The following is a 70,332-nucleotide window of genomic DNA, read 5'->3' on the forward strand; positions in this document are numbered from 1 at the left end:
AACCAAATCTAACAAACATAAAAGATCTTGAAAAAAAAAAAAGTTTAGATTTGGGTAGATAAAAATCTAAACGATCATTTAACCAAATCTAAACGATTTTGGTACAAGAGATCGTGTACCAAATATATTCGTGTGCAAGTGGTCAATTAAGTGCGTGTTGACTGAGACATTTTTGGTATTTTTCATTGTGAGCTTATGATCTTTTTCCGTTTTCAAATTTGTTCTATACAATGTAAATATTTTGGTGGTTTTTATATGTTTGAAAAAATTCATCATATTTACAGATTTTTTCCAAAATAATAAAAACAAACTAACTATTTACATCTCACTTATAATAAAAACAATAAAAGACAAAAATACACTACACTTTATTTTTCTACAAAATATAAACATTTTTATTTGCAAATAAATTATATAGATATTTTTATTTAATCCTTTTAGTACAAAAACTAGAGGAAAATTCAAACGTTTCACCTCTAGATGAAATGTAATGTCAAGTATCGCTGAACACTCTTACTTTAACTTTTACGTAATGTTATATAATTTATAACTCATACATAATATATACATATATATCGGAAAACTTTTTAAAATAGTAGATTTTACAAAATAGTGATAGAATCCAAAATTTTGCTATAGCTTGTAAATATTTTAATTTATTTTGCTATTTTTAAAGATGTTCGGAATGAATTGAGATTATTGTCTAACATTTTTTATTATTTAATAAAAATTTGTATTTTAAATTTTGATTCAATGAATATGTTTTCAGAATTTACAAAGTTGAATTCGAAAATAATTTTCTAAAACAAAACCTAAAACAACATAGCTAAATTGAAATTAAGATCATATTGCATTTTTGTGGTAAGCTCTAATCCTAATGATTATTTAAAGTCACGTTTGACAAGTCTTCGTACCATCTTCGTTAATCGAACACTTTGTGTCGTCACCGATGACCTTTCATACCTTTCGAATCAAACGTTAAATGGACAATTGGATAACCCGAAGCAACAAGTCTTTACGAGTTGCATGAAAAAGTATCAAATGAGTAAAGATTCTATACAAATTGAGAAATTGTGTTGGAGTATCATTTGTCACAAATTGATGGCTTATTAGATCTTGTTGAGATTAACTTTGAAGGATTTGTAGAAGAATCCTCAACTTGGAAGTCGAGATATGGTTAATTATGTGAACTCTCTCTTGCATCTTTCGTTACAAATCAATAATCTCACATTATATGTAATCATATACGAAGCTCGTTATGGTCCATCCATTACTTCTTAATTATTATATGTATTTCATACATTTAGTTTTCATTTTATTTCGTTGTAGGTATTCTATTCTTGTCTGTTTGGTACTTTGATCTAGCTATTTTAAATTAATATGATCAATAAAGGATTTGTGTTTAACTATTCTCGTTTATTCAAATTTATAACTGCGTTTAATTTGAAATAACTTTTCAAATGCTTACTTAATTATATATATAAATGTCATCCGAAACAAGTTGCCTTAAGTAGTTTTTGGCTGCTAGTTTCTTAAAATCTTTACTGGTGGTTAGATATATTAATTGTCATTTGGGGGGGGGGGGGGGGGGGGGGGGGGTTTGCATGTTTTATACATCTACTAGTTTCCATATATTATTTCACCAATTGAATCATGATGCAAACGTTTTGAGTTGACACCAAAATGAGAATAAAATGCTTATTGAAATGAAGATCTATTTACAAAGTTTTAAAAAAACCTAAAAACCAGCTCTAAATGGTATGCCAGTTTGAGGTAACCATTGAGTCCCATTAATAAATATTTCAACAGTAAAAGTTGCAACTTCTTTTGCGTTATTTAACACATGATAACCAGGCCAATTAACCCTTTGAGAAGTGTTGGCTCCTCCACCACTGTTATTGTATTCTGCATAATACAATAAATTCTCTGGCACTCCCGGCCACTCCAACCATCCTTTAGGTTGAACCACATTGTCAAGAAATGAATCAATGAAAACAACCATTGAGTACATTCTCCATGGTCGTCCAAGAAACACTGTTACCTTGTCCTTACTTGATGCTATCTCTGGCGACACAGTCACTTTGCAGTTTTGGAAGATGAAGCCGCTCAGAGCACTTAAACTTGGTTTCGATTGTGCTGTTACGGTAATTTGAACGTCAAATAATCGAGCGTATATATTACAATCTTGGAATACAACAAGCCCGTTTCCAAAAATGAAGTCGACGCTTCCATAGATATCACATTCTTTGAAGAACTGGGGAAGTGCTCCAGCATAGAGAGTATCTTGATAACCCAAAAACACACACTTGTAGTAAGCTGTGTGTTTTGCTTGGTCAAGAACAGCAATTGCTTGGCCTTCATTTGGTCCAGCAGTGTTTTGAAAGGTCAAGAACTGAGCCATGAAGTTTGCTCCATTTACAGCTTCCAAAATCAAACATTGTTTGAGTAATAAATTATAAAATTTACTAACCATTTGATTTTTTAAAATTAAACCTATATTTTTTTTCTTCAACTTCTTACCTGTTGTTTTCTTTAAGAGAGTTTAATTTTTAGTCAAGTGTTTGAAAACGAATGATTTTTTTAAATAAAACAAGAAAATGAAAGGTAAAATGGTGTTTCTGTATAGATCTAATTTTTAAAAGTTAAAAACAAAAAAAATATGATTACCAAATAAGTTCTTGTTAAAATGAGGGTCAGGATAGTTGAAGCTTACTGAGAGTCGCAGAAGATGCCGTGGAGGACCCAGTGCCATTACTTCGATTGTTAACGATGATGGTAGTAGAAGCATCATCTCCAATTAAAGCAATACAAGTTTTCTCATATGGAACTTCAATAATCTCCTTGTAAGTTCCAGGTTTTACATGAATGTAAAATCTTGTTGTACTAAAATTGGGTGCTGCTGCTATAGCATCGTTAATCTTAACAAAATTTCCTGTACCATCTAAAGACACTGTGAAATTGAAAATAAAGCAATCAGAGAACTCAACAATAACAACAACTAACAAATACACTATAAAGAGCATTTTAAGTGTGGATATTGTCATGATTGTTAAGTTGAAAGTAATAGACAAAATATTATTGAATGCAAAAAGGATATGTGAAAATAGGGACTAGGAAGTCCTTGTATTTATAGAGAATGGATGCTTCATTAAAAATTCATTCGGTTTAATACTAATTAATGTAGTAAACTAAAATACATCTTTAAAAGGAAAAACAAGGCTAGATCGAGGATTTATGCATGCAATCAATGGATACATTTTTCTTGATTTAAATCATCAAAATTAATGATCAATATGTCATTAAACAGTATTTTTCTATTGAATTTGGTTCATTATTATTAAAATAAATTAACTATTATGTGTTAAGAATACTAATTATTTTTCACAACAGTTTACTAATTACGTATGTTTACTTACCATTTTCTCCTCTAAATGTTCTTTTTAATTGAAATTATTGCCCCCATTTCGTGGTTTTTCTGTTGCCTCTTTTTAAAACGCTATGGAAGAAAGGCAGAAAAAATCTCAGCTTTTTTTTTTTGCATAAAATGCATTTAATATTTTCCCCATTTTTTTCTTAACTTAACAATTTGATCTTTTCTCTATTTATATTTTACTTGAACTCACATTTCTTCTCCATTTACCCAATTTCAGTCCTCTCTTGCACATTTCTTCTCCATTTTTTTAGATTCTAATAACTCGTTTTTACTATTGTTCACCATCTCCATTTTGCTGTCAATTTTCACTAGATTTTTGTCTCTCATTTATTGTTGTTTGTAATCACAATATATGTATAGTTTGTGTATCACTATTACTTTAGCATAATGTAATACATATATTTGGTCGATATGTCTATAAAAAATTTACAAATACATATCAATGGTAAGGTTATAATGACGCACAAACTATATATATATATTTGGAGGACAAAACTGCATACAGTATATATGGAAAATACAGTTCGCTTTATATACATGTGTGTTGAAAAAGGGTATATGGCAGGATAATAATAATGCACACTATTTTACTTTATTGAGAACATAAGAATTTGATTTTTCTTGTTTAAAATTAACATACTAAAACAAAGAAAAAAATACCTTAAAAAAGGAGGAAAAGACAAAAACAGTTGAACTCCTCTTTGTGGCTCTCTTCCATCCAAATGGATGGATGGCATTCTCGGAGTTAAAATAAAAAGAGTTTACAGTTCTTTTAACTTAAAATATCTAAATGGTAAATATGGAAATAACATAAAAGGGGTTTTTTTAAAAAAAATATAATCAGCAAAATATTTACACAACAATTTTGAAAAGGAAAAAACTCACATCGACACATATCTTTACTTTACAAGAAATATTAGTTACGATAGCATAAAAAAAATGCTATTGTTGATTTTCGATAGCGTTTTCGAGATGCTGTTGTAGCTGATGTTATTAAAAGTCCATGACTTTTCATAGCATTTTTACAACGTTGTGTAAAACGCTATAATATGTCTCTATTGATAACACATATATGATACTATAAATGTTTTTTATCCCGTGAAAAAAATGCTAATGAAAGTTGGATAGCGTTTTTTTATTGCATTGAAAAAATCGTTATCAAAATGTTTCAATAGCATTTTCAATAACATTAGAAAAATGCTATAAAAGACATTTTATAGCGTTTTTTTTATTGTGTTCGAAAAACGTTATCAAAACGTTTTAATAGCTATAGAGACATATTATAAAAGAGTTTTAATAACATTGAAAAAATACTATCAAAATGTTTCAATAGTGTTTTAATAACATTGGAAAAATGTTATAAAAGAGTTTTTGTAGCGATTTTTATTGCATTCGAAAAAGTGTTATCAAAATCATTCAATAGATATTTTAACAACATTGAAAAAATGCTATAAACCATTTTTTTTGTAGAGCTATTAACAATATAAAAATTGATATATTATAGCTTTAATTCATTGTTATGAAATGTTTCATGATATTGAAAAAGTATCATAAAAAATGTTATAACAATAGAAATACACCATAAGAGATTAGATATGTCATTGAAGGTCTTTTATTTTTATTAGCATTATTTCTTGTAATGGAAAAAATTTATAAATACCCCATTTTTACACACAAATTTTATTGTCGATCGACGCTCTATAACATTCTTTGTTATAATACAAACATAACTATAATTAATCTAATAGCACCTATCCAATATTATTATTGTAAAATCAAATTATTATCATATAGATATTTATAGATCAAGCTGTAATTTTCCGTACAAAGAAGGTATAGTTCACATTCATCCAAATCTACGATCATAACTACAACCAAAATCTCAAATTTATAACATATAAAAAAAGCATTATATACATCCAACAAAGTCCTTAGCTACTCGAACAAGTAAATTCTTAATTCAAATAAAATGACTTCATATATATAATCCCAAAATTTTGATAGGATAAAAAAGGATGTTTAAATTGTAGCAATATCAGAATTATCCCACATATGTGTATTGCTCCAATGTTTTCTCCACACATCAATCACCTAACAAAAAATAAAAAGAAATATTATTATCCAACTCTAACAATAAATTAGTTAAAGAACTAAATAAATACCTAATTCACAAAGTAACTAAGTGATTCAATTCCAACATTCATGATTCATGATTCATGACCTTGGTGTGGAATTGTTTGATAGAGTTTAGGTTGGTTTCTGCATAGTCAACACCATCGATATTTCTTGTTCAGAGTGCTTTGAACGCTTGAAGAAAGGCTTTCAACATCGAAAACTTTGGACATTAATATTTCTTCTAAATCCATATTTCACAATTAAGAATCACATATGCCCTGTACCAAAAAACAAATGTGAATGTCAAGATTGTCACATAATGCGAAAAACAATGGTCAGTGGTCATAATGGGAGAAGGTCAAGGACCTAAAATACAGATAAGGACACAACTACTAATACCAAATTTGGGATTATTTGTAAGGGTGTAAAGAGTTTTGAGAAGTTTTTTAAAAAGATGGGATTTAGGACAAATAAGCTATGAAAAGTTTATATTGCCCTTCAATTAAAAAAATCCTTAAAATCAACTTTTTGCTATTATTCTCCTTTTCAAAACGTAGCCGACTTCAACTCTTCTCTTTTCTCAGTCGTCGTCACCATCGCCGTTTTCTTCACTGCCGCTAATTGTTCAAACCCCCGTCACTACAACAAAAGTCACATTTTATAACATTTTTCGTTCTTAATTTGTTTAGGCTTTAGAATCAAATTTTCCGTTCTTAATTTGTTTAGGTTTTAGAATCAAATTTTCCGTTCTTAATTTGTTTAGGTTTCAGTTTTTCGACGATCGTCGGATGATTTCTTCTCTGTTTAGGTGATTTATTTTCCTCATTTCCAGTGATTTCGGTTAGTACTTCCTCAATTTTCCTTTCTTTTCATCGTGTTTGAAGAAGATTGGGATTGTGGGTGTGGCAAATGGTTAGGGAAAATTTTCATTTTGGGTTGCATTTGGACCGGTATTCTGTAGTTTTTCATTAGGGTTATGGTGCAATGTGCGAGAAGAGATTGGGTGAAAATGTGACAACTCAATCGGAGGTTAGTTTAGACATGGGTACAGAAAAGAAAGAACACAATCATCATGGAGCCTGACTTTGTATGATTTTGTTGTTTGTTTGTATTGCTTTTAATATTTATACAGAAAATCAACATACAATAGTATTCTACTTGGAATGACATCTTGTTGAAATAGATTGCGTTCTGAATATTTGCTTGGCATTGAGGAGAAGCGAAGGCAGATGAATTCCCATTTTTGTATTTGATTTAAGTGATAAAAAAAGAGAGTTTAAATGGTTGTCTCTCAGAAATTGATGTAAAAATGAAGCTTCAAAGCTTGAATGAGAATTTGTTGATATTTGGTTTGGACTTATAATGCTAATGAAGAGGAGATTAGCACCAAAGATTACGAAATGGGTGACAAAGAGGACCCCTCTATCAAATGCTCACATGGGATTGCTCAATTGGTTGAAGCTTTATCATTTTTAAATAATTTTATCTATTCATTTTGTCAAGTTTTGGCAAATATTATAAGTGTAGTTTTCAAATTATCCCAATTTGAAGTACTTTAAGCTTGGTATATACTAGCTCAATTAATTTTTTGCGTGTTTATTAAATTTATTAGGCCCTTCAATTTTATCTCGCACGCATCTTGCAACCATCTCGCAGCATCTAGCACCTATCTTGCACGTTTCAAACTTTCACTACGAGTTTCACAATCAAATTACTATCCCTCCTAAGTCATTTAGAGTGAGTTTGTGCATGTTTAGTAAGTTTATTAGGTTGGATATTTTTATTTTACACGCATCTCGCAACCATCTCGGTCGCACGTTTCAAACTTTCACTATGAGTTTCACAATCAAATTGCTACCCCTCATAAGTCATTTAGAGTGATTTTGTGCATGTTTAGCAAGTTTATTAGGTTGGATGTCTTATTCTGCACGCATCTCGCAACCATCTCTCACCTATCTCGCACGTTTCAAACTTTCACTATGAGTTTCACAATCAAATTGCTACCCCTCCTAAGTCATTTAGAGTGATTTTATACATATTTAGTAAGTTTATTAGGTCGGATGTTTTATTTCGCACACATCTCGCACATTTCAAACTTTCACTAATAGTTTCAAAATCAACTTTATAAGGGGAGGAAAAAGAGATAGAGACATAATAGAGAAGGATGAAAATGAAAGAATTGTCTTTACGTTTGTGAGAAGAAGAATGTGTTGATGGATGGAGAAAATAAAGGTGCCATGGAAGGGAAGGAAGAGATAAAAGAAGAAAATGAGAGAGGAAATGAAAGGAAAGATAAAGGAAAAATTAAAAAGAGCAATTTAGACAATTCATTCTCAATTTGTCCTAAAGATCAACATTTTCAAAATCAATCCCAAAAATCTTTTATCCCTCTTTTAGCCTATTTTTGGTAATTTCCCAAGAAATATGAACTTAATCTGTTGTATGAAAACTCAGTCGTCCTTAGCGCAACTCTTTAATTCCCTCATTTAGTTTTCATCTATCAATATTCTATCCGTAAAATAAATAACACACAACATAACAACAATGTAGCTTCTCAGAGCTAACAAACCAAACATTACGTTAACGCAAAAAACATATATTCACACAAAAGCAAAACCTCACTTGAAAATAAACAAAAGAACACCCAAAACTCATAACAATAACCCATCAATAAAAAAAGAGAGAAACAATACAAGTTCCAGACATTCCAAACAAACAAAAACATAATTAAGTAAACAAAACAACGAGTGATGAACAAGATAATGCTGGAAAACATATCTAAGGGCAAAAGCAAACCCAAGACGGATTCAAAAGAACATCATATTAAAATGAGTGTGAAGAACAGATTAACAAAAATTTAGAGCATTAGAGCATTAAGCATGAAACCAAAAGTTAAATTTAGTGGAGAAATTCATACATGCAGTCAAATAAAACTGAACAGACAACCATTAAATGACACATTTGCAAATATTTTCATTTCATGATATGAAAATCAACAGTATATATCATCAATCGGAAGAAAACCAGCCGTCATTTTGCAATGTCAATACCTTGCAGCATGTGCTCATTTGAACATAGCCCGATCCATAGTTCAAATCTTTTGATATAACTAATATATCAACTAGACTGACAAAAGAAAACATTTAATTTATTCACTATGTTAAGGATTGTGATTACAGAAAAATGTATGTCAACCTACGTTAAACTAATCTCATGTCAGCAATTTTACTAAAAACAACAATAACAATACTAATAATAATGATAAATGAAGTGGAAGCATACCAACAGTGGCTTGCTTGTAGATTTGGTCGCCCATTTTTAGAAGACCATCCCAACTCAGGAAAACATATGGGTTTTGATCCAACATCTAAAAGTGAAAAGATTAGAAGTGGAATCATTTTTATAAGCCTGAGTATCGATCAATTCAAATGCAATTTAACACTAATGAATTTACTCTTGTCTAAAATGAAGACATACTGAACAAGGAGATGCGTGATAACAACATTGAAATCATGAAGTCTAAAAGGAAAGAAATGCAAAACTTGCCTTCAACTCAGAAGGGGATAATTGACGATTGACATATTCCAACTAGCTGCAGAAGGGGGAGAGTGGAAATGATTTAGTGTTTTTCTCACAACAAAAGATTTAAAAATTCTCTATTGAAGAATATTCCCTTGGGATGTTAAGTAGATTCCTTTGAATGGATGGAAACCGCTATAGTCCTTGGTCTTTTAAGTTTCATGTTATAAGACTTTGGCCTGATTTCAGGTAGCTAATAGCTATGGTCCCAAATATAAGGGTCCTGACTTCGTGGATCATAATTTAGCTTAGAGTTCATAGGGCCCTAACTTGACTCCATTAGTGATCACCTTAGGCATACAAGTAAAAGCTAAGTCGTTAACTTTCTATGTGGAAGGCCTAATTAGAAGACCAGTAAATAATGGTATTGTGAAATTTCGACAAAGAAGCAGAAAAAGAGGCAGTAGACAAACTCACAGTGGCAGAGGCATACGTCGATCCAGAGCCTTTAATTAAAATAAGTCCATCTCGAGAAGTCTATCCATACCCTGTACATATGCAGAAAAGAATAAGATTACAATAAGACTTCTAAGAAGATGTTACTACATCAAGTATCTCCCGTGGTCAGATCAGATAACTTCGGCTTGTCTCAAGACTTCATGGCATGCTGATGGATATTCTATTCAAGATTCATCTTAATTGGAATGGTTTTATTCTTCTGGTATAATCTCGCTACTTCAATGTCTTTACTTCACTTACTTTTTCAGCAAAATTAGAAGATTGGATAGTGTATAGTGTATATCTTCCTTTGATATCTTAATCACAAGAAATTTTTTTTGTAACTAGCCTTTTCATGATATTGTGAACAATTGGAAAATTCTTCTTTAGTTTCTTGCAAGCGAGTGTCTTCTCAGTCCAAGGCTGATTCCTTTCTCTCTATTTCTTTAAATACAAATAGGTTTTGTTCTCGATCCACAAAGGGGAAAAGAAATGCACCAAAAATGGAGCACAAAAATTTGATAGGAAAAAAATCCCAAGGGGCAGAGAAAGACTTGTATTTTCCATGCTCACTAACTTAAAACGTTAGACTTTTCAATAGAAATTTTCAATAATTTGTTTTCGGTCCTGTTACCATCTCAATGGATCTATAGGCTTGAAAAAAACCCTCCATGATTTTGTGTGCACATGAAAGACAAGATTGATATCAGTAAATTCAATAGATATGTTGTGAAAGTGATTTCAAAATAAATTTTATATCAACTTTAGCAATAGAGTGACCTAAAAAAATAGAAATAATAGATACCAAGAGGATACCTTCTCAAGGCTAGCCACGTATGATTTTGAATCAACATTCACAATGTCATCAACAAACTTTGACTTTCAAAATAAACTAAAAACTGTATGTCACTTGACTCTCACACTCACCTATAAAGCTTCTAAAAAGTGCATATACATCCATGGCTCCACCTTGTCATCGTCAAATATCAAATATCATGAGGGGTATTTTGGAAATCTGCTTACACATTTCCTAAAAGTTATATTCCTTTTTGCTGTTATTCAATCACAAAGGGAAAGGAAAACCAGGGAGAGATTATGATATGCCAATTTGCATAAAAGTGAACAACTAACCCCATGACATGAAATCCCACACCAGTATAAATAGACAACAATGGGAGCTTTAAACTCATTAACAGAACAAAGAAAAAAAAAACCCAAGCCCCATTGTCCAATAAAATATCTGGATGAATTTTAAAGACTCATTCTTGCTCCTAATGATTAAACATGATACAATTCTAACATCCAAGGGATGCAAAAAAATTTTAGGAATACAAGGGATCATCAAAACCAAAAAATGAACAAATAACTAACAAAAAAATAAAAAAAAAATTATCACTGATATCAAAGAAACCATAGCCAACAGTGATAGAGGTTGAAAACTATAGGAGATATCATGGGTTACTCCATCTTCAAAGAACTAACATAATGATAGAAATCAATGATTTTCACACGCAGATAGCAAAAACATGTTGTAAGGCTTTACCTACACAAAATGAAGATGCTAAACAATGAATATATTGATTCCAGACTTAAAGATTGGGGGATTGATTATGCTATTAGATCTCATAAACCAAAAAACATAAAGAAACGTTATATGTACCAACTTTAAAATGTAATGTCATTCTCTTAAACTTGAAATGAAGTATTGTAATTCTTCTTTCTTAGTGTTTTCTTTAGGGAAATTGTTAATTAAAGTATTTTCCTCACTTATGGCCCCAATTAGTCATAAGAAATGGGGGCATTTGCAAAAATAACAAAAAAAATTATGATAATAGGACCTATGTCACTACATTTTCTAAATTACAAAATTAGCAAATTTAAAAGACGATAATCTTCAGATAGTCCTGTGATAGCCCTCCGATAGTCGTCGATATCATTAGTTACTTGTCATATTTGTCATATTCGCAATATGCAAAAAAAGTATGCTATGAGCTAATTTTTTCTAAATTTATTTGTCATTTTATGCAATTTTTCTAAAAAATATGACTAGTGAAAAAATGTCGAAAGAAAATATTTTAATATTTTTAAATTTGTGGGTCTGGGTAGAATTACAATGGTCCATTTTGTGCATCAATGATATTTAGTTGTGCATAAAACACAATTCTAATTGAAATTAGAGAGCTTATACAGATTTCTTATTAGCGCATAATTTTTATGCTAATGGGAAGAAATGTGTTCTCACCCAGACCAAATCAGGCTCGGCCCTCTCAACTTTATCCTCATATATAAAGAAACCTACTTAACTTTGAATACTGGTAGCTTAGTGGTTTCTGTTTATGAGCCCTTTCCAACACAAGTTCAAATCTTACCTATGTAATTATTTTTCATATATTTTGAATGGGTCGAAATCAAGATTTCACATAACTAAAGGGGTTCCATATTTAACTACGTAGAAGGTCATGATTGAACCCTCAATTTTAGCCCCTCAATTTTAGCGAACCCTCAATTTTAGCATAGGCCAACGTCCATAAACAAGATATAAAAGGAATAAAGGATAGACATTGGGACAAATATGAAGCAAAAAAATGGCTTATTTACTTGTAAACCATTGAGCCCACTTTCGACATTTCTGTCCATTCACAGCAAAACAAATTTTTGGGGACAAGTTGTACCTCAATTGAAGAATAGTTTACTAGTCCATAAAACTAGTACACCAAGAATTCCCGGTGTACCCACCAATGGACACACGAGGTGCCTCAAGATTTTGATTAGATTGGGACAAACGTATGCTTTTTTCCACTTGCTCAAAACTCCACTCTCTCATGTTGAATTTTGTCACCCATTGTCTTCGAAAACAAATCTTTCACACATCTCCACAATGATATATGATATTCTATGTTTTGGTCATACGTCCTCACGATTTTACTTTGGAAACCACTTGAAAGATAGCATACCAAAAAAAAAATTGTCCTCACTTATATACCAGTGGATCTCTACCTTCTCTCTGCAAACCTAACAGTCCTCCCTTCATCTGTCCCACTCCAAATCACCATCCAAAGTTCGCTCTAATCAAGGCCCAGAGTAAACCCAGCTACCACAGATCAAATTGTACAATCTACTTGGTATCTACCACTATCGCACCCTTAATCTCCTCCGCTCAAACAAACACATACTCCTATCAACTTCACTTGATTAGATAAAGCTCTACTTGTCTACTGCTTCTTAGACACTTTATCCGAAATAGAGATTCATTTCCAAAGCTCACAAATTTTATTTGGAGTCCAAGAATGTCACTGACATAGCTAGGTTCACTTTAGACCATAGCTACGACATCAATTGATAAGAGCAACGGACCGTTATCCACCAATGATATAATCTATCTGGGCAAATGTATACACCCACAAATTTAATTTACAGAAAAACAAAAACAAAAACAAAAACTATGAGCTAAACAATAACAAATATTTCAATTCATCAGCAGTTTGCAGAATCAGAGAATAAAGAGTTAAAAATTGAGAGAGATTGAGGCTGACCTGCTATCTCTACGACATTTCTACTAGAGTTGGGATTAGAAGGAGATTGATCCTTGAGCTTATTGATATTAGCAGCTTGAGCTTCCCTAATCTGCTCCATTTCTTGTAGCAAGTTGTCTTCAATCGAAGTATCATACACCTTCCCTTCTCCAAATCCACGAGGCCTCGCCGCATGCCACTCTTTCGTGTTCTTTAACGGCAAAAGAATATCATCCTCGTCCTGAAAATTATCCTCACCCTCATCGAAAAATTCATCAAAGCCAATGTCGGAATCACTTGGCTCAGTGAGGGCAATGCCACCTTTCCCCAACCTCTTCACCGCAAAAACAGGAAACCCCATTGGTCCAGAGGCCTGGATAAGAGACAAGTTGAGGTGGGGGGGCGGAATTTTGTGGAAATTGAAGAGTTGTAATGGCAACTGTGTTGCAGCAACGGGCAAATCGTGGTGAAAGGGCAGTGAAGGGGCGTAGAATCGAACATCTCTGCTCCGTTCGGATAAACGATTTTCTCACTGAAGCTGAAGATAGGGGCCGCTACATAAGCAGATGCTTCGTCATAATATCTGAGTTTTTGTGTCAAATCATAAATGTTATTTTAGTCCTTATTAGCATATGGTGTCGTGGTGTAGTTGGTTATCACGTCAGTCTAACACACTGAAGGTCTCCGGTTCGAGTCCGGGCGACGCCATTGTTCCTATTTTTATTATAACTCTTTTTTAAAAAATTGTTTTTTACTCTTAATCAATAGTGAATTTTTTCTCTTTTGTTTTTTTTATTGATAAGAACTTTCCACCTTCTTTAATTGTGTGGGCATGAACACTTTTTATATTTTCAGGAGGTATTTGTTGAATTTTTTTTTAATTTTCACAAATATAACACTCCGATAAAATATTTACGCTTCAGGTAATAAAATGAAAAAATCCATAAAACTGTTTATTTTTTAAAAATATTTCAGGTTTGTCCTTCCTTTCATGTCATTCATGTTTTTTTGCGAGTTTTTTTCATCATCTTTTCTCTTTTTCTCTTTTATTTCTGCAGTTTTTTTATTCTTTTTCAAACTGTTATTTGGTTCAAGATCGTATATCAAATATAAAATGTTTATTTTTTAATTTCTTTCAAACTGTTATTTGGTTGTTTAAAATATAAAAGATTGTGAAAAAAAAATCGTTGCTATTGGATAGCCAAATCTAAATGATCATGTACCAAAAATAGTGGAATGTAAACTATCGTAGACAAAAAAATCTTTAAAAAATCTAAGTTTAAACGATCAAATCTACGATCGTATTCTAAATATATACGATCATATACCAAAAAATCTTGGAAAAAAACCATTGAGATTTTGCTATCTAAATTTAAACGGTCAAATCTAAATGATCATGTTTCAAATATAAATGATCATTTTCTAAATATAAACGATCGTGTACCAAAAAAATCGTTGAGATTTGTCTACCCAAATCTGAACGATCGTGTAGGAAAAAATCCAAACGATCATTTCTCAAATATATTATGCGTTTGATGTCAATTAATCATGGGACATTTTTTGTGTTTTTCATTCTGGGTCTGTGGGCTTTTTCTGTTTTCAAAATTGTTCTATACCTTGTAAATACTTTGAAGCTTTGTTATATTTTTTAAAAGACCTTTTTTTATATATATATATTTTTTTACAATACAAATTACTAATTGAGTTTCATGTGTCAATAAAAACTTAGTTCAATTGATATTCAAATATACTAATAATCACAAGATTTATAATTTAAATCCCGATACGTCCAATTATTTTACTAAAATTTTGAGAACATACATGTTGTATAATTTTTTAGCATTGTAATTTTTATCTATATAATCTATTCGCTTATCAAAGCTAAATAAAATTGGCATGATTTGTTATCCAATATGCTATTTAATTGATCATGAGGGTCACTTGTTGTTACAAAATTATTGTAATCTTAATGAATTTGTGTGATTTGGGAACTAAATAGCCCATCCTCACTTCAATCCCTTAATTTAAAGGAGAATTAAAGGGGAACTGTCAAAAGTAACAAGTTTGACAAAATATTTATAACATATAGTAAAATTTTCAGATTCTATAATGAGTAGACATTAATAGCCATTCACATGCTTTCCTTTAGTGGCATTAATAGACAATGATAAAAGTCTATCAGTGGCTATCATTGATGGAATCCAAATTTTTTCTATAACTTATAAATATTTTTAATTTATTTTGTTATTTTTTAAAAATGCCCTTAATTTAAACTTTGAAAAAGCAGAAATTTTTTTTATTCATCTGGACTAAAATAGTAAGGAGTCTTATTCCAAAATAAGGAATCGACCACGCAATATTCTTCGTGCCTTATCCATAGATCTTTACACCTTTTGCAAATTCTTTGCGCCTAGAAATGGAGTGTCTAGTTGACTGACTAATGGAACTACTCCTCAACTGCACCCATTTCAACCTACTTTTCAAGGGGGATAAAAACAAAAAATTCTTTCTTACTATTCCTGACATATTGAATTGCGTCTTCGAACCTGTCTTCTGGCACCTACGCAGTCTCTTTAGTATTTGGAATTCCACTAAAAACCATATTAACCTTCTAGGCTTTAGGCAGCCTCCTTCAATTGGGATTCTGGTGATTCAAAGATAGAATGGGGGAATCTATGGCTGACTCTGACTCATACTCAAGATCTGATGGAAGTCCGTCCCAAGGGAAGAGGAAAGCGGATTGACCCTCGAGCCTATGGGATAAGAAGAGAGAGGGTTTGGGGCTCACTCAGTCCCAGTTCTGGAAATCATTCATTCCCTGGGTTGGTTGGAGACCCCCTTTCAGTTCTTGCACCAAAAAGGTAATTCAACAAATAGTCTCCCTTTGCCCAGCAACTCCACCAGGAAGAGATAAAGGTACTCAAGGTCACAGGGACGGAACAAGCTCTTTCAAAGTCATCCTCAGGGTCTGTTGCGGTTTCAGTTTCATAAGTGGCTGCAGAAGATCAGCCTGGATCGGGGAATGAAGTAGCAGAGGAGGTTGAAGCAGAGCCTGCTGTCGTGGAAGAAGCGGCCTTTCCTTCCCCTATCGCCTCATTCAAGGCTTCTTTCTCTTAATCCTACACATCCATCTTCTCTTTGAAAGAGATACAGTTCCATCACCGCGGAGTGGGAACGAGTAGGACTCTCGCCCTAGCACAGAGAAAGGGAAGAGGTTCTCAGACGCTCGAAAGAGTTGTATCAGGAGAGGTTCACGCTCGAGCTAAACTACTAAAAGAGTCAATGCCCACTATAGTATAGGCAAAATCTTCTCTTTTCTTAAGCAAAGCGATTATTTATTATGAATCTCGTATATGAACTCTATTCTAAATATCAGAAGAAAGCATCCCTACCTGCACCCTCTTCTCCACGGAGGGAAAGCGCTCAACTGAGAAAGTCGACACGACGACGGACAAATCGACCAGACGCGCTATCTCGGGCCGTCGGCCCATCCCATCGATAAGACCTTTTCTTGTGCGCATTCCGTCTACCGGCAGGCAAGGATGAAAGTAGCGGAGCAGTCTGCAATAATCAGGCAGAAGAAGAAAAGAAAGACTGCAAAGGAGCGGCAACCTACTGAAATGAAAGGAAGAAAAAAAAGGCGCGAAGCGACTGATCGATGTTATTGGAACAAGGGATAGGCTTTTTTCTTAGTATCAGTCCAAGAAAGAGGAAAGTCTACAAACTAAACCAGGTTCAAAGAATATTGACAAAGAATATTGCTCAAGAATATTTCATTGTCTTTTAGTGGACATTTTTCTTATTTCCTAATCAATATATAAAGAATTCAAGCAATATTCGATAATTCAGGCTCGCAACTCAAATTTCATTGAGAATCTGTTAGGGAGAAGTATGTATTATAGCAGAGGACGAGGATCAGTGAATATTGAGATCGTCGTCGTTAGGATCAAAGTCAACCCACTGATTGATTGATTGGATCTTGTAGGATGAAGGCCTTTGACTTAGTGGATAAGAGAGGTTCTTGTAAAATGTTATTTTTCATTTAGACCTTGATTTTGGACTATGAATCATATTTGACAATTGTAGGATCAAACCGAAGGTGCAAAGAATATTGCCTGATTAAAGGGCAAGTTCGACCTAAGAATGAAGATTATTTTATTTATTTATTGTTGTTGTTGCTGTTTTTTAAATTATTATTATTGTAACAATGTTTTGTGCATCTTATTTCATATATATGATCTACTCAAACTAGAAGCACTAATTTATTCTGTAATAGTTTTTAAAAACGATAATCTATTTGTCGCAAATGGTTCATGAAATCTTTGAACTTTGTTGGTACGAAACAAGGTATCTCAACCACGTCGTATAAATTTTAAGAAAAATATATATAAAAAAAATACTCTTGTGCAATTTACAATGAAAATAAATTTTTCATTAAGGCAAGTAGAATTTAAGAAGAATCAAGTTTCGTTCGTGAAGTTAACGCAAGTAGAATTTAAGAAGAATCAAGTTTCGTTCGTGAAATAAAAGCTTTAAATGGGACTTCACAACAAAAGTTTCAACATAAATTGAAATAAATTGGAACGAGTGGAGGATGCAAACTTAGTAATCAACTTCTCATTTTATGTCAAACTCAGACTTAAAGTTTCAACTTTACATCAAATTCAACTCTATAGGAATGTTCAAATAATTCGAACTACCCAACCCAAATCGTAAGAGTTGGACTAGGCTAGTTTTTATTTTGGGTTAAGTTGGGTTGATTTTTTTTTTTTTTTTTCAAATGGGATTGGATTCGAGTGACATTTTTAAGAATATGGGTTGACCTAACCTAACCCTAATTTATAATATTATTAAAATATATATTGCAACTTATAAATATTATAATTCATACCTATTATTATAAAGTTTTTTAAAATTTGTAATAGATATGTTAAACTTTGATATTTAATATTTGAGTTTCATTTAAGTTTTATGAAATTTTAGTTACTAAAATGTGTTGCAATTTAAGTATTTTAAGTTAATGAATAATATATTTAAATAATTAGTATTTTTTAACATAGCAAAATAAATTAAAATATTTACTAGTTGTAGCAAATTTTTGAATTCTATCAATGTTAGCCATTGATAGACTTTTATTACTAGCTATCAATGCCACTGATAGAAGCATACCACTTATTATTGATCACTTGCAGAAATACAAGTTATTATAACCTCTTTTATTAGAATAGCGAGGTCAAAACACATAAGAAGAAGATCAAAACGCGTAACATATATTGCAAATTTCATAAGTATTTAGAAAATATACTTTACATAAGCATTATGCCTATTTTACGCGGTTTTTAGTGTCTAAACATAGGATTTTTAACAAAAGAAAAAGTTAGCAAATTGCAGAGTCTCTTGCGAGAAGAAGAGGCAAGAAGACCAAATCAAAATGCGAGAGCGGTTTGCTAGACAACAAGAATAATAATGGGAGATTATGTGACATGTCACAGACAGCTTTCGACGTGCAGCGTTGAAATGTTCAAGAGAACAAAAGTTTCTCCACCAAAAGCTGTCTATAAAAAGTCTCCCTCTTCACCAAAGAAAGAGAGGCCTGTATTGGCAAAGATGGCCAGACGTCTTAATAGACCAGCCAGAGGCCTGAATAGGTCAATCCCTAGAGAGTGGCGAAAAGGAATAGCTTTTCCGCCGTCAGTTAAAGTTTTCTTCTTCTTCTTCGATCAGTTGTAAAAGTGAGAGCTTGGCTCCTGAGTAGGGAAGAATCTATATAATCGTTGTCCCTTAACTTGTAATATTTTCCATTCTCTTTTCTCTCTATGTTCATACTTGTTTGTATGCCGCATAGAGGTACTTTCATCGCGTTAGTGGTATGCGGTTTTGGCCTTACAGGCGTGCCTCCTAGACACTCAACGTGTAGCTCTGATCAGGTAAACACTGAACGTCTAGTAATAAATACAACCAACAATTTTAACACACAGAATACAAACATAAATGAAATGAGACGACTTCATTGATTTTTCAAAATAAGTGAGTATATTTGATACTCAATACAAAGTCTCTTGAGAGGAAAACAAAACTTAATTACAAGATTTAGACTCGTCTCACTTAGCTTCTACATGCTATGCGAGCTGACAATGACCACTACCAAAATAATGCGATCACAAGGCACAATAGGTGATCAAGAATTCAAGTCCAACACTGGATGCCCTTCACTACATGGGGGGGTCTTTTATCATTACCCTTAATATCTCAATTTCTGCACAAACACATTATAAGCCATTTCGCCCAATCATGCCAAACAAATAGTATGCATTTTTAATATTAAAGTATAGAATCTAAAATCAATCATTCCAATGCATTAGGCAATTCAATAATTCAAATCTCATGATCTCGTCATAACGTAGAATCATTCTACATAGTTAATTGCATCTTTGTACTCATTTCCTCAGCTCAAGCATTTACCACACTATTTTGTCAAGTTGTAGCTGTGCAAGGTAATCTAAACACATTTACCAAGTTTCAACAATTTTAATATACATAATGCGTCTTTCGATGTCAGATCACACAACATGTATAAGGCATCCTATTCAAGATAACACAACATGAATAGGGCATTCTATTCCAAATCACACAACAAGAATAGAGCATCTTATCCCAGATCACGCAGCAAGGATAAGGCATCTTATACCAAATCCACAGCAAGTATGAGACATTCTCATTCTCTTTCTCATTGCATAGGGTACAAAGACTATCCCGTTTTCAACTTGATCAAATCTCATATACTCTTACGAATACATCATTTTAATAACAAGTCCAATTTATTTATAAGTAATATGCACTCTAAGAATTTGAGAGCAAGAGAAACCATATAAATGATGGAATTAATAGAAATGGATTTAAGGATTTAAACACATTTTAGAATCTCTTTCACTATGAAAACATTTTATATGAATAACCACTTACTGTTACAATCACAACTTGCTCTTCTTCCTAGCTTCCTCGGCCAAGAGTCTTCGTGTATCTTTTGAAATCTTTGTCTGAATCAAGCTCGTTTTGAGTCCAAGAAATTTCGGATACTTCCCCAATCCTTTCTTAAATAAGCTCAGGGCACAAGCAACTTCAAACTAGCGTGAATTCCTTCTATATATTGGTCTCCCCTAAGAAGTGGCCCACTTTCAAAACGTCACGTGTCTTTATTTGACCATTATCCTAAATTTTGAACCGGTGATAGGTCCAATCAATCATTGCCTACTAATATCATGGTCACATCACTTGTTTCTCAGGGAAGTAGCTTATACTGCTCTACTGTTCACCATGTCGTAAACTTTTTTCACGTGGAGACATTCCACTGTGCAATCCTTTCACAAAACACGTTTTACCAACAGAAGTCTCTTCACACATTCATCCTCACCGTAGGGCCTTCATCGCGTAGGTGGTACGTAATCAGGGCCTTACAATATTGAATGTAGTAAACGATTGCGTTAATGTAGGTAAACAATCATGTTGATATTGACAAATGATCGTGTTGATGTAGATAAACGATCATGTTGATATTGATAAACGATTGTGTTGATACGTAAACGATCGTGTTGCTATTACTAAATGATTGTGTAGTTCAATGTAAATGATCGTGAAAAACTTCGTCTAACTAACGATTTTCATAATGAAATACAAAATTATATCAGTAATATTTAAATCTTCTAAACAATTGAATCAAAAATGAAATTTTGAATTCTTACCACAAACAAAAACAAAAATGATCTTCATAATGAAATATAGAATTCTTAACGAAATTTTATAATCTTCTAAACAATTAAAACAAAAATGATGTTTAGAATTTTTATTGAAAACAAACTCACTGCAACAATCTTGATTAGAGGAATATAAATGATCTTGATATTGTCGAAGATGAGGAAGATGAAAAATTTGAAAAGAGCAAAGGAATAAATCGCAAAGAAGAAGAGAAAAAATTGAAAAATTGTCCCGTAGTAATCAAAACCAATAAGAGCAAATATGAAATTTATGAAAAAGTAATTGGGCTTCATGGCTTTTCTTAGTTTGTTATAAGGGCCGTAAATATTTAGCACTTTGTTATATTTTTTTTTTTTTGTAAATTTACCAACTTATATCAGATATAGTTGTGAAAGATAATAAAATAATTAAAACATTTTTTCTTGTCATGTTGAAAACCTCTAACCATTTAAAATAAGAGTGTAACTTTCGAGTGTCTAATTTTAAAAACAAATAATTTCTTTTATAAAATTTGATTATTTTGTAATCATTCAATATTCAAAATAGCTTTGACGTGTATTTTAAACAATTTTAATAAAATATGTTGAAATAAAAATGATATTTTAAAAAAAACATTATTTTATCTAGTTAATTCAAACAGGCTTTGTTTTTTCATTTTAGTGCCATTTTCAAACAATAAGTTATAAAATTTATTACTTTTATTTTTTGAAGAAAAAATAAAATTTTCGTTACTAGATCTTGAATCTACTTTTCACTTAGTGTCGATAGATAATATATAATTAAATTTACCTTCATCCATTAATTAACTTAAGTTTTATGTAAATGGATGATTTAACAAACCGTCAAATTTCAAAATATTACAGTTTTGCTCGTGAAGTTTGATGAAATTTGACTTCATAATTTTAATTTGTTCTATAGATTACAACATTAATTCATACTTTTAACTGCAATTGTTTCCAATAAATACTTACATTCAATCATTGGGGTCAAGTTCTATTAATTAATTTTAAATAACTGTAGAGTGAAATTTTGTATTTAATTTTTAATTATGTTAATCCAATTAAATAGGCATTTAGTAATAACATTTCTATTTCAATTAAAATAGTTAATCTTATAAAACCAAATTGAAACCAAACTCGAAACACAAATGCAAATAGAGAGTAGAAAAAGAAGATTTTATTTCTTTTAACACTACGTAAACGAACAACTATATTTAATTAATTTGAATTTCCACAAAACGAGGTTAATTTTTATTCAAATAACTAAAATTAACATCTAACAATTCCATCCTACTTAAATAAAAATTAAGATAATTAAATCCAAAATTGGGGTGGAAAGTTAAGTTATATGAATAAGTTTAATTAACATTAATTTATCATCAATTAAGTAGAGCTTGAAATAGATAAATAAGAATAAAAGCATTGCATGCTTATATATATATGGCAATAAGGTTTTGATTTCAAATATGTGTATATATTCTATGTACATATTAAGGGTAAGGCGTTACTAAAGGCATATGTATTAGTAAGATAAAAACAAAAGCATGCAAATGCCAACAAATATTTTTCTACATTTGCATCATAAATCAAACTAAAACAACTCTATTAAACAACAATCTCTTTCTTTCTTTAACTGCCTAACAAAATGATTCCTTGACGTTTCAAAAAATGTATACATGCATGGCAAGGTGATTATAATTATATTTATAAGAAAAAGTGTTATAAACGATCAAATGCTAAAAATATTTAGAAAATATAACAAAATTTTATATTCAATCAATGATAGACACCGATTACCGATAGACATTGATAGAAGTCTATTCGTATCTACCATTAATAAAATCTAAAATTTTACTATATTTTATAAATATTTTGATTTATTTTGATACTTTTTAAAATAACCTTAGTTGTAAGAGATAATTAAATAATTTATTTATTTTTTCATGTTGAAAGCCTCTAACCATTCAAAAAAGCCTCCAACAATTTCATCCTATTTAAAATAAAAAGTCATCTCAAGTATCGTTAAATTAAGCTCTCACTTTAACAATTATATAATGTAATATAATTTATAACTCATACCTAATATATATATGGGTACTTGTAAAAATAAGTTATAATAATTAAGTCTATAGCACACACTTTTATATTTACGAAAATGACAAAAACGAAGCCCAGCCCACACATCAAAAGATAAAATGTCACAAATGCCCTCGTTACTAATATACGTCTGATACACCTTACACACGTCTGATACACTTAATATACTTTTTGATACACCCAATACATTTTATTGATACACTCGATACCTTTTGATACACACCTGAAACACTACTAATATATGTTTGATATACTCGATATACTGCAGATACATTTAGTATTTTTCACTTATACAATTGATTGATTAAATGCACTTGATATGCTTGAAGTCCTACTTATACAATTGATTTACACTTATAAACTTGATTCATATATTTGATAATGATACACTTTACTGATATGCTTTAACAATATATTGTGTTGATATACTTGATAATGATACACTGAGTTACATCATTCATATACTTAATAATACTTTAAGAATTACATAAAATTTGAAAAAACGAAAATCACGTAATAAATATATTAGCCAACTAATACATATAATATAAGTATGTCACAACACTAATATACATAACTGAGACAAAATAAAAATAAAAAATTAATGTAAAAAATAAAACAAAATCATTTTGAATCATATTTAACTCAAAATACACCTCGAAAAAAGTAAAAAAAAAATCACAAATGAAGTTAAATTACTCCAATCAACAACCATTATATTATATTTCATATTGCAATTATTGTCTTATTTATATTTTAAAATTAAGATTAAGACAGAAAGAATAAATAATTTTTCTAGCATAAGAATAAAGAAAAAATTAGGACCTCAAAAAATGGTAAAATAAATAAATAATAAATAGGACATTAAAAAGATGAAGTTAAATAAGTCATTCAATGATAGTTTATGAATAATAACAAATTTAAGATAAAAAAGTAAAATTTTTGATATATTTGCAAAATTCTAAAACAATGTGCTAAAATGCTATTCTATGTAATTTCCGACATATACGTATGTATCGTATTTTCTAAGAAAATGAATTGGGTTTATTTCCTAAAATTTTTTATTTAATAAAATTTTAAAATCTTGATACAATCAAAAAATAAAAACGTTGTTTTTAGAATTTGAAAACTATTTTGTAAAACAAAATTTAAAACGCGTGTCAAACACATATTCGTTGGATTTGAGTAAATTTTAAAAACATAAAACAAAATTTGATTTTCGTCCTTATTTAGAATGAAATTGAAATTTATGGTAACATTATTATGTGTATAAATATAACGTCCTGTTTCCTATGGTGTTATTGTTCACAAAAGAAGATTACATTTTGTGAGAGAGACATATATTCATCAATATGAATCAATCACTTCTTGTTTTCTTTGTTACTCTTCTTATTCTATATCCAAAGATGATTGTAGGAAATCATAATTTCATTCAACACACATGCAACAAAGTTGAATCTGATTTGAAGGATCTTTGCATTTCTGTGGTAAGTTCTAACCCTAATGATTATTTAAAGTCAAATTTGACAGGTCTTCTCACCATCTTCGTCAATCAAACGCTTGGTGTTGTCATCGATGACCAATTGTACCTTTCAAATCAAACGTCAAATGGACAATTGGATAATCGGACGCAACAAATCTTTACGATCTGCATGATGCAGTATCAAATGAGTAAAGATTCTTTACAAGCTGTGTTAGAAGAGCAGTTGTTGAAGCAACAAATTAGTGGAGATTTGGATTTTGATTTGACACAAATTGTTAACTATTTACAGCTTTGTGAGATTAGTTTCCAAGGATTTGTAGAAGAACCCTCAACTTGGAAGTCGTTGTATGATTATGTGAGCTCTCTCTTAGATCTTTCATTAGAAATCACTAATCTCATTAAATGTAATCATATACAAGCTTGTTTTGGCCAGGCCATTATTTCTTAATTAGTATATGTATTTCATTATATATTTGGTTTTCGTTTTATTTCATTGTAGGTGTTCCATTGTTGTCTCTTCAATCATCTGTTCTAGCTATTTTAAATTAATATGATAAAATAAATGGTTTGCGTTTACTTATTCAAATTTACAACCTGTTTAATTTGAAATAACTCTTCAAATGCTTGCTTAATTATATATAAATGTCATCCGAAACAAGTTGCCTTAAATAGTTTGCGTGGCTACATGTTTCTTAAAATCTTTACTTGTATATTCACATGTATTAATTGTCATTTGGGGTTTCTGCTTGTTTATACCTCTACTAGTTTCCATATATTATTTCACCAATTGAATCATGGTTCAAAACGTTTTGAGTTGACACAGAAATGAGAATAAAATGGTTATGGAAATGAAAATTTATTTACAAAGTTGCAACTTCTCTTGCATTATCTAACACATGATAACCAGGCCAATTAACTCTTTGAGAAGTGTTCGCTCCTCCACCACTGTTATTGTATTCTGCATAATACAATACATTCTCTAGTACTCCATGCCACTCCAACCATCCTTTTAGGTTGAACCACATTGTCAAGAAATGAATCAATGAAAACAACTATCGAGTACATATTCCATGGTCGTCCAAGAAACATCGTTACCTTGTCCTTAGTTGATGCTATCTTTGGCGACACAGTCACATTGTAGTTTTGGAAGATGAAGCCACTCGAACAACCTACACTCTATTTTGAATGTGCTGTTACGGTAATTTGAACGTCAAATAATCGAGCGTATATATTACAATCTTGGAATACAGCAAACCCGTTTTCAAAAATGAAGTCGACGCTTCCATAGATATCACATTCTTTGAAGAACTGAGGAACTGATCCGGTGATGTGACCTGGAGAGGTATCTAAGGATTCAAAATGCGAAAGGAGTTCATTTCTGACAAGAATTCAGATAAGTGTAAGGGAAACTTTGGCTTAGGAAGCTAGTTGATTGTAACTGTAAGTGGTTCTTCTTACCAAATGTTTTCCAAACGAAAAAGGGTTTCTAAAATGTGTTGAATCCTTAATATATTCTTATGAAACTATGATTCATATGATTCTCCATTATGCTTTTCCACCTTCATAATGTAAGTGACTTTATAAGTAGAAAAAAAAGAGTATTTGTGAATGATCTTCTAGTAGGAGGGTCGTAAAAGCATCCTCTCTGAGTCTGGTGTTGCATTATGTTGAATGCTTGAGATTAACGTTGACGTCATGTCTTGGAATGATGATTTCTGAATAATGCACAAGATTTGTTAAAGTTGAAAGAAGATGATCTCTATATTCCATGTAATATGATGTCTTATCCTTGTTGTGTGATCTAGGATAAGATGTTCTATTCTTGCAGTGTGATTTAAAATAGAATGTCTTATTCATGTTGTTTGATCTTGATTAGGATGTCTCCTACTTGTTGTGTGATCTAGTATGGGATGCCTCATCCCTACTGTGTGATCTGGTATGAGATGTCTTATACTTGCTGTGTGATCTGGCATAGGAAGACGCGTTATGCATAAGAGAATTAATGATGTTTGCTTGTGCATTGGAATTTCTCTGCATGCCTACAACTTGGTAAAATAGTGTAGTATACACTCGAGACAAGGAGAGAGTACACAAAAACGTAATTTATTGTGCATAATAATGGACCTATAAAATAACACCTAGTAGCGAAAAGCATACTACGCGATAAAGTATGATATAGTTGATTTACATTTTGATATAGCGCCTGTTCTAAGAAATGGTTATGTGGAGATAAGGCGATTTTGATTTATTAAAAGTACTTGATAAAAGATCTAATTCACTAGGCGTTTTCGTCTAATCCTTCAAACGTTGTTTTATTTCACCCCCGCCCCCCTCGAATTAGTGAAGGATAGTCTATCGTGCCTCATTAATGGCATCATTTTAGTATTGGCCGCCATTATCTACTATAGCATGGAGAAGCGATGTGAGTCTCAAGTCATTTTTTAGTCTACAATTCATTTTTAAAGGCACGTGTATTAAGAATCAAGTGTACACTTGCGATTTGTCTATCAATGAAGTTTTCTTATTTCATTCAAGTCCAAATTCCACGTTTAAATTTTATAGTTAAGAAGTTGTTCCGCTTACTAGACGTTCAATGTGTCATCTCGTAGGGAGATGCACGTTAGGCAACTAAGCGGCATGCCTCCACTTGGTCGCATGGAGTGACTTTAGAGACGGGGCGTGACAAGTGGTATTAGAGCATAAATTCTTGGGATCGGTCTCAAGTAGAGTCATGCATATGGTGTCATGTATTGATAAGAACGTCTAATGTATTAATGTGATATAGGAACTATAGCACCCCGAGGAAGGTCAAGACGAGTTAGACAAGTGGCAACAAATGTTCCAGCTACTTGGAGCGCCAATAGAGCACAAGTGCAAGGCGAGGTGTCTAATAACCCACACGATTCAGTGGGGAGAAGAGCTGAGGAAGAGATGTTTGATCGTCTCCCTTAGAAGTTAGACAAAAATTCAGCATCGAGAGGCTAAAGGCGTTGGGGGCAATGACCTTTGCAGGAACCACTAACTCGACTGACAGAGAGAAGTGGTTAAGTCTGATAGAAAAATGTTTTGGGGTGATGGACTGCCGTGAAGAAAGGAAAGTGAAATTAGCAACGCACTTGTTGCAACATGGAGCACATGATTGGTGGATTCTCCACACAGCAAGGGCAGGCGAAGAAGGCCTCACCACGTGGGATGAATTCAGACGGGCTTTCAAAAATAAGTTCTACCCTCATTCCTTCTGTGATACGAAGAGAAGTGAGTTCATGAGTTTGGTTCAAAGCAACATGACGGTCACAAAATATGAAAAATGAGTACCTCTGCGAGTATTCACCATGGATGATCAAACGCCGTTCAAATAAAGAATCACCGAGGAGCGATTAGAGGGCACGATCGTTATAAAATAATGCATGAGCAGAGAGGGGAGGGAGAGCTAGAGCAACACCTCAACTGTTGGAGAATTTAAAATGCACAAGAAAGGAGAAACGTGAGTAACAAAGGAAATTGCATTGATAGAGGGAGGATGTTTACCATATTTATGAGCTAACATCCACAACTTGTAGGGATGAAGCCATTACGCAGCCAAATAAAAATTTAAGAATCCAAAACTAAATTTTAATTGGGATTTGAAAATACCTTACACTCACAAAAATACAGAGAACAAGGCTATTGTTTACTAAAATAAACATGCATTTTAAAGAAAAATAATCAGAAAAGAAATCTTACATACATTGATGTTTCTCTAGTGAGTCACGAACACCACCCCTTGGCTACCTCCTTATTCTCCTAGCAATAACGGTTGAGGTTGAATGGGAACCTTTTAGAAAATTAGGGACTTTTACTGAGAAGAAAAGGTGGAGAGATGAGAAGAAAAGGTGGAGAGATAAAACACAGGGTGATCTTTATAGAAACAACGTAGAAAAGAAGATGGAGACCAACGTCCATAGAATCCAACGTTTGAAGTAATTCCCATGTAGGGGAGTTACTTTTCTAAAATATTTATATATATTATTTAATCTAACTATTAATTCAATTCCTTAATAATGAATTAGATTAAAAGTTAATTAAATCTAATTTAATAAATAATTTCATTTAAATAAACATTGTTCTAATTCAACTAATTAAATTAGTTCATATTTAACCTATATTTAAATCATAATCAATTGTATAGTTTATTTATATCTAATTGCGTTAATTTTAAGTATAGTTTTAATAAGAAATTCAATTCATATTAAATTAGTATTTGAACTCCTTTTTCAAATATTGAATTCTAAAATATAAATTTTAGATTATAATGTATAAGCATACATTATATTATTTACCTAATTGAATTTGAATATTTCAAATTCTATCCAAAATATTATAATCTCATTGTCTTTAACGAGCGAGGAAATGAACCCAATGAACTTAAAAATCATAAACTGCAATGATATAAGATCAATTATCTAAACTCATTAACCATACATTAACCAATATTCGTTAATTGTGTGTACAATCCACTAAAAACTCACACATAAACTCTTCTAACTGTAGATATATTTCTATACATATATTAGATTCGAAGATTGCATAATTTATAGACCAAATAACTAGTTTATTTCATCCAACACATCCCAACCAATGAACTTGAAGAACTCCAACTCTTATTCACTCCAAATTACTTTCTAACCAGAATCTTTCGCTCATCTCGAAATTAATCGGTTGTTGCTTGTGAGACTAGTAGCTCATCTATCTTACAAGGAATATGAATTTCCTACATTTTTCCAACGTGGGATTGTCTCATCATAGGAATTTGACTGCACTAGATGGAGGCAAGAATAACCAGAATGAACAAATGAATTAGCATTGCCTTGGAGATTACAATGAATGATTCGGAAATGTGAAAAAAGGGATGATTTTAAAATAAGACCAAAAATTATCACAAGTCTATAAAAGGCCCCTCTAACTGAACAAATTTGATGTATAATCACCAAGAAAATGAAGTTTATGCATTTAAATCACATTTCATATGAGCTTTTTGGGTTAAAGTTCTTACGTTCTTAATTTCAGGGAACTAACATCCACTCGATTTAGTTCCCTTCTTGTGAAACCAAAGCTGATTTCTTTCCATATCTTGAGTACACGTCTGTTAAGACAGCCTTCTCCTTTATCCTTAACCTGCATTTTATTCATTACATAAAAGGAAAATTTAAGTTAGTCTTTCAAAGCATTAAATGTAAAACCATGTTCTAAACAATCACTTTAAGCAGCAAGACCTTTTGGCAGATCCTGGAATTTCTGTTAATAATTTCTTCTCTCCTTTTTCCTTCGGTTGCTTTTTCTTTGAAACCTTTGTTTTTCTTTTGATTGGTGAAACTTCCCTATGAATTTCCTCTCTTCCTTGAGGAAGAATTTCTTCTAGTTCAATTTTATTTACTTCCTTTTCAGATGGTGACTGAATTGTGAACTCTGTTCTTGACTCTACGCCATTATCATCCTCCTCATGCGAATGTGATTCACTGACATAAGCCAAATCGTCTTCGATATCCTCAGTTTTTGTTCTTGTGGCTTCACTGGCTAAATCCACGTCAATGTCAACAAACTGCTCTGCTTCCTCTTCAAGAATACTTAGTCGAGAATGATTGGTACTGCTCATTGAACTATTGCGAGCGGAACTCGAAGTTTGTCGATTCATTATTTCACATTTTATTTGCTTCTGAACCCTTCCAAACGTAAGATACCGTCCAGAAAATGCTTGCAGAAAACTGAAGAAAATAAATGTCACTCTTTTAACCAATTTATCAAGGATTATGGATGCATGAAATGTTGTTATGTTCTAGATTAAACCTAGAAACCATTCAAAAAGATAGTGCCAAGACATGAAATGTCGATTCATTATTTCACATTTTATTTGCTTCTGAACCCTTCCAAACGTAAGATACCGTCCAGCAAATGCTTGCAGAAAACTGAAGAAAATAAATGTCACTCTTTTAACCAATTTATCAAGGATTATGGATGCATGAAATGTTGTTATGTTCTAGATTAAACCTAGAAACCATTCAAAAAGATAGTGCCAAGACATGTAAAGATGTGGTCTTACATAGTTGATGCTTTGATGACCTCATAACAAACAAAAAATGTAAATAGCTTCAATTTTTATTTTAATGGAAAATGACTTTCACTACAAGAAATCGGAGTTATCCCGACCATGCATGTACACGTCGGTCGTCGATGCCCCATCTAAGGCCAACGTGGAAGTGTATAGCGTCAGAGAAAGGGAAAGTTATTATTAAAATTATAATCAATCGCTACGTATACGTGCATGGCATCGGCCATCGGTCCGTCTACAACGACGTTAGCGTTAACCACATCGGCAAAGGTTGAACCTTTAAATAATTATGACAACCTTTCCGCGATTCAAAAAAGTGGAACGTCTATAGGCCTACCTTTTGCCGACGTAAGGGCTGACAACGTAGTGAGAAATAGTGACGTTTGAAAAGATTTTGAAAACTTTTGCATGAAGCCATAAGTGACTGCGTCGACATTACATAGAGAAAAAACGACGCCCTCACTTATGGCGTCGCAATTGTGGGGTTCTCACGACATTTTCGGGACGCCCCTATTATTAAAGTTCTATGTTCACAGAACATAGAACACAATAGAGAGAAAAGGGTAAAGAGAAAGACGAAACAAAAGAGAGAAGAGACTCCACCATCCATCGAGTCGATGCCTGCAGCCATTGCCGTTCGTCGCCCACCGTCCTCATTCGTCGTCCACTTACTTCGTTGTCTTTATCGGTAAAAATGTTATATTTATTATTTTTTATTTCTAAATAAATATATATTAATATATTGTAGATTGTAGATTAGGTTGTACATATATTGTATATTGAATGTATAATTTGTAAATGGTAGATTGTATATGGCATGTGTAGATGGCTAAAAAATATTCATGAGTTGGTTTTAGTTGTACATGTGAATGTGAATCTCCATTTTATCTTCTCTGTCTCTTTTATTTTTTACATCCACATATTTATCTTCTCGTCTTTTTTAATTTTGATATCCACAATTTTCTAGTTATATTTTTTCACGTATTCTAGCGTTTAGTTTAGTGTTTAGATTGTTTTAGTTATTAGTTTTAGATTTTAGATTTCAAATTAGTTTTAGTATTTAGATTTTCATTTAAGTCGTAGGTTTTAATTTACATTCGAATTTAGTGTTGTTCGGATTTAAGATTGAAGTTGAATTTGAAATTGAATTTGGAGTTGAATCTGTACGTTTTTTATTGAATTTTTCACGATACTTACATCTATCTATTGTCCTAAAGTAAGCATTTTATTAACATATCTTGACATTGAATTATATAAATTGTATGTATAGATTGTATATTGTATGTACGTTGATATTAAATTTGTACATTTCAGAATTACAATCTGCTATTGAAAATGAAGAGTATGAGAAGGCTATAGAAGAGCTTAGGTGCAAGAATTTAAAACTCGAATATGCAATGGACAAGCTCAACATCAAGAAATCAGACTTATATTAGAAAGTCAAATAGTAACAGCTAGTATGGTCATAGGACATGAGCAGAATGTCCAAAGAGGGAAGTTAAACATTATTACGAGGTGCATCGAGGGAAATATGAGGTTGCTTCAAACAGAAACGACCTTTACTTAATATGCAAGTGGAGAACTTTCTATGACTTCGGTTCTCGATCATGTCATTTACTGCTCCTCTCTTCCCAATCAATTTTTTGGAACCACCAAAGCAAAGGTCGTTTCTGTTTGAAGCAACCTCGTATTTCCCTCGACGCACCTCATAATAATGTTCAACTTCCATCTTTGCAATTCTGCCCATATCCCTATTATCATATTAGCTAAAGTCATGCTGAGACAATGTGCAGAAGTTGGGAAAACTGGCGTCGGTGCTTAGAATTATGTTTTTATTTTTTTTTGTTTTTACTTCTTATTATTCATGTAATTTCGAAACCTACAAACGTGTAGTTTTTTAATATTTGAATTAATTTTAATATAAATTTAATTTGGTATTTAAATATTTTTTATTAATTTTACACTAATTGTGTTTAGAATTTGATTGAGTTTAAGTCGAATTCGAACCCAACACCAAAAAAAAAATATTATAAAAATGTTTCTCGACCCACAAAACACGTCGGACATGGACGCATTACCGACGCGTTGACCACGTCAGACAATGCTTCCCCGACGTCGTACGCCAGTCGATCATAGTCCCCATCAGGCAAACAATTTTGCCGAAGTCGTCGTGTTGCACGTCGGCTTTGCCTATGACGACGCAGTATTGCCGACGCTCGGACCGACGTGGGTTTCTGCGCCAGAATAGCCATTCCCAATGCCTTTTGTGAATTTGGCCGACACAAAACAAACAAGATCTTGCTAGAATCTAGACTTTAGAGTCATTCTTACTAAAACAAATCTAGACTCTACCGCCATTCTTACTAAAAAGGTGGGGAAAGAAAGAACTCTAGAAGGCAAAGAGAGAAGGCTTCCCATTTATTAGCAATTTCCCAATAAAGGACATCTACAAGCCAACAAAATTGTTTTAAATGAAAAAAACTAGTAATATGCCTTTTTGTATTTCCCCTACTTTTCTACAAGAAAATATAAAAAAAAACCATCGATAGTGAAAGGAGAATATGATAGAACCAGATATATTGATAATAACATATATAACGAAAATGCTTGTGTTCCAGGTACTTGAACCCTCCCAACATAACTCTCAAGCCCTAATTCATATTCCAAAATATGGCTTATCTTCTCCACTCCCCTTTCCCTCTATTTACAACCAACTTCCCTAACAAACTACTCCACTGATTACTAGCATACCTTTAATATCCCTTTGACGTCTTTCCTATCAGAATGTCCTTCACGCACCTTTTATCTTTTTTGGTGCCACATGTGAGCTGAGGTACCAACTCATTTTTTATGCATTGTTCCTTTGCATCTAGTTTCTGACAGACTACTTTTTAAGCTTTTGGACGATCATTTCAATTCGCCAACAATATTTTTGATCTTCTAGCACCATTTCTGATCAGTCATCCTTTTGGTGGTACTAAGAAGACAATTTGATTGGCAGGTAAACTTTCTTTTGAAATTTTTGCGTCGAGCAAGACGTCTTTTCGAAGTCTCTTTTTCCGCTTTTGATTGTTTTATGGATTTAGTTTTTTCTTTTTTTTTCTTCTTTTTTCGCCTTTGTGTGCAAAACTAAGCACCCATTTACTCACTTCAGCTTATCTAACTTAATCTCCAAATTGTAGGCTTCTACTGTAGTCATCTTTTGGTGTACATTCATCAGAAAATGTTTTTATTATAAAAAAAGGGTGGTGAAATAAGAATCAGACAATAACCATTCAAGAGTTTTGAAATAAGAATGTACTTCACCAATTTTAATACGGCCTTGCTACCTTTTTCATCTAAATAAGTTTGGTATTTTGAAGCTAGCTTGCTTATGAAAAAGATTTGAACTAAATTTCTTTGAGTTCTACAATTTCTTCTCATAAACATACCTTAAGGCATCTCCTTCAGATTTGCAATCAACAAATGCAAAACCCTTGCAGACTGGATCCCTAGTCTTTTTGTTTCCAATGACTGCAGGAGTTATATTGATTATTCCAGGAAACCCTTTAAAAGCCACGACCAGGTCTCTGTGAATGTTCTTTTTTCTAGGAAGGTTGATAATGCGTACACAAACTCCAGTACTAACAATTTCTGGAGCTGAAGAAATGCATGATACTCAAGGTTAGATCAAACTAGAATAGACAAGTAGAAAAATTAGAATGAAAAAGGTTCATTAATAACTACGCATTTTACAAGTCTAGAGTGGATTTCATACAACAGTGTGGCTAAATCTCAGACAGGATGCGATCAGAAGAAATTCTCTTTCACTATTATTGAGTTATAATAGTATTGTAGCATCTCTAGTTTTGGGAAAACTCAACTTTTACACAATGAACTTTGCAACATATATCAATTTACCCTAAAATTTCAATTTCATAGAATTGCACCTTAAACTTTAACAATTGTCCCATTCTATACCAACTTTAAAATGTAATGTTACTGTCTTAAACTTGAAAGAAGTATTTTGTTAAGTAAAGTATTTTCCTCACTCATAGCCCCCAATTAGTCCTAAGAAATATGTCTGGTGAAAAAGCAATCAGATGTCAAAAAAAAGTATTTTAATATTTTTAAATTTGTGGGTCTGCGTAGAACTACGACGGTTGATTTTGTGCATTAACAATATTTAGTTTTGCATAAAACGCGATTCTAATTGAAATTAGAGAGTTTCTGCAGCTTTCTTATCAGCGCATAATTTTTAAGCTAATGTGAAGAAATGTGTCACGCAACCAAATTTTGATACCCCTCCCAGACCAAATCATTTCTAGCAAGAGGTGATAGAAAACCCTTCTAAGCTATATTTTGAATGGGTTGACATCAAGATTTCAAAGAACTAAGGGGGTTCCATCTTTAACTAAGTAAAAGTAGAACCAGAACTTCAAATAAATTGATTTGGCTGGAATAAGGAAGCTGATTTCAAATTACAACAATTGGTCATGATTGAACCCTCAATTTTAGCATAGGCTAACGTCCACAAACAAGATGATAGCGTGCAAGAAATAAAGAATAGGCATTGGGGGCCAATATGAAGCAAGAAAATGGCTTATTTACTTCTAAACCATTGTGCTCACTTTCAACATTGGGATTCTGCACATTCAGCAGTAGAGCAAAACTACTTTTTGGGGACAAGTTGTACATGTAGAATAGTGTACTAGCCCATAAAACTAGTACACCAAGAATTCCCGGTGGCCCCATCAGTGGACACACAAAGTGCCACAAGATTTTGATTAGATTGGGACAACGTATGCTTGTTTCCTCCAACTGTGCACAAAACTTCACTCTTTCATGTATCTTTGAAAACGAATCCTTCACATATCTCCAAAATGATATGATATTCTATGTTTTGGTCATACGTCCTCACGATTTTACTTTGGAAACCACTTGAAAGATAGCATACCAAAAAAAAAATTGTCCTCACTTATATACCAGTGGATCTCTACCTTCTCTCTGCAAACCTAACAGTCCTCCCTTCATCTGTCCCACTCCAAATCACCATCCAAAGTTCGCTCTAATCAAGGCCCAGAGTAAACCCAGCTACCACAGATCAAATTGTACAATCTACTTGGTATCTACCACTATCGCACCCTTAATCTCCTCCGCTCAAACAAACACATACTCCTATCAACTTCACTTGATTAGATAAAGCTCTACTTGTCTACTGCTTCTTAGACACTTTATCCGAAATAGAGATTCATTTCCAAAGCTCACAAATTTTATTTGATGTCCAAGAATGTCACTGACATAGCTAGGTTCACTTTAGACCATAGTGTTTTAATTGATAAGAGCAACGGACCGTTATCCACCAATGATATAATCTATCTGGGCAAATGTCTACACCCACAAATTTAATTTACAGAAAAAACAACAACAATAACAAAAACTATGAGCTAAACAATAACAAACATTTCGATTCAGCAGCAGTTTGCAGAATCAGAGAATAAAGAGTTAAAAATTGAGAGATTGAGGCTGACCTGCTATCTCTACGACATTTCTACTAGAGTTGGGATTAGAAGAAGATTGATCCTTGAGCTTATTGATATTAGCAGCTTGAGCTTCCCTAATCTGCTCCATTTCTTGTAGCAAGTTGTCTTCAATCGAAGTATCATACACCTTCCCTTCTCCAAATCCACGAGGCCTCGCCGCATGCCACTCTTTCGTGTTCTTTAACGGCAAAAGAATATCATCCTCGTCCTGAAAATTATCCTCACCCTCATCGAAAAATTCATCAAAGCCAATGTCGGAATCACTTGGCTCAGTGAGGGCAATGCCACCTTTCCCCAACCTCTTCACCGCAAAAACAGGAAAGCCCATTGGTCCAGAGGCCTGGATAAGAGACAAGTTGAGGTGGGGGGGGCGGAATTTTGTGGAAATTGAAGAGTTGTAATGGCAACTGTGTTGCAGCAACGGGCAAATCGTGGTGAAAGGGCAGTGAAGGGGCGTAGAATCGAACATCTCTGCTCCGTTCGGATAAACGATTTTCTCACTGAAGCTGAAGATAGGGGCCGCTACATAAGCAGATGCTTCGTCATAATATCTGAGTTTTTGTGTCAAATCATAAATGTTATTTTAGTCCTTATGAACATATGGTGTCGTGGTGTAGTTGGTTATCACGTCAGTCTAACTCACTGAAGGTCTCCGGTTCGAGTCCGGGCGACGCCATTTTTTCTATAACTTTTTTTAAAAAATTGTTTTTTACTCTTAATCAATAGTGAATTTTTTCTCTTTTGTTTTTTTTATTGAGAAGAACTTTCCACCTTCTTTAATTGTGTGGGCATGAACACTTTTCAATAAAAATTATTTTTTTATTGTGAAAAAAATGGTAATTTTTTTTTTTCGTATTTATATTTTTCAATACAAACTAATAATTGAATAGTACGTGTCTCAACCAAAATTTAGGTTAATTGACATTCAAATGTACTAATTGTCACGTGGTTTATAATTTGAATTACAATGTATCCAATTATTTTACTAAAAATTTGAAAACTATGCATGTTGTATAATTTTTTAGCATATATAGTTTGTTTCCTTATGAAAGCTAATTAAAAATGGCATGATTGTGTTATCCAATATGCAATGTAATTGGTGATCTGGGTCATTTGTTGTTACAATATTGTTGTATTCTTAATGAATTTGTGTGATTGGAAACTAAATGAAGTCATTTTACTGTCTAGCTCCCTAATTTAAACTCTATATCAAATGAAGGTCCTTTTATTTATTTACTTCATCTTCTGCAAGTTGTTCTTCTTCTTTATCCAAGATATAATTAAGAAAAAGTAGTAGGAAATACGTCAAACATACTAAGAAATTATGCATTGTGTTTGTTATGCATTCATACGTTTACGATGCGTTGACTTGTGGGAAACTATGACTTCTAAGTGTTTTTCATAGTAGAATTTTATAAAAGAGGGAGCAACTAGGCTAAATGAAACTACTCAGAGTTCTAGGGTTGTGAAGAAATGTTACAGACTAAAAGACGAAATTACTTGAAGCATAGAAAGAAATATGAGAGATATTTAGAACACGTAAGGTCGTCCATTTGTTAGAAAAGTTAAGCGCTGAAAAACAAATATGGTGCATTTTCCAAAATTATGGTTGAATCCCACAAGTGTAAAAATAGTCGCCAAAGAATACGGAATATGGTTAGTGGACAATGAATATTGGAGCCTATAAATATTATAATTGAATATTAGATCTGGACACTCAGACAGCTTTTAAGATGAAACTCTGTTGAATAAAGATAGAAGATAACTTAGAAATAAGCATAAAACTTATCGGATACCATTACAACCTTTGCATCTAGAAATGGAGTACTTGTGGCATTTAGGTGCTGAAAGAACACTTGCTTTAATTAGTAATTGGATGCATGAATAATATTTGTGTTTGTTAAAGGACTAGAGGTGGTGTGAACCTGGCAAACCTCGTCCCTAGCTACTCGACAACATCTGTCGACCCTATCTTAACTATATATACAACTAAATCTTATATGTAACTTTACTAATCTCCAAAATCAAATTAGTGGTCCATAAGTTGGTTGAGTGAGATATATCGCATCGAGGTTGTCGTATTACAATAAATTGACATTCCTTCACTCTCTCTCACATACAAGTTATCACATTTCCATCTCATCATCCATATTCCAATTCTCTAGGTGTACATAATTATTTAGAGTTCATCCTTGCATTCTTTATACTATTTAATTAATTCTTTTATATTGCCTAGATGATAAGTAATCCGTAAAACTAATATCTTGAATCAGTTTCCTGTGTTTGATCTTGGATCATTAGGTAAACCTACTGTTTCGCTTGCACTTGGGCAAGCAGTAAGAAAACTTGTACTCAATGAAGACTTAGTTGTCACATGATATGGAGAGACATAGTGAGCAACTCGCATGCAGTGAACATGATTAGTGATATATCTCCTAGACTGAATATAATTTCCATTCACCATTTGTTAATTAAGTCATGGTTGTTGAAGAGAAACAACACCTCAACACCAAACTCCAACCACCAGTCAATCTTATTTTCAATCAGGCCGACCTCCACAACAGCTACTATGACATAATCATCTTATTCAACAAGATTAGCTTGTGGTATAGTCTGGTTCGGCCTCCCTTTTCTTTGATTTCATTAATAAGATTTATGTCCCTACTTTTCATAGACATAGCATATTAATTTCTTCTTCTCAATTTTACCCCCGACGGCCTTGGACTGTTCCTTCTTTTATGATTTTCCCATTCTGCCTTTTAAATGTTTGGACTTGTCTCTGTTAACAGTAGAAGGTTCAACGAGGTTAGCATTAATAGAACTTAGATCTTTAGAAACAAGCTTATCTTTCAATCTATTTACTTCTTCCTTGCGTGTATGGTTGATCAACTTCTGAAGTTTCAAGTCCTTCTTTTTATGTTTCAGGTGATTTCAGTAGTCGTTCCATAACAAAAAAAATTTCTCAAGCAATACATTCGCTTGGAGTATTTGACATATTTTCATTCCTTCGGATAGAATATTTGCCACCAAATTTTCATATTCATGAATTTGTTCCACAATAGATTTATCGTTTGTCATTTAAAACTATAGTCATTTTCCAACAACATACTTTTATCGGCTTACATCATCTCCATCATCTCCATTTAAAACTATTTGCAAATAGGCTAGGCAAATTTTTGGGCCACAAACGAATCAAACATTGGATCTGGCAAATGGTTTAATAAACACCCGCAAATTGTCTTGTTGTGCTTTGCTTATTTCTCAAGATCGACTATAGACACTTGCTTCAATTGGTCAACGATTGGAGGACTTGTGGATGATTCTAGATCAGAAGAAGGTGTTGAAATGGTTACTGCTGGATCAGATGGTGGATCAGTGATAAGAACATAGTCAACTTCCAGCTGCTGGAAAAAGTTTAGAACTTTCTTGGACCATCGATGATATTTCGTTCTATCAAGCAATTCGAGCTTGGACAAATTCAGAAGAACCTTGTTGGAATTTTTATCGACATTATTATAATTGTTTTCAGATTGTTGGAACATAAGATTAGAATGTTGAACTAAATAGGTTGTTGTGTTGTGACAAACCACTGCCCTGAAAGCAATCACAGCCCATTGAGGTGCCAATCGTGTTGTCGGTTGCTCCCCAATGTTAAAATAGCTCCCCTACTCAAATGTGCACTCATTGGAATAAAGAATAGAAACAAAACAAAGATACTCATAACAATATAGAAAACAAAAATCAGAGATGGTGGAGTTGGGAGATCGTTTTTCAGTGTGTGAGAATATGAGGATGAGCTCATTATATAGGAGGAGAAGGGCCAACTAAAGGTCGAATGTGAAGGGTTAAACGAGTGAACTGACGAGCCCAAATGTCCATAATGAGAAAGAAAAATAATTAATTACCAAATTATTCTTTTGAAAATGAACAGATTTAGGTAACAAAAATTACCTGTTTATCACACAAGCGCGGAAACCCGAATCACCTATCTGACCTACCGGGCGGCAACAACATTTGCATATGGTGACATAAAATAATTGGTTAAGATTTGTAATAAAATTTGTAATAAAATAAAATAAATATATACATATATAAGTAATGTAAATATATGAATTTAAAAATTGCATAAAAAAATAATAAAAAATAGTACATCCTTCCTGGAATATTGTTGAGAGAGTGAAAGTTTGTTAGATAACAAGTGAGTGCTAGAAAATAGGTAAGATTTTATCTTATATTGGTTTTTTCTTTGAACAAAAATCATTTCCATAAATAAAACTATAATTTGAAGAAGAAAATTATTGATATTTAAAATAAAAATTAATTGCAAGAGATAGAATTCAAACACAAGATGTTAGAGTTAGGGGACATAACCACTCCCCAAAAATAAAATTTACTTTTAAAGAGCATTATTTAATATAGATTGTATTTTCAAACTTCAAAATAAATATTAAAATACAAAAATCGAGAATATAAGGGAGCACGTACCCCTGACCCCTTCTTAAATCCGTCCTTGTTTCTTGCTTGTTTAAAACATAAGTTGCTGAGTTTGTTCATATAGGTAGTTTTGTGTTTCATCTTTGATATTTAATGACTTGACCACTTTACTAAGATAAATAGATTTATTGTGATTATCCTTGACATGGATGTATTGAGTTGATCTTTTAAAATGAATAATGTGTTTTTACTAGGTCTTGCAAGAACCAACGGGAGTGGTGAAGCTACCAAACAAGTGTTGACATTTGGCAAGAAAACTTGTGATAGAACATCGTGATGGAACATTTGTTGACATAAAATATATATAGTGGTTCAAATACCCTCGACAATAGAATGTCATGGTTTCCATATTATTGGCAAGAAAAACTTGTCGTTATATATTACTTTTTGACATTTTATAATTATCGTCAATATACATAACACCACAGAAAATGCGTAATTTTGAATCAATTGATAACAATAATAATTATATGTCATAATATACTTGGCAATGACATTTTATGATTGTTAGTAATTTTTCATTTTCGACACTTATTTTTTGTCATGAGAAGACCAATTGTGACATTTTTGTACAACTATCATCAATAATCATACCTCTATAGACAGTACAATGATTGCAAATAAATATCATGAATTATAGATCTGACAGATTTTAAATATCATGGTAGCTCATTTTTCTTGTAGTGGTCTATCAATGATATACTTCTAACCTTAATAGACTCTTATGGTCTATCAATGATATACCAATATTTTCAATTAGATATGGTCTATTATTATAGACTCTAACAAATTTACTAGTTTAAAAGGTTGCTACATATGACAGTATTTGTCCCTAAATCGAAGGTGAGAATATCTATATGAAAAAAAAAAAAGTATATCCATGTAATTTGTTTTAATTATGTTTAGTTTCCTTTTTAACTTAAGAAAACTTCCAACAAATTGACCGTCATATGAATGGTTAGGAGCATTTTTTTTTTTACTTTTACATTAAATTTTCAAAGATAATTTTCTGGTGAGAAATTAATGAATTTTGTTCAAATACTAATGATGAATGTATTTTTAAAATTCTTTTAAAGTTTAAGACTATTTGTTAAATAACGGTTTTTATCCAAAACTAATGGTAAGTATATTTTTGAACATATTTTTGAAAGTTCAATCAAAAGTTTTGAAAGTTGAAAGAACATTTTTACAGTAAAATTTAGGGGCATTTTATATATATATATATATATATATAATTTAGCTTTTTTTTTTCTTTTTTCAAAAGTACTTCTTCTACACTTAATCCCCTCCAACACTTCGACCATAAAGGTGAGTTAACACTAACCTATTTAACTGGACCGCTTATAGACCATCAATTAAGGGCTCATCTGGTAGAAGACTAATGCCTCCTTTGGGTGAATTTGCAACTACTCAACAACACATGACCACACTGATCATTAACAATCCACTCACACCACTCCTTTGTCATCCTTAAAGGTTCACGTTTCGGATTGATATTGAACTTCCAAAAGCCGATATGTGAGGGAATCTAAGGAGATCGGAGAGGACGAGGAGGTGGAGAAACCTCACAAAAACTCCCTTTGACCTAGTTGACCGCAACGAGTGCTTTTGAATTGAAATTTTGAGAGTGTTAGTGTTGAAAGATCATTGTTTAAACAAATCTTATTTCAATAGTTATATAGGTTCTATTCTATTGGATGATCAACATACAATCCAACAACTCTTTCATCCAAACATGAAGGTTGCCACAAATTTTAATAATCTAGCTAAGACAACAACCAATACATGAGATGGTGAATATAAACCCCAAATCTTTAAAGAGAAATTACACTGCCACATGACTTGTAGAGTAGACTTCTCATGAGATGTACAAAAAGGAGAAAACAAGTTAGTGGTACTACTACAACAGGTTCCAAAGGTGGGCACTACAAGAATCCAATGAAGCTTCACCTACAATTAGACCCGCGGGTGAGAGAATTAAAACTCCCTACGCTACAAAGCTCAACAATAAAACGGAATACTGCCTCAGGTTGGTCCATTGAATCAATTTTCTATTTACTTTTTTTAATACACAAATTTATTTTTCCTTTGCCTTTTCATTAAAAAAAAAAGAAAGAAAAACAAAAAAAAAACAAGCGTATTAGGGACAACGACGCCGAATATTATGAAAACAAAAGTCTTTTTCCTTTGTGTTTCTGAGCTCTTTACGGTTCTCACCCCCAACGGAATTTGCATAATTTTTCCGTTACAATTTGTATATATACATCCCAACTTCCCCTTCGTCATTCCCTCATCCAAATTCAATTTCCATCCCATCTTCATCCACCCTCACACCCACACGTCTTCCCTTTTTCTTCTTCACCTCAATACTCCCGCGGTGTCTCCGGCTGTCTTTTCTCAATTGGATGGGGATGACCATGCTCTCTGAAAGAGAATGAGGGATACTAAATCCCCATCATGTCCATCTCTTCTTCCTCCGACTGCTTCATTGACTCTCACTTACTCTGTGATGAAGACTCCTCCGGTATTTTGTCCGGAGACTTACTGGAGTACTCCTCTGACCTTGAATCGCCGGCCAGCAGTGAGGATTCTATCGCCAGTTTCATAGAGGACGAGAGGCACTTCGTTCCTGGAATTGATTATTTGTCGCGCTTTCAGTCTCAATCGCTCGATTCTTCCGCAAGAGCCGATTCTGTTGCATGGATTCTCAAGGTATTCCCTTCGATTCTTATTCTCCTCTCTTCACCGATCCGATTCATTTCTAATTCTATTCGTTTGTTTTACATTTACCTCTTGAAGAATCGTCGGCGATTCTCGAGTTGTAGATCTAGGTTTATATTCTTTAAGCAGAATTCAACGATTAAATGTAATCAAGCGGTTTCGATTCCGATTACACGAAGGCATCTGATTCTCCCTAATCCACAATGAATTAACCATCTCTTTTGTGAAATACTGTATTTAATTTCTGGAAAGTGTAACGAATGAATTTGTGTTGTTTGTTGTTGTTTCAGTGAAGACGATGAGTAGTACTGATCGATTGTACTGTATTTGTTGTTTCAGGTTCAAGCATATTACGGTTTTCAACCACTCACTGCATACCTTTCCGTCAACTACTTGGATCGATTCCTTTATTCTCGCCGCTTGCCGGTAAAAGTCACTTTTACTTTATTGAAAATCATAGCGTCAAGTTTTGTCATGATTGTGTTGTTACTGTAAAGTTTTTTGATATTACCCCTGAGATTGGACATCACTTTGATCGTGATAATCAGTTAATTTTACTTTCTCTTTGAACTGTTCTGATCGTTGCGTCCTGAGAAATTTGTTCATAATTGGTTCCGAGTGTTTGTGATGAATGTTTGTTATTGAAATGTCGTTTATCAGGAAACAAATGGGTGGCCATTGCAGCTTCTTTCAGTGGCTTGTTTATCACTTGCAGCTAAAATGGAGGAACCCATTGTTCCTTCATTCGTGGATCTGCAGGTATTAATTTAGTTTTTGATATTCAGTATCAATTTGAAGTTTGAAGAAAGAATTAAATTTAAATGGAATATTGATGATGAGATCATATATAGATTGAAGGAGCAAAATATATATTTGAACCTAGAACAATACGTAGGATGGAGCTACTTGTGCTGACAACTTTGAATTGGCGGCTCCGATCCGTTACACCATTCAGCTTTATCGGATTCTTCGCTTACAAAGTCGATCCTACAGGAACATTTTCCAGTTTTCTCAACTCACGCTCCACGGAAATCATTCTCTCCAATACTCGAGGTCATTAATTAATTAATTAATCAATCAATCTAATGAACCTTCATTTATATTGTCAATTATTAGCTTGGATTAGGAATGGCCACATTTAATTTTGAGTACTCATTTCATAATTTAGGCTTTAATAATGGTGGATTATTATTTTTATTGAACAGACGCTACTTTTCTTGAGTACTGGCCTTCCTGCATTGCTGCCGCTGCTTTACTTTGTGCGGCAAATGAAATTCCCAATTTGACCCTCTTGAATCCTGAACATGCCCAGTCTTGGTGCAATGGACTCAGCAAAGTGAGTCTCTCTTTTTAAATTTGTAATTGAACCTTTCAATTAGATCATTATTTTGTATATGATAATATTTTTGTTTCTTGTTTCTGGGTTTTTATAGGATAAAATAGTTGGGTGTTATCGGTTGATGCAACCGTTGACATTGGAGAGTCGTCGGAGGAAGGCACCGAAAGTGATACCGCAGCTCCGAGTGAGAGTCCGAGCTGGGTTGAGATACAGTGACTCGTCATCCTCTTCGTCCTCATCAAGGCTACCTTTTAAAAGGAGGAAGTTAAATAATTGCGTGTGGGTAGAAGATGACAAAGAAAATTCCAAGTTTAGAGCAGACGAATAATAATAAATATAAAAAGAGAGATAAAAGAAAAAAAAAAAAGGGTTTTGATGGGGGGTTTCTTTGCGGTGGTGGTCCAAACTACTTATCTTCAAAAAAGAAAAAGAAAAAAAAACCTTAAATTTTACATAATATATATAATTTGAGAGGGAGAGAGAGAGAGAGAAAAGGATGGAAGGATATAAGGGAAATGTATGAAGAGTTCTTTTTTGTTATTTTTGGGTAATTTCCAAAACCCAGTTCAGATTAAAAGAAAAAGAGAGAGAAATAGAAAATAAAGAGAGGAAAGTATTGGTTGGGTTTTGCAGATTCCCAAAGGCAACAAGGAGAGGTCTGGTTGTTGTTTGATTGTAGATATTATTTTGGTGTGAGAAATAAAAGGAAAATACAAAGAAAGAAAGAAAGAAAGATAAATACATAATTATATTTGTTTTGTTTGAAGAAAAGAAAAGACAAGAAAAAAGGAGTGAAGTGGTGGTGGGGGGTTGAATTCAGAGGGAGCATTTATGAATGATTTGAAAGAATATAGAGGGGTGGGTTCCACTGTCAGTAATGGTGGTGATAAAGAGAAAAGAGGAAAGTAGTTAATTTTTGCAGAGAATTGTTTTGTTTTGTGATTCAGCAGAGTGAAAAAAGAAAATAATAACATTAAAAAAAGTTAATGCAAAGGAATGGAAGGAGATGAACAGATCAATCCTCTTTCATCTATTACTTTGTTGAGTTAGAATTAAATACTGTGGCGCACGTGGGAATGAAGCGTGTGTCTAAGTTAAATGTTATTTTATTTTATTTTTAATTTTTTTGCGGGAACTCAGTAGAGTATTTGTGTTTTATTTAGTTGGAGTTTCAATGTCAATGTTTTTGGCCTAATTATATATAAATATGTAATGAGGAATTTGTTTAATATTCATATGGAAAAGGGTGTTATTATTTTTAATACTTTTGTTTTATAAAAAAAATAAAAAAAGAAAGATATATAAAAATGGTGGGATGGTTGGATTGGTGTTGTAGTTGTGAGTGAAGATAATAGTTCCCATGTCTGCTGCATTGCACGTGATTCACTGCTGATTGTTTTTGTTCCCTTCTGCTCTCTTTTTAGTTTTTCTTATACCTCTCTCTCTCTTTTTCATCTTTCATTTTGGTCATTTACCTTTTTTCTTTTATATATATATATAAAAGAATCATTTTGTTCTTTTGTTTTTTAATAATTAAGCTTTAAGAAGTACCCTCTCCCTATATAACAATCATTTTGTTCTTTTGTTTTTTAATAATTAAGCTTTAAGAAGTACCCTCTCCCTATATAACTAAGTTTCAAATAGTAAAAAAAGAATTTTGTTTTTTGTTCGTAAAATTTGACTAATATATGTTTTTTTTTTTTTAAAAAAAGTATCGTAAGTATTGTAAGAAAAAACTTTTCAACGCTTGAAAAAATAGTAATAAAACTCATCTCTTTCTCATGCCAACAAATACGGTTTAATATTTTTGGCAAGGGTTATATCATGTCATGGATGCTTATTTTTATTAATCTTTGTTAATTGTTTGGTCTTTTTAACACGTAAAGTTTTTTTTTTTTTTGGTTATTCACTTTCTATCAAAAAAATTTAATAAGTAGTGTTAAGAACTTGATATTGTTTTTAAACTTTGATAATTATCAAAATTTTAAAAAATAAAGTTAAATTTTAATAAGTAGTTTATTTATTTTTAAACTTTGAAAAATAATTGTATAAAATTGAGAAGAAATAAGCACAAAATTAAGATCCTATTATCATCATTGAAGTTTTAGCTTGGAAAATAGAAAGAAAAAAATGTATAAAAAAAAAGTTTTAAGGTTTGAAGAATTTTTAAGTTGTAAAATTTATGACCATTAATTTATTAGTTAATTTCTTTGAGTTATTTATTGGTCATTACTAATTTTAAATTAATTAGTATTTTTTAATTCAATTTAATAATTAAGATGAAGTATATGTGAGATGTAGGTGACTTATGCACAACTGAGCTAGTATTTTGACGAAATAGTTTACTTCAAGGTGCTACATTATCAATTTGTATATTTTTTTAAGAGTGTAGAAGCAAAATCAAGATAAAAATTAAAATTGTATTTTTAAAATTTTCATGATCAAATAGATGTCCATGTTGCTAAACGTCAAGAGAATATATGATTATGTTTTTTTTTTTCTTTTTAGTTTCTTTTTATTCATATTTCTCATTTTTCTTAAGAAACACATTTGTTTTATAATTTATTAGCATTTTTTCAATTTTCAAAATTCATTTTTAAAAAGGCCAAGGGAGAGAAACTACACAAAATGGTTATTTAAATTTACATTATTTAAGTACTTATTACTTTTAATAAAACTTAAATATGCTAAAATCGAGCTATCTTGAGTTATTTTTTTATTAGTACAATTCCTTAGGCTGAACTAATCAACAAAAAAAAAAAAAAAATGACATTTACTTTTGAAACGAGGGATTGTTCATGTGACCTCTCAATGTCTCTTGAGCTAAGTCCAGTCGGTAAAATTGGGGGTTGAGTTGAGTTGGGGCAAACTCAACCAAAAATGAGTATGAATTCTGGTGTGGTCAAGTGAGAAAACGTATAGGGAAAATGAAAAAGAGTTTGTGAGGGAAAAAACACGGCAAAATATTGTTATATCCTTAATTATTATTTTTTAAATGACCATCAATTACAATTACCTATATATTATAAGCTTCAAGTGTATTTAAATAAAACAAAATTGAGAGTTTAAATTATGAAAATTCAAAATTTAAATGAATATCTAATTTAAATGATATAATTTTAGTTTAAAGTTTAATTCGATCAAAGTTTATGTTTGACTCTTTTCTATATTAAATATCTTAATTTTATTTAGAGGTACCATTTTTTATATCTATAAGAAATTAACTAAAGAATGTAAGTATGGTATATGATTAAGGTGGATTATGTATCTTATTGTATACTATTCATTTTGTAATTATTACACTTTGATCTAAATTGATTTTACAAAAAGGAAATCGTAAAAAATAGCAAATTTGACAAAATATTTACCTCATATAGCAAAAAGAGTACGTCGATGGAGATTGACCTTATGAATGGTAACCAATCCAAAAAAATTGTTGACTATAGGATTTTAAGTTAGAAAAAAAATGTAAAGATTAAGACTTGAATAACGAGTTAGAAAAGACTAAATGACAATTTTACCACTAAACTAGCTGTAAATATTGATATTATTTCAGTTTATATATAAAGAGCATAATGTTGAGCCCCTGAAACTATACCAAACCTATCAGTGCATATGAAGTTGGTGTATAAAGAAACAAAGACTCGCAACACATTCCCTTAAAACTTACTTGGTTTAATTTCAAGTAAGTTTAATACTAAATAAGATCAAAGACAATTCAATAATTTTTTGGACTATTTTTAAATATACAAAATATCTAATCTATCTATAATAGACTATCTGTATTATGATAGATACATATAGTAATCTATCTTTGTCTATTGTAATCTATCACACGTAAATTATGATATAGTTGAAAGAAAAACAAGAAACTAAAATAGTGCTTTTGATAACAACTTTATATTGCTTCTTGTTCGGAGGATTTCAAAAACTAATTTTTGTGATTTTTCAAAAGTAATTCCATATTTCAAAAAGGAGTTTTTAGAAACATTACCATGAATGTACTCGTATTAAAATACGACATATTCATATCTAAATGATCAAAAGAGGATGTATAAATGAAAAAGAAGATGAAGAAAAGAAGTAAAAAAAGAAGTTGAAAAGATGGAGTAGGGAAGGGATATAGATCCGAAACATGTGGTATATTAGTTTATTTGCATGTAGTAACAAAAACACAATGGCCCAATACAAAAAACATACACACCAAACGTAAGAGATTTGTGTAAGAGATGTAATATCATTATGATCACAATGTTAAAAGAAAAAAGAAAGATATTGTGTATTGCATATTTGCATATGCATTTAAGAGGCATCTGACGAGCCACCTCTATATCCCTTCCTTTTATCTTATAGTTCCCTAAGCCTTCAACACATGGAATCCATTCAATGGAACATTTCTTTCTCTACTCCCCCACATGCTTCTTTTTCCATCACTCACATCACTCTTATCCTCTTTTCTTCTTTCAACCCTCCCATTTTTCAATTATTGAATTTCAAATTTTGAAAATGTACATTTCAATTTGAATAGGAACCCTGGTGTATCTTTTTTTTTTTTCTCTATCATTTTTTTATTATTTGAATAGGAAGGAGTGTGTATCTGGCCGTACATTAGGATTAGACAATTTAGTAAAGTGTATAAATATGGTTGTAGCTTATAATAGAAGACATTTTTCATGCAAAAATCGTCATAGTATTCAAGCTCATCATAATTCACTGATACCTAAGAATTGCATGCATGGCTAACTATGTCATGATTTAAAGGATGGAAAAAAATGTTGTTTTACCTATTGTTTTTAGATGTCAAACCTATGATTTAAAGGATTTTAAGATTGTTGTTTAGCAAGAGATTTGTATTGAATGACATTCGGTAGCTCCAAAAGAAATTATCTCGATTGTCATGATTAATTAAAGACATTCGTGTCAAGACCACTTGTGAAAGTTTTAATTCTATCAAACTACAAATCAACCTCTAAAAGGTTGCAAACTTTACTCTATGAGTGACCTTTTTTTTAATGAATTTTTAAGGCTCTGATCCAAGAAAAAAGGAGTGCCATTGAAGAGGAGTCATGATAAGAAGAGTTATTTTGGCTAAGTATAAATAAGGGGGAATTTTGCGATGAACGATGCATTTGAGGAAAGCTAACGCGAGGAGAAATGCTTGCGTCCACTGTTGCATTGAAACAAGGCGACGCAATAGGATTGGCTAGCGAGGAAGAGGCATATGTTTGATGCAAAGAGCTATGCGTTCTGTGTAGTAATGAGGGGAAAAGTACTTGCGCCTAAATGTTATTGCGATGAAGTAGGTGTTTTGATTGAAAGGATGGACATTCATATGAGGTGACTAGACAACCATATGAGAGGAAGTAACTATTCTGTTTTTTTTTTTTTTTTTTCTGAAAAAAGAGTCAGGCGATAAATAGTTAAGCATTCCAAGAAGATAAAGTTAGCATTTCAAGGAAAATGTCTAATCGGAGGTGATAATCGACAACATGTCGAAATTATGTTGGTTGCATGACCTAATGAATTGTAGCTCTTGACAAGGGTAAAGGGTGAAAATAACCCACTTATTTAAAAAGTCACTATAAATAGGTCCAAAGAGGTAAAAAAAAAATGAAGCATAAGATACTAAATGTTTTGATCAATTGTTAAGAGAAGGTGCATGGTGTTGAAAAACCAGTTGAGGGAATCACTAGACGAGAAGAGAAAACAAGAAGCAAAAAAGGAAAAAAATTGAGGCCAAGTATTTTCGTGAGTGATTTTTTTATTATAAATAAATGAATGTTTATAAATTATCTTTTATAAGTAAAAGAGATGTCAATGTTATTGTTTTTCTGAATAAAAGAAGTGTTTTATGAATGATTGTATTGCAAAGTATTTCCTTCGTAATTTTATGTTTGATGTTTGTCATATGATTGATATCAACGTGATGTTTTGTATTGAAAGTAAGTTGTTGAATAAACGCTTCTCATTTGTTGACTGCAATTACCGTGAGATGCATGTTTGGCGCCGTATGACCAATCGCAAGACACTGGTGGAAATCCCAAGTTTAACGCAAGACACTAGTGGAAGTGAATCTCAGGTCTAAGCGAGTAAAGTGAATCCCATATCTAAATGAGGTTGAATCGTGAGACGTTGGTGAAGTGAATCCCAAGTCTCGACAATGAGTGATGAACCTCCTGATGAATGAAATGCGTGGAATTTATTTTGATTGTTGTGTTTATAATTTGATGTGATGAGAATTTATGTTCATAAGAGTAAGATTGCTATTATTGAAAGTGTTATTGTAAGGCCCTGATCGCATATCCCAATGCGATGAAGGCCTGGCGATAAGGATGATGCATGAAGAGACTTCTATTGGTAAAATACAATTTGACGAAGGACTATACAACGAGAGACCTTTATGCAAAGAGGGTTGCGTGACGAACAAACAGACAAGTTGATCTACTTCACCTACAAACATTGATGTGACCTAGGATGGCATTAGGTTGGCGATTGATTGATCCAGTTGCCTTGTCATACCCCGCTACAAGCACCTGCTTGCTCGTCTCAAGACGTGGTGTGATATCAGTCAAAGTCATTTGCCTTCGAAACAACCTCCACTGACACATGACATGAACACTTGCAAAACTTTTAAAAAGCGAAAGTCTTTTATTAAAATTAACATTTAAATTATACTTTGAAATTCGTAGTGCTGCTCATAAGAAATCTTTTGAAACATATCATGGAAAATAAATAAACATGAAGTTACAAATACTTAAACAATCACAATACTACTTTAAATAAAACAATGCACTTGCATAACAAAAAACTAAGTTGGTCTGATAGTAGTAAGTTTAGCATGTGCGGAGATCCACAATCTATACCTAAAAGGGGAAAAATATTTTGAAAGAGTAAATCGAAAGACGTAGTGAGCAACGGTGCCCATTGACATGAGGAAATGAGGATGGCTGTGTACTAACGGCCTGGGGCCTGCCGCATGCTTGAAAGGATAAAAGCCCTATGGCAAAGGATGATTTTACAGACCCATTACATAATTTAATTTGAGTATTCTCAAAATACTAGTACATTGGCAAAAATAATTAAGAAACTAATTTTTCTATTAAGACTTAAAAACTAAACATGCTTTCTAATTATAGATTAGAGAAAAGAAACAGTTACTTGTTTATGTCTATGAATCTACAAAGTAAATCTCCAAATTGAGACACCACCTATCGAATATCTTCCTATCCTCTAGTATCAGATTGGTTTGTGGGAACAAATTGTTCTTCTCTTTTCTTCCTTTTCCGTTCGACGCCGACCATCAGACGAAGCCGGAAATCCAGCCGCCATCCTTCTTTCCTTTTCGCTCGTCCGCCAACCACCATCACGCCTAAATCGCAGCGTTTTCGTCTGCAATCGCTGACCGTCATCCCTGTCTCCTTTCGCGAACAGTCTCGCAAAGCTCAGGTCACACCGCGCGCTCTCTCCCTTCACAAAATCGGTGTCGCACGCGTCAATACAACCGACGACTAATCGGAGCCGAGGCCAAATCTGCGTCGGCCCTATTTCGCGAAGCTCCGCCACTCCAACTGCTACCGACGTCAGCCAACTAGCGGCTGTAACTATGAGTTCGACACTAGTGTGTCGTGGGTGCCACTGCCTCTGTTTTACAATTTAGTCGAGGTTGTTCTGTTGGTAATAAATTAAGTATGAATGGTAAATTGCTTCAAAATTGTTCGAGCGTATGGTTGGGATGTTCGGCTAATTTGTTAATTGATTTTTGAAGGTGTTGGAAGTAGTGTTGGGTCCCTTGAATTCACAACCAATTTGTGAATTTTTGAGGGTTTGGTTCGCCAATATCTTGGATTTCTTCGTGGACGTTAGTTGATTAAGGAGCTTTCCTAACTTTGAGGTAAGGGTTCCTACTATTGGACTCAACGATGAAATTGAGATGTATCGTCTGCACGGACCCCGCTAAATTGGGATGGACTGACTGATATGCAAAGCTTATATTTAATTGACTCTTTAGCTGTATGAAATTTTGTTGAACTGAAATGAATTGAATGATACGTATACTTGGTAGGTTATGACGACGGAACTGATTAAGTTATGGTTTGTTGGTTGTTATGTTTGGGCATAGGTAGTGTCCTATAGTTGAGGAACTAAATTGGATTGACTGAGTTGAGAAGAGCGATGCTTGTGTGTAAATTTATTCATTGAGGAACCGTTATAATAATGTTGACTAGGTGTTGGATTGCATAAATTGACTGTAAACGTGTTGAACTCAGAAAATGAAATAGAGGTAGCTTGAACTGCAAAATTTGACTGATTGATTAAAAATGTTAGATTGTGACTGAGGGGAAATTGTTAAGTTTATCTATAGGGTAGTGTACCTTGCAGGTGTCCTACGGGATCACCACCTGTTGTGCATTCTTCGGAAGCACTAGACTGATATGTGTTTTCTGCAGAACACTAGACCGATATGTACGTCCCTCGGGACGACTGATTATGTGTATCCTACGGGATCGCAAGCTTGTGACTGTGCAGGGTACCCCGATAGGAAGTTAACAGTTTATTTTTCCTCTAACGGGACCAATAGTTGGTCTCTTATTGAGTATGTTTATACTCACCCCTTTATGTTTAAATTTTTTCAGGCAAAGGTAACAAAGGTGGCAAACCGACGAGGGGCAGGAAGAAAGCGTGATCGCCATAGGGGACATTTGTTTTGTTCTCATACTTGAGACTGTTTAGAAAATTTGAGGTTTAACTATATCCAAAAACTGGAAAATTATAAGTTTTTCTTGAAAGTTTTGGTTATTTTAAAAAGGGCCCAAACATAAATTTTATATTCTTAAGTTTTTAAATTTAATTGAATTTGGTACTTTGTGTAAACTCAAGTCTTTGTGTTAATTTAACGACTTTGGCTTAGTTAGAAAAGTTGGGTCGTTACACGCCTGTTAAGCCTGTGTTTACACCTCAGCAACTCGTCCACATCTTTCTTGATTGTATAATACATGAATACATGGTTAAGACATTTGGACTTACATTAACTGAAAGCCCTAATCATGCCACGTACATTATTCAATTGCATGGTGATAACGTGTATAAATACCAGTTATTATACCCTCTTTTATTAGAATAATGATATCAAAACGCATAAGAAAAGGATTAAAGCGTGTAACTCACGTTATAAATTCATAAATATTTAGAAATACAACTTACATAAGCATCATGCTTGTTTTACGCAATTACTATGTCTAAATGCAAGATAAATGGGAAAAGAAGAAAGGAGAAATTCGCGAAGAACATCTCACGTAGAGGTTATGTGATGGAAATTTGCGTGGGGATTAACAACCTAGGCGAAGAACATGTCATCATGCGAGGAAAGCTTACTAGAAGACAAGAATGATAATTGGAATGACGTGACTTCACAATGTCAGAGTCAATATTGGTATGCTTAGAGGAATATAAGTTTTGTGCTGAAAAGTAGCCTATACAAGTACTTCATCTTCCAAGGCCAATGGGGCCCAAATAGGCCAATTGAGAGCAGAGAGTTCAAGCAAGAGACAAGTCCTTCCCTCATTTTCTCCTAACTTGTAATATATTTCCATCTTTCTTTCTCTCCATTCTTACACTTAATTGTAATATATGTTCATATTGTACAATGGCCAATGCCTATATTATTTATGCATCTATTACATGTTTACGCATTTTCAATCTATCACTTGCCTTTTCATCTGTCAATATGTGTTATTAATGGTTACAGTTATGATAGATATTTGATAAGGAGTCTAGCTCATAAGCCTTACCGCATTAGTGGATCTATATTCATCACTAGGGCAGTATCAATAGCCTATGGTGGCCTTGACTCTTTATGTACACATAAAAGTTAGCATCATCTCAAGGAATCAACTAATGGTTTGAAAACCATTTCATAGCATGGAAATCATTATCATCAAATCAAGCTTTAACACTTTCTCATTTGAAACAATTTCACAACTTCTTTTTTAAACACTTTCTCATTTAAAATTATCTTACAAAATAGTAAAACGGAACCACAAAACATTTAAGAAGAAAATCACTCACCACACTTTAGAAAAAAATTTCCTTTTCCTTCTCTTCTCGTGGAGAGGGAAGAGACATTTTCTTAATTTTACACGTTAACCCCAGTCAAATAGAATTTGATATTTTCTTAGCCAGACGTTACTTCTCGCCTAACCCCATATAACAAATAACTTTAAACACAACACTTTTTGCGAATAACCTTTTCGCGTAGTTATATTTTTACAAGAAATCTTCCTCGCGAACTAACCAACTTTTACTCGCTTAGAACACTTATCACGAATTTAAACTTCAAGACTTCCTTGCATACTTCTTCATCACGAAACTTTTTGGTTCTTATCGGGAAGTCTACCCAAACGCCTAGTCGTTTTAAAACTTATGGACTTTCTTCTGAGAGCATTTCAACTTATAGATTCTATTGCAAACCCTTCTTTCCTCAAAACTAACTCGTGAATTAACTTCTTAATCGCAAAACTTATTCTAACTATAAAAGATCTTATTGCTTAATCCTTTCCGCGCATATATTCAAATGCTAATTTCTATAGTAGTTTTAACCAAAATTTTACTTTCTATACTCGAATTAAAACGGGTTTCACATTATGATTTTGTTTATATTCTTTTAACTCATTTTTCATAATGCCTAATTGATGAGTAGACCTTAGAACCAAGCTTTGATATCCATTCCCTGTCCTCAACCCTGGTTCATCTGAAAAAACCTATTGCTTCGCTTACACTTAGGCAAGCAATAGGAAAACTTATACAATGAGGACTTGGAAATAGGTGGTGGGGACATTGGGAGCATTTTGCATACAATGATCATGTCTACTTGCATGATGAAGAGAATAATGGAGAGCGTTTTGCATGCAATGATCTGTATTCAATGTCACATCACGAGGAGTTAAATATTAAGGTCGTACAATGTTGATCTGGATAATTAAGTCTTTATGCCTTAATTTAAGACAAGTTTTTTACAATATTGTTCTTAGAGCGACAAGCAAGTATCACCATAGTTAGGTTGCTAGTTTGAGTGGGATTGAGTGGTGCAAACCCTCAAACCAAACAAACAAACAACCTTTAATCAAGCCAAGTAGACCATGTTGCGTAGAATGAGCTCTCTACAAATGTTGACCCCTCACCACTGTTGCCCAACACATTCTACCTTAAGTCGCATGAAACACAATCCAAATTTTAAAACACAATCACATCCAACAACCAATACACTTTTGGGTGTGATTTTCATGAAACAAATCAAGCAAGTTTTTGGTGTCGTTGCCGGAGAATTAAATTTTCAAACACTAGAGTAGGGTTTTACCTTTATTTTGGACAAAACATGTGACTTTGGTGAATCACGGGTTCAGCCAAAGAACACGTGAAGAGGTTCAAGGTATCATATTAATATGTGTTTGCTTGAATCAACCCGAAGGTCAAGTGCATCTTTCGGCGAGTCATGTCAATGGATGCGTTTAATTGCAAACGAATTTTGAACACTCTAAGACACATGAATTTACAAATGTCTAATTTTTTTAAAGACGTCAAAAGAAGTGTCCCCGCGTTTAGATCAGTGAGAATTACACCTTGACTGACTAAAAGATAAAAATAAAAAAATGATCATTTGGACATTGCAATGAATGATCAGTGAGAATTTTTTATATTTATCATACTTGGAATTATCTTCATTTATCTTATACGTGTAAATTAGTTTTATAGTCTAGAGTTGAATATTCTTCTCAAGTGGGGAGCGCGAGTTATCTCACAAAGTCTGTAGGCTATTAAGAAAGGGTGTGTGCGATGTAGTCATTATGCGAGAAGGTTCGCATCAAAATGTTTGTAATAAAGCTAAAGAATGAGAATGGAGTTTAATTACGAGGACATATGAAAAGTTGTCTTTGGTTAACTAAAAGTAGTTTTAAAACTTGGATGATGATTAATTATTGATTAGTAAATGCATGAATGAGCAAAACAGAAAATTTTACCTCAACCAACGTCACGTTGAAGATTAAAAGGTCAGTAGTTCAAATCACCTACTTTCATAAATAAATAAAATGGATATGCACAAACAAAAGTAATAGATTAATAAAGTAATGATATATTGATTTTTCACATTGGTACATACCTCCAAACATAAATTAATGTCATCTAACCTAAGCACTCTTTGATTCTCAATTCAGGATTTTACTTGATTTTTAATTTCTAAATTATTATTTGGAAAAAAATGTTGTGGTAGAAATTGTTTGGAAATGATAAAATGCAGGATTTTATATTACACTAAAAAGATTACTTAGGGTTGGTTATTAAGAAGTGGACATTAATTATAACCTTACTACATGCCTCTAAAGATTGCAAGCCTATCACAAGGTAAATGAACCCAAACAAAATTTTTAAAGTTAATAGTTTTACTATGTCCATTGAATTATGTTCACTTTGACGAAGATCAAACAAATATAAATCTTGAATGCACAAATACATATGGGTTGTGATATTTGATTGGTGTATAGTTAAAAAGTAACATGGGTGACACAAAAATATTTGGTGCCATTCCTGATAATGCATACAAAAGTTACATAATTTTAGTTGGAGGGAGAGAGAGAGGGAATCCAAAGAATTAGGGCAATCATTAAACCAAAACTTCTCTTTCCCTCAACAAATGAAAAATAAAAGTGGAGAATGAGATAATATGATATTTAAGGCATAGAATCTCCCTCTCTCTCCTTCATATATCTTATCCTTTTCCATGGGAAAAATTACCAACTTTTGGTGGTGATGACAAAGTTAGAGTATCCTTTAAGTTGAGTTTCTTGGTTGTTGTTTTTTTATTAAATACAATAATAATTTATTTGGTTGTGAATCAAAAAAAAAAAGTTGATTGGGCCCTTTTGGAAAATAAAGAAGTTGAAAAGCTAGAATGATGCTAAATGAATTAATCTTTTAGATATGGGACTTTCTTTTTTATTTTTGGTCATTTTTTATGGCGAATGCAATATGGCGTACAATAATATATATATCAATCAAGTCGATGGGGTACTTATAGTCCCCATTGCAATATATATGTCAGATTTCTCAATACCCAAAAAACAAAGAAAAGATATATCTAAAGGAAAAGTAGCTGAAAAGCAAATAATAGATGCTATCCCTTCCCTCTCTCCCTCCCCATATATATACCAAAATTTTATGCCTCTAAAAGGTTCAAATTTTGTCTCATGCATTCATAATTATGTCACTCTTTACCCTATTTATAATGTTTTCATTCACCATCTTAATACATTATATACATTTTGAAAGGATATGAAATCCAAATTGATCTACATTGAACATTCTTTTAGGCTTTTTTTTTTCTTGGTATAATTGGTTTCCATTTTGGTTGTAGTTGTACCAAACCTTCTATTAATTTAAAGATATGGCAGAAATAAATAATAGAAAAAGATTTTCTCGTTTTCTGGGTCTGAATTCATATACGATATGAAGATATGAAAATACCATAGTGTGAATGGTGTTTGTTTTCCAAGTTAATCAGCTATGTTAGATTGAAAGTTTGATATATAAACATAACTTTTCGTTTGATTTGGTTTCACTTGCTATATATGGATGTGGTATAAGATAGCAATTTTATTACTGGTATTCTACGTTATTCTAGTATTGAACATAAGAACAGAGAGCCAAAAGAAAACGGTGTACGTGACCTGTAGGGTTTTGGCAGATATCTTTGGATACCATGAAATCTAAAAAGGAAGGGATGATGATGTGTGAGCACTTGCCTATTCTCGAGGGAGCGTGTGTGTTTGCTTTCTTTTTGCTTTGTTTTGTGGCGTAGTGGTTGGGTTGGACCTCTCCATTTTAAAAGAGTGGAGCCTAAAAGAGTCTTCTCTTCAATCATATACCACATCCACATCATAATCCTAATCCCCTAATCTTTTTCTCATTATACTACTTTCTCATTAACCATCTCTCTTTCTTCTTTCTTTTATAATCTTCTACTTTTCTTTCGTTATTATATACATTGAAGTGATAATAATAATCATCGCCAATATCTCAACGTTGATATGATATTGTCTACTTTAAAGAATATACCATCATAACTTTATTCTTGCTTTCACATAATCACCAAAAAAAATGTATCATATATCACCGGAGATACGATAGAAAATTAAAATTTCGCTGGGTTAGATTTATCATGTATCTAGGGTTGTTTGAATGGAATCCAATATAATTAAGGGAAATGACCTTTATAGAGTGATATGCAGGCATTGGCAGATAAAAAAGCAGAGCAGAAGTAGAAAGAAAAAAGAGCATATAGTTTTTCAAGGAGGTGTGTGAAAGGAGATTGGAGAAGAATAAATTTTAAAGAGAAGAAAGGGGAAGAGAACATGGATGAATAAGCTTGTTACTTTAATGAAATAGAGATGAATGGGATTTTGACAAGCTTAGGAGTTTAGTGGGCAAAGGAGATGAAAAAGAGGGGTGAGAGTGTATGTTTCAGCTCCAAACAAAGCTTTGCCTTTTTTGGCTTCCAATGCAAGCCTTATAATCAAGGCATGCAAAGAAGTGTTACCAATTTTGGAAAAGAAAAAGTGTCAGCAAGTTGTAAGTAACATGATCCACCAAAGGTTATTCTTCATTTATTTTTAAACTTTATCAGAAACAATATTTTCATAGTGAAATTTAGATTATATATTCATACGACAAAATTTGGGACGTTTGGAAAAATAGAAAAAAAAAATTATGATAATAGAACTCATGTTATTACACTTTCTAAATTGCAAAAGTAACAAATTTAAACGTAGATAACCCTCTGATAATATATCTAATTACTTGTCATATTTGTCATATTTGCAATTTGCACTTTTTTTCTAAAAATTGTAGGACGCACTCGCATTTTTATTTGCAAAAATAAACCAATCTTATATTATTCTAGATTTTCAAGGATTTGTTGATCTCGTAGTTGTTAGGCTATTGTCTCGCAAGAAGATATTTTATTACTTCCTTTAACAACAAGCTTTCTCAACATTCTTTGACCAAAATCTTTGAAAATAAATCTCCAAATCACTTATGAATATCTTGCCGAAATCTTCTAATCACTTTTGAATTGCAACAAACTTTGTCTATAAATAGGTGATTGACTCTCTTAAGAAATTCATCGAAGAAAGGAAAGGAGAAACGAACAATAGTTGAAAATTCATTTAAGATATTCAATTGTGAGGTAGGAGTTACCTTCAATTAAGGAATATTTTACATGTAGTGTTGAGTACTTAAAGTTGAGGGGGCTCGAGCCCCTCCGGACCTATACTAAATCCGTCGGTGAGCACTTTAGCCTTAAAAAAGGTCAATCCATGAACAAAGAGATAAGAGATTATGATGGACGACTTTGTCAATTGGAAGATTCAATTATCAATGTTAGGGGAGCCTAATATATGAAGATTCTATTATCAATATAAGGAGGAGGGTGATATCTTCGTCAAATATGAATGTCAGGGAGAGCCTGATATCTAATAAGACAAACATTACTAAGAATATCAATCTAGGGAAGCATCGTATGGAGATCAACATTGATATTTAACATTATGCTATGTATCGCGTATTGATTTTGGCATTCTTATAGACTTGTACTCATTTAAATCTTAATAATTGATTAATCTCATCATCTAAGTGTGCAACAACAGGTAAGAAAGTCTAAGGAAGAGGTAAGTACAAGAGGTAAGTCAGTATAAGGGGCGGAGCAAAAAAGTGGAAAGTTCAGGGGTTCGCGATCCGACCTTTTAGAGTAAAGAGGTCTTTATGATTGAGAAAACGACCTACGACAAGGTTCTTATGATTTGAAAAGACTATATAAAACATTAAGGCTTCAGTCTGACCACCTTCTTGATTGACTATATTTGGGTCTTTGGCTCTCCAGATATAAGTGATATTCACCGAACTGTGTTATCAAAGTTATTGTGTTAAATTTTCTTTCACTGTTCCACTAGTTATCAACCTTGTTTTAACGTTGGTAACACCGTTTAAGTAAAATAATCTATTTTACTTTTTCAATTTGTATCGAAGCGTTACACAGGATGGATCTCATTAAAGAAGGAGATCAGTCTACTAATAGGCCTTCAATATAATAGATGCCACTAATTATGCTTATTGAAAAGCTCGTATGACTACATTTCTTAAATCCATTAACAACAAAACATGGAAGGTTGTGGTTATTGGCTGAGAACCTCCCAGTGTAACAACTGAAAGAACAAAAAAAAAAAACTCTCAAACCCTAAGTTAGAATGGACCAATGCATAAGATAAAGTCTCTCTTGAACATTCTCGTGCACTACATGCTATTTACAATGGAGTTGATCAAAATGTGTTTAAATTAATGAATATATGTATTTCTGCTAAAGAAGCATGGAAGATTATTGAAGTCACCTATGAAGGAACATCAAAATAAAAACTTCAAGTCTACAAATTCTAAGCTCAAAATTTGAATCTCTTAAATGATGGAAGAGGAAACAATTGTTGAATCCAATGTTATAGTATTAGGTATTGTTAATGAATCATTTACTCTAGGAGAAAATATATTGATGAATGAAAACTTGTTAGATAAAAGTTTTACCTTCTCTATTGGGGTGTTTTCATATGAAAGTTAATGCAATAGAAGAGACTCACTGTATTTTGTAACACTAAAATTAGATGAATTGTTTTGATCTTTACACATCTTCGAGATGTCTATTACTGACAGAGGAGATAAAAAGGGTAAAGGTGTAGCCTTTCGCTCCATAAATAATGAATAACCTTCTATATATCAAGAAAGAAAAATGTTCAAATGAAAATTTGATTGAAACTATAGCTATGCTAACAAAGCAAACTTTTAAAGTTGATAAGCCATCAAACAATTATGGAAATTAGAACAATAAAAATCAGAACAACTTTTCAAGTAAAAGAAGAGACATTGATAAAGATTCAAATAATACTAAAATTAACAGAACCTTCAGACTTAGAGAATGTGAAGGTTTCGAACATTATCAAGAAGAATGGCCTAATTTTCTAAAGAAACAAAAAAAAGAGTTTTGGTGCAGCACTTTCTGATGATCAGTCAGATACTAGCAGTAGTAATGAAGAAGATAGTCATGCATTCATTAGTAGTATCTCTATTGATGTGAAAACTGATTCTAACTCTGGGAACCTTATCCACTATCCCTCCAGATAATGACATGACTTATAACCAAATATACCTGCAATAACAAGAAGATTTGTCTGTTCTTAAACAACTGAAAGACAGAATTCAAGAATTGCTTAAAGACAAACATTGATTGTAAACTACCATCTTCACTTTAAAAGAAGAATAGAAAAATTAAAAAAATTAGAATATGACAACATCGCCAAATGAGTAAAGATGTTAAATTCAAGTACTGAAAATCTTAATTTAATTCTTGAATCTGGCAAAAACAGTACTTGTAAAGAAGGTATTGGTTATAATAAACAAAAAGGAGTAAATGAAGAAAGATCAGAAGACTAGTTTTAATGATCTAATGAAGATCACACAATGAAGAATAATTTGTACAGAGATAGTCTAGAGCTCAAAAACTCTAAAATATAAGTGTGTCATTATTGTGGTAAATGTGGACATATATTTCATCCTTTCTGCTATAAGTTACTCAGAAAAAGGCCCTACAACTCATCTCAACAGAAAAACGTTCCTAAAAAATCCATTTTATTTAACTATAAACCTAACTTGCCTAAAATGGAATAGAGAATTAAAACAAAGATCTCTTCCAAAAAACCTAAATGGATTATAGCCTTTACCGTCATTCATTCAACAACTACAAAAGATTGGTACTTTGACAGCTGTTGCTCCAGACATATGATAGGAAACCAAGTTTTCTTCTCAGAATTAAAGGAATGTACGTCTGGTCATGTGACTTTCAGAGATGGTGATAGAGGTAGAATTCTAGGTAAAGGTAATATACTCAAATATGATATACCAAAACTATAAGAAGTTAGACTTGTTGAAGATCTAGCTACTAAACTTATTAGTGTAAGTCAACTGTGTGATCAAGGCAATATAGTAATTTTTTGTAAAGAAGAATGTGTAGTCTTCGACAAAAATGACTCAATTTTTATGGAAGGAATTCAACAAGTCAATAATTGTTATCATTGGATCTCTAATATTGAAAAACAATATGTAATCTAACAAAAGAAGAAGAAGTGTAAATTTGGCATAAACTACTGGGACATATTAGTCTCATATCAGTTAATAAAGTTATAAAAGAATAAACTACTGGGACATATTAATCTCATATCAGTTAATAAAGTTATAAAAGAATATGCAAATTTGACATGAACTATGACTTAATTTGTGGGAAATGTCAATTGGTAAACAAGTAAAGGCTACATATAAGAAAGTTGGCCAATGTTATACTAACAGGGTTCTATAGCTTCTTCATATGGACCTAATCGGTCCAACGCAAACAAAGAGCCTGAGGAAAGAAATATGGTTTTGTTTGTGTTGATGATTACTCTCGGTACTTTGGGTCAAGTTTCTAAGAAAAAAATAAGAAAGGGTTAAAGTTTTTAAAGCTTTGTGTTTAGAGCTTCAACGAGAACAAACAAAAAGTATTATTCGAATTTGTAATGATGGTGGTAGAGAATTTGAAAATGATTAATTTAATAGTTCCTGTGACCAAGAAGGTATACTTCATGATTTTTCAGCACCTCCAACTCCTAAATAAAATGTGGTAGTTAAACGAAAGAATCGAACTTTACAAGAAAACAGATTCCTCTACATTTCTGGGTACTGCTTGCCATATACATAACAGAATTGTCTTAAGAATAGGAACATCTTGTACTATCTATCAATTATGGAAGGGAAGGAAACCTAATGTAAATTTATTATTAGTTATATCCTTGCTATTTGTGAATATCATAGAAAATGGGATACAAAATCTAATGAAGGTATATTTGTAGGTTATTCCTTGAACAGTAGAGTTTATGGCATTTTTAACAAAATAACTCAAATTGTCATGGATACAATCAACGTTATTGTAAATGACATTGAAAAGAAACCTCCCTCACTATAGATGCCCAGATGCTGATGAGTTTTTCTATGAAAACATGACACAAAAGAATTTAGAAATCCCTTCAACTGTTCCTAATGACAAAACACTACTATAAAACCAGGCTCTCTTGACGTTTTTAAAGTGTCAAGAGACCCTATTCTTGACGGTTTTAAAAACGTCATTGAAATCAGTATCAAGAAAGCAAAAGTTCTTGACTGTTGATAAAAATGTCAAGAATAGTGAAATGTTGACGTTTTATAAACTTCAAATATACATATTTTCATGACATTTTTAAAATCGTCAAGAATGAACTTGTTTATGACATTTTAAACCCGTCAAGAATACACTTGTTTATGAAATTTTAAAACCGTCAAGAATGCACTTGTTTATGACATTTTAAAAAAAGTTATAATTCAATTATACTTTTGTTCATGTATTGTGTTGATCTAATAGTCATGTACAGTTGTCCAACAACAGTTTCATAAATATATATATGATCAACGATATTCATCAAATATAGTTTCAAAACTCGAGCATATATAAATAAAACCATTCACCATATATATATATATATATATAATCAATTCTAAGACTTTACATAGATATGAATATTTCATGACTATGTAACTTAGAAAGTCACAAAACAGGCTAGCTATAATAAATCTAATCAAAAGTATACCAATCAACCCCTCTCCCCTTCCTCCATATGAACAATTCAAAAGAATTATCACCTAAAGTTTCCATACATAAAGTTTTAGATTATAAACAACGCCACAACAAAAAATGTCCTACTTCATAATCACAAAATTATTGGTCACAATCATATGTATCAACCCAAAAAGTCAGCTAACTTAACCCGCACCGTCTAATTCTGCATGTTAGTATGATTTTCGTGTATCAATCTCTAAACATGCAAAATAAATTAAATGAATTAATTCACTATACAAATAAACCAATTAACTCACAAAAGAAATAGTTTGATGTATAACATACCGCATCGGATATGACAATGCTTCCCCTAGTCACAATTTCTCTCATATACCTCATGATGTAGTATCCACACTCAGTATTCCCGACTTGTAGAGGACACTATATAAAATCAACAAATTAAAATAACGAAGTAATCCTAATTGTTAGTAGTCTACAAAATATAATGACTTTAAATGTTTGTACTTGCCTTTACTGTTCGCCATAAAGTTTGTTTTCTGCTTTTTTAATGTTCTTTTGTGACCGAAACATCGCTATTGCTCTGTTTTGACAAGATAAAATTGAACAAATTTTTAAATATTGTACTTGCATAAGAATCAACACTAAATGATATACAAGATTAACTTACGTGTCGGTTATATATCTTGTAGTTGACTTCGATGTTGTCCTTAGTGAGTCAAGGTAGAATATTGTATCAATCATACGTATTTATGGCCAGCAGTGCCCAATGACCCCTAATTATACAAAATATTAGTATTAGTTTTTTTGCAATGCAACTGATAAAATAACTTGACTTACCCAAGATTAAAAGGAGCAAGAACTATTTCATTAGTTTTTTAGACCATCAATCTACTACATAAGTTTCGAACTCGAGATTCTTGTGAGTGTCCTACAGAGGTGAGAGACAGATCTACAAAGACGTATTGTACATTTTCCTTCGAACCAAGAACAAATGAATATAAATACCTACAAAATATTATAAGCTCGTAAACGAGATATATAAATTTAGAACTAAACAAATGAAATTGACTTACGCCATATAGGCCACCAATGTAAATGTTTTGAATAACACAAAAACTTCTATGAGCTCCGTTAAGACTCCTGACATACCTAGAATAAGTGTTCTTTCCATTCATATTCAAAAGAATCATACTACAAGCAACATCATTGGTGATTTAAATATAGGCGTCACAATAAGAAAGAAAGACATAATTGGTTATGCCAAACTGATTGCCAATATTTGGTATGCTTCACCTATCGAACCTACTACATGATAGAATTTAGACATGCACGACAAGAAAAATGATCTAAATTTTACTCTAGTTTCTAAGATTAGCATGCAAAGAAATTAAACCCAAAATTAAAATTGAAATTAGGGTTTTTATTTTAAGAAAACTTACATTATAAGCTCGATTGATACTTGAACGACCACTAGGGCAACCTACTATCCTTCGGACTCATAACTGGGTTGTGAGACCCGTTGGATGAGCAAAACTGAAAAAGAGAAAGAAGGTGGAAGTGGTCTTATGGAATTGGGCTGGGCTAAAATAATTTTATTTTACAAAAAAATAAAGGGTCTTTAACTCAAATAGCCTAAATTACTTTATGATACTACATGAATGACCCAAACTACTAATAAATTTCATAAAAGTCCTAAATGAGCCAGTATATTATACAAATGTAGGGCTCATATTACTTTTAACACCAATTTCTATTATTTAATTGATTTATAACAAATATCTAAATGGAAAAAATCGTGGAATATAGTTTTGGAAAGAAGTGGGGCCCAAATTAATTTAATATCAATTTCTATTATTTAAATGATTTATAACAAATATCTAAATAGAAAAAAATCATGGGATACAACTTTAAAAAGAAGTGAAAAACGTTTTATGCTTTCCTTCTACGAAAACGGTCGTCTACTCCTTCCAACGTGGATTACGATTTTTACTTCGAAATTTTAGAAAGTTCGGAGATGAAGAAGAAGACAGTCGACGGCCGACAAATACAAAACTTCTCGAACATAATCTAGTTAAAAACTTCGAGGTTAGTATTGTATATATTCAACACATATGAAACATTTTTAAATAACAAACTACTAAAATGATATACTTAAAAACACTCAAAACTTTCGAGTATCTCCAAAGATATAGAATTTTACAACAAGGTTGTGTCTTACGAGATCCACCAAAGACATTTATTTATAAGTAAAATGACAAGTGGATGATATGGGTTACATGGACACTAATGATGTGTTATCTTGAAAAGTGGATAGCAAATAGAATGGTCATTTCTTGACACTTGACATTGACAATAAGAATGGACATTTATTTAAGGGACCCTTGCAAAAATAACAAAAAAAAAAATTATAATAATAGGATTCATGTTTTTACATTTTCTAAATTTAAAAAATGGTAAATTTAAAAGCCGATAATTTTATGATTACCATATGATAGTCTTATGATTACCGTCTAATATCGCTAATTTTGCCATATTCATAATATGCAAAAAAATAGGTGTCGAGCTGTTTTTTATTTTTCTAAATGTTTTTGTTATTTTATGTAATTTTTTTTATTTAATACGTATATTACAATATTTATAATAAAAACAAACAAAAATTAAAAAAAAAAAAACTCACATTACTTACACCAATGACTATTGCGATAACTGAATCTTGAATAACTTAGACAAGAAAGATTTAGAAAAAATGCATCAATTGAATAAGAAATTTCACAAATGTCCTAATTTAAAAATTATTTTTTAAAATAGAAAAGATAATATTTTATGGACAATTCTAACCTTTCAATAATTATTAATTAGATATTACGATTATTAATTAGATATTCTATTCATAATATTATTTGAAATATTTTCTTATTGAAAATGATTTGAATTTAATATGAATTCCATAACTTCCTTGATTTAATGTGATTAATTATTATGATAATAAATTTTAAGTATCTTTTCAATTAACTATAAATCAAAATATATTATAATATGAGTAATTTTATTCTAATTTGTAATAACCTATATATATCTTCTTTCCAAGGTTATATTTTTACCTATTTTTCTCCATCTCTGGCAGCCATTATTGTCCATCACTTGAAGTTTTTTCCGTTTCGTAATATATATTTCGGTCATGTTTCTCCTATTTTGTTTAATTTTTTATTGTTCAATTCATCTTTCTGTCATGTTCGACATATAATTTTTATTATTAAATGTCATGACGTTTGTATATACTATGATATACCACTGAATAATAAATTTATGTTATGTGATTTGTAACATATATACTACTACATATATGTACTACAAAAACATACTCTCTTGACGTTTTTAAACTGTCAAGAATCACTATTCTTGACGGTTTTAAAACCGTCCTTGAAGCCAGTGTCAAGAAAGTCAAAGTTCTTGATGGTTGATAAAAGCGTCAAGAATATTGAACGTTGACATTTTATAAACGTCAAGTATACAAATGTCATGACATTTAAAAACCGTCAAGAGTATGAATGTTTATGACGGGTTAAAACCGTCAAGAGTATAAGTGTTCATGACATTTAATAACCATCAAGGATGCACTTGTTTATAACATTTTAAAACCGTCAAGTATGTTATGAATTTTTTTAAAAAAATAAATTTTAAAACCCTAAACCCTAAACCCTAGTATATATATATTCAATAATACATACACATGTTCTTTTTCATATTCCGTGATTTTTTTAGTGCGTATATATACAATATATACATAGATTATATATTCATTCCTTATCTTTTTTATATTTCTTACATATATGTTACAGAATAATTCATTTATGTTTTGTGATTTGTTACATATATACCACCGCATATATTCAATAATATATACACATTTTTTTATGTTATGTGTTTTTTTTTACTGCATTTAACATTAATTATATTTCTTACATGTATGTTACTGAATAATTTATTTTTTTTCATACAGTTCCCTAGTTTTTCAATTCTTTCATCAAAGTCCCTACATTACAATCATATTAAGATATTACATATACTCATCATAATTATTTCTCATTCATGTTCGTGTAACCATAAACAACTTTAATACATAATCAATATTATTTCAAACATAACGTATTATTTACCACATAAGATATGAATATTTAAATAAAATACATAAACAAATTGATATAAGAACCTTTCACTAATAAAATATATACTGAATTTATATATGTTATTTAGTATATATACCTCATATTATATACAATAATACCTTATACATAATTCTTACAAAATTTGTGTTTGAATTTTTTGTTTGTAGAATAAATATTACTAAAACAGTAGTAAACGACATGATCATAGATACATATTTTTCCTTTACAAATGTATTTGATTACATTATACTTTAATATATCCGCAATCTATAATAGTTATGTTCTATGTTTTAGTATATATACATCTCATATTATATACAATAATATTATATACTGACATATAGTTCTATTATTTTTTTTATAGAATGATCGTTCTTTTTTAACGTTGAATTCTTAATAAACTCTAGAATGTATCACATTCAAAACTAAATTTTCGTTTGTTTGTCTATTTAATCGAATATTTAAAATATACCTAATATACCAAATGTTTCATATGTTTTGAATATAATCTAAAATATACATAATATATCGAATGTTTCATTTGTTTTGAATATATATAATATTAAGCACAAAATTTCTAGCTAGATTCTATCGGATAAGTTTTGTATTTTTTTGCCATCGAAAGTTTTCTTCTTCACCACCGAAATCTCAATAAACCCTAAAATGTATCACATTCAAAACTACATTTTCATTTGATTGACTATTTAATTGAATATCTAAAATATACCTAGCTAATATACCTAATGTTTCATATGTGTTGAATATATACAATACTAACCTCGAAGTTTTTAACTAGATTATGTTCGAGAAGTTTTGTATTTGTCGGCCGTCGACTGTCTTCTTCTTCACCTCCGAACTCTCTAAAATTTCGAAGTAAAAATCATAATCCACATTGGAAGGAGTAGACAACCGTTTTCGTAGAAGGAAAGCATGAAAAGTTTTCCACTTCTTTCTAAAACCGTATCTCATTATTTTTTCATTTAGATATTTGTTATAAATCAATTAAATAATAGAATTTATATTAAATTATTTTGGGCCTCACTTATTTCCAAAACGGTATCCCACCATTTTTTCCATTTAGATATTTGTTATAAATCAATTAAATAATAGAAATTGTTATTAAATTAATTTGGACCCCACTTCTTTCCAAAACTATATCTCACTATTTTTTCCATTTAGATATTTGTTAAAAATCAATTAAATAATATAAATGAGTATTAAGGTAATTTGAGCCTACATTTGTGTAATATACTAATTCATTTAGGACTTTTATGAAATTTATTAGTAATTTGGATCATTCATGTAATATCATATAACAATTTAGGCTATATGAGTTAAAGACCCTTTAAGCAAAGAGATATCTACAAAAATCGTAGTTTCGGATCCACAAAACATAATGATTAATAGTGTATTGGAATTACATTTTCAAGTGTTTAGTTTAGAAAATAAGTATTTTGAAAAAAAAACTAAAGTGTTCGGAAATAACTCAAAATAGATTTTCAAGTGTTTTTAAACAATTTTTACAAAAAAAAAAGAGTTTAAACAAAATGAATTTCTTAAAAATATTTTTTTCCTAATTCAATCCAAACATACCCTAAGTCTTATTTTAAAATTTATAGAATTTTTTAAAATAGTAGATTTTACAAAATGTTACTATTTATAACAAATTCTATCGCTGATAGTAATTAATGTAAAAGACTATAAGTGATACAACTCAAAATTTTGTTATAGCTTGTAAATATTTTAATTTATTTTGCTATTTTTAAAAAATGTTCAATTTTAGTCTCAATATTGACTTTACCATTATTAGTTAAACACTACAAAAATGGTGTAAAAAAATAGGTGTTGTATTTTCAAACTTTTTA

The 70,332-nt window shown here is 31.9% G+C and overlaps 4 protein-coding genes, 1 long non-coding RNA gene and 2 other non-coding genes across 13 annotated transcripts; 3 read left to right on the plus strand and 4 right to left on the minus strand.

Annotated features, from left to right (window-relative positions):
• Window positions 1-1,738: 1,738 nt before the first annotated feature.
• Window positions 1,739-3,636, minus strand: LOC105435686 (probable pectinesterase/pectinesterase inhibitor 39). Its single transcript, XM_031885886.1, has 3 exons — window positions 3,624-3,636; window positions 2,714-2,950; window positions 1,739-2,421 (listed from the first exon to the last, which is right to left on the minus strand). The coding sequence occupies exons 1-3, from the start codon at window positions 3,634-3,636 to the stop codon at window positions 1,739-1,741; spliced, it is 933 nt and encodes a 310-aa protein (XP_031741746.1).
• Window positions 3,637-5,213: 1,577 nt separating this feature from the next.
• LOC116403809 lies at window positions 5,214-8,920 on the minus strand. Of its 3 annotated transcripts, XR_004216645.1 has the most exons (3): window positions 8,831-8,920; window positions 5,596-5,826; window positions 5,214-5,524 (listed from the first exon to the last, which is right to left on the minus strand). It is a non-coding gene; the product is annotated as an uncharacterized LOC116403809 (long non-coding RNA). The 3 variants fall into 3 exon arrangements; XR_004216644.1 differs by having other exon boundaries at window positions 5,214-5,826; XR_004216646.1 differs by having other exon boundaries at window positions 5,214-5,826; window positions 8,599-8,915.
• Window positions 8,921-9,088: 168 nt separating this feature from the next.
• LOC105435514 lies at window positions 9,089-13,635 on the minus strand. 2 transcript variants are annotated; one of them, XR_004216643.1, is made up of 3 exons: window positions 13,099-13,635; window positions 9,545-9,615; window positions 9,089-9,140 (listed from the first exon to the last, which is right to left on the minus strand). XR_004216643.1 is itself a non-coding variant. In XM_011657002.2 (3 exons), exons 1-2 carry the CDS (start codon window positions 13,436-13,438, stop codon window positions 9,605-9,607), a joined length of 351 nt encoding a protein of 116 aa, XP_011655304.2. In that variant the 5' UTR covers window positions 13,439-13,628; the 3' UTR covers window positions 9,147-9,417; window positions 9,545-9,604. The 2 variants fall into 2 exon arrangements, 1 of the variants encoding a protein (XP_011655304.2); XM_011657002.2 differs by lacking the exon at window positions 9,089-9,140 and adding an exon at window positions 9,147-9,417 and having other exon boundaries at window positions 13,099-13,628.
• A 76-nt stretch (window positions 13,636-13,711) lies between these two features.
• TRNAV-AAC lies at window positions 13,712-13,785 on the plus strand. The gene has a single exon. It is a non-coding gene; the product is annotated as a tRNA-Val (tRNA).
• A 13,349-nt stretch (window positions 13,786-27,134) lies between these two features.
• On the minus strand, window positions 27,135-36,531 carry LOC101210443. Of its 4 annotated transcripts, XR_004216642.1 has the most exons (7): window positions 36,004-36,531; window positions 33,925-34,132; window positions 29,661-30,149; window positions 29,441-29,562; window positions 28,136-28,246; window positions 27,724-27,855; window positions 27,135-27,646 (listed from the first exon to the last, which is right to left on the minus strand). XR_004216642.1 is itself a non-coding variant. In XM_031885395.1 (5 exons), the coding sequence occupies exons 1-4, from the start codon at window positions 36,482-36,484 to the stop codon at window positions 29,475-29,477; spliced, it is 1,266 nt and encodes a 421-aa protein (XP_031741255.1). In that variant the 5' UTR covers window positions 36,485-36,531; the 3' UTR covers window positions 27,898-28,246; window positions 29,441-29,474. The 4 variants fall into 4 exon arrangements, 3 of the variants coding, with proteins under 3 accessions (XP_031741255.1, XP_031741254.1, XP_031741253.1); XM_031885395.1 differs by lacking the exons at window positions 27,135-27,646; window positions 27,724-27,855 and having other exon boundaries at window positions 27,898-28,246; XM_031885394.1 differs by lacking the exons at window positions 27,135-27,646; window positions 27,724-27,855; window positions 28,136-28,246 and adding an exon at window positions 28,838-29,201 and having other exon boundaries at window positions 36,004-36,530.
• Window positions 36,532-36,617: 86 nt separating this feature from the next.
• TRNAV-AAC lies at window positions 36,618-36,691 on the plus strand. The gene has a single exon. It is a non-coding gene; the product is annotated as a tRNA-Val (tRNA).
• Window positions 36,692-42,693: 6,002 nt separating this feature from the next.
• Window positions 42,694-45,831, plus strand: LOC101210686 (cyclin-D1-1). Its single transcript, XM_004143749.3, has 6 exons — window positions 42,694-43,221; window positions 43,570-43,656; window positions 43,891-43,989; window positions 44,082-44,283; window positions 44,436-44,566; window positions 44,664-45,831. Exons 1-6 carry the CDS (start codon window positions 42,967-42,969, stop codon window positions 44,895-44,897), a joined length of 1,008 nt encoding a protein of 335 aa, XP_004143797.1. The 5' UTR covers window positions 42,694-42,966; the 3' UTR covers window positions 44,898-45,831.
• Window positions 45,832-70,332: the final 24,501 nt, after the last annotated feature.

The sequence above is a fragment of the Cucumis sativus genome, chromosome 5 (assembly GCF_000004075.3).
Source record: "Cucumis sativus cultivar 9930 chromosome 5, Cucumber_9930_V3, whole genome shotgun sequence".
In the NCBI taxonomy this organism is placed as follows: Eukaryota; Viridiplantae; Streptophyta; class Magnoliopsida; order Cucurbitales; family Cucurbitaceae; genus Cucumis; species Cucumis sativus.

What these genes read in the sequence shown, in the direction of transcription:
- LOC101210443 (XM_031885395.1), bottom strand. Translation starts at nt 36,484, where the DNA reads ATGTTCGATTCTACGCCCCTTCACTGCCCTTTCACCACGATTTGCCCG. An exon ending in AAATGTCGTAGAGATAGCAG is followed by an intron (nt 34,133 to 36,003) that starts GTCAGCCTCAAT and finishes GCATTTCTTCAG; the next exon opens with CTCCAGAAATTGTTAGTACT. An exon ending in TCTGAAGGAGATGCCTTAAG is followed by an intron (nt 30,150 to 33,924) that starts GTATGTTTATGA and finishes TATTTTCTTCAG; the next exon opens with TTTTCTGCAAGCATTTTCTG.
- LOC105435514 (XM_011657002.2), bottom strand. Translation starts at nt 13,438, where the DNA reads ATGGGGTTTCCTGTTTTTGCGGTGAAGAGGTTGGGGAAAGGTGGCATT.
- LOC101210686 (XM_004143749.3), top strand. Translation starts at nt 42,967, where the DNA reads ATGTCCATCTCTTCTTCCTCCGACTGCTTCATTGACTCTCACTTACTC. An exon ending in CTTCATTCGTGGATCTGCAG is followed by an intron (nt 43,990 to 44,081) that starts GTATTAATTTAG and finishes GATCATATATAG; the next exon opens with ATTGAAGGAGCAAAATATAT. An exon ending in GGTGCAATGGACTCAGCAAA is followed by an intron (nt 44,567 to 44,663) that starts GTGAGTCTCTCT and finishes GGGTTTTTATAG; the next exon opens with GATAAAATAGTTGGGTGTTA.
- LOC105435686 (XM_031885886.1), bottom strand. An exon ending in GGCATCTTCTGCGACTCTCA is followed by an intron (nt 2,422 to 2,713) that starts GTAAGCTTCAAC and finishes TGATTTTGGAAG; the next exon opens with CTGTAAATGGAGCAAACTTC.